This window comes from Microcaecilia unicolor, chromosome 11, assembly GCF_901765095.1.
Source record: "Microcaecilia unicolor chromosome 11, aMicUni1.1, whole genome shotgun sequence".
Classification (NCBI taxonomy): Eukaryota; Metazoa; Chordata; class Amphibia; order Gymnophiona; family Siphonopidae; genus Microcaecilia; species Microcaecilia unicolor.
The window spans coordinates 111,221,274-111,292,932 of record NC_044041.1 but is presented as its reverse complement, the minus strand read 5'-3'; the positions used below and the strand labels follow the sequence as shown (position 1 = coordinate 111,292,932).

At 47.0% G+C, this 71,659-nt stretch overlaps 1 protein-coding gene across 1 annotated transcript; it reads left to right on the top strand.

Annotated features, from left to right (window-relative positions):
- The first annotated feature begins 22,559 nt into the window (after window positions 1-22,559).
- HNRNPUL2 (heterogeneous nuclear ribonucleoprotein U like 2) lies at window positions 22,560-33,608 on the top strand. The gene is made up of 14 exons (XM_030220193.1): window positions 22,560-23,296; window positions 23,728-23,857; window positions 24,175-24,245; window positions 24,683-24,822; window positions 25,210-25,300; window positions 25,380-25,492; window positions 25,605-25,868; window positions 26,031-26,153; window positions 26,343-26,471; window positions 26,582-26,750; window positions 31,280-31,495; window positions 31,868-31,953; window positions 32,056-32,160; window positions 32,406-33,608. The coding sequence occupies exons 1-14, from the start codon at window positions 22,741-22,743 to the stop codon at window positions 32,472-32,474; spliced, it is 2,262 nt and encodes a 753-aa protein (XP_030076053.1). The 5' UTR covers window positions 22,560-22,740; the 3' UTR covers window positions 32,475-33,608.
- Window positions 33,609-71,659: the final 38,051 nt, after the last annotated feature.

Sequence of the window (71,659 nt, the reverse complement as noted above, 5' to 3'; positions counted from 1 at the left end):
AATCCGAGGGAACGGTACAGTATAGGGGGTGAAGTGCTTCAGTGTGCGAAGGAAGAATGGGACTTGGGGGTGATTGTGTCTGATGAACTTAAAGCTTTCAAACAGGTAGAAAAAATGACGGCCAAAGCCAGAAGGATGCTTGGGTGCATAAAGAGAGGCATGACCAGCAGGAAAAAGGAGGTGCTAGCGCCATTGTATAAGTCTATGGTGAGGCCCCGTTTGGAGTACTGTGTGCAGTTCTGGAGACCACACCTACGGAAACATATAAACAGGATGGAGTCGGTCCATAGGTCGGCTATGAAATTAGTAAGCGGTCTTGAATGCAAAAATTATAGGGACAGGCTTATGAACCTCAACATGTATATGCTGGAAGAGAGGAGACATGATAGAAATGTTTAAATATCTCAAGGGCATTTATGTACAGGAAGAGAACCTTTTTCAAATGAAGGAGAGCTCTGGAATGAGGGGGCATATGACAAAGTTAAGAGAGAATAGGCTTAGGAGTAACCTAAGGAAGTATTATTTCACAGAAAGGGTGGTGGAGGCGTGGAATGGCCTCCCAGTGGTGGTGGTAGAGTCGAGGACTGTTCCAGAATTTAAAAAGGCATGGGATAAGCATGTGGGATCGCTTAGGAAGAGGTAGAATTGGGGGTTACAGAGGATGGGCAGACTGGATGGGTCATATGACCTTTATCTGCTGTCATGTTTCTATGTTACTGCAGATGTGTCACCTAGTGTAGGTGTGGTTCCAATTTCTTCAGATAATCTGAATATTTCAGAATTTTTGGAAACATCTCAGGATTTGATGGATACTCATGCTACACTCCTGGTTTTGTGTTTGAGACTGACAAAAATCTAGCTCTTAAGCTATTTTTTCGTCAATATTTAAGGCAGTTCATGGGTCAAAAAATTGGGGACCATGCTGTAGACATATTAGCATTTTTAGCGCATGCTAAAAATTTGCACGCACTAACGCTAGAGACACTCATATATTCCTATGGGTGTCTCTAGCGTTAGCATGCACTAAAAACACTAGCACACCTTAGTAAACAGGGTCCTTGTTTTCCTGACGTGGATCGGGAGACTCAGGAGCGACGCAAGTCATTCTTGGCTCTCTGCCCGCAGGTATTACACAATAATGGTGATCATTTTTCTTTATTTTCCTTCTAAGTGTTTGCTTAAAATTCAGAATGTGAGATATATATATATATATATACATATATATATATATTTTTTTTTTTTATGACCTTGTACAGTTAAGCGTTTTCTGGATAATTATGTTTCCAATTCAGTTGGTTGGTAATCCTCCAGTATAGAAAAGGATATTCATGCGTTATGATAATGCTTGTACTAAAGGCTTTTTTTTCCTATGTGGATTTTTCTAAATTTTTCTCTCTGTGTGTTATCTGACTGCTCTGCCTCTTTGACTTGAGAGCTAAGATTGGATAATTTTCCTAAGTTAATGTTTCCCCCTTTTTAGGTTTATTATATTTGATATATATAATTCTCGTGAATGTTGTCCATAATTTCTGTTACAAGTGAAGAATCGCTTGTATATTTGTTGAAACCTTAATTAAAAAAAAAAAAAGAAACATAAATATTTTCTCTGCTTGGTTTTAAATTTACTACTTAGTGCAAGTTGAGTGAAGAAATATTTTCTCCAGTTTGTTTTAAATGTACTTACTAGCTTCACTGCGTGCTCCGTAGTCCTAGTATTTTTGGAAAGAGGAAACAAGTGATTCATGTCTACCTGTTCCTCCATTCAGTATTTTATAGACTTTAATACCTCCCCTCAGCCATTTCTTCCTCAAGCTCGAGCCCTAGCTGCTTTAGTCTTTCCTCACAGGGAACTCGTTCCAGCTCCTTTATCATTTTTGTTGCCCTTCTCTGTACCCTTTCTAATTCTGCTATATCTTTTTTGAGATGTAGTGACCAGAATTGCACACCGTATTCAAGTTGCGGTCGCACCATGGAGCGATACAAAGGCTTTATAACATACTCATTTTTGTTTTCCATTCCTTTCCTAATAATTTCTGACACTCTATTTGCTTTCTTAGCTGCTCCTGCACACCGAGCTATGGGTTTCAACATATTAACAATGACGCCTAGATCCTTTTCTTGGGTTGTGACTTCTAATGTGGAACCTTGCATTACATAGCTATAATTTGGGTTCCTCTTTCCCACATGCATCACTTGCACTTGCTCACATTAAACGTCATCTTCCATTGGGATGCACAGTCTCCTAGTCTTGTAAAGTACTCTTGCAAATTTTCACAATCATGTTGCAGTTTAACAACTTTGAATAACTTTGTGTTATCAGCAAATGTAATTACCTCACTAGTTATTCCCATCTCTAGATCATTTATAAATAAGTTAAAAAGCAGCGGCCCCAGCACACCCCTAGGGAATCCCACTGTCTACCCTTCTGCATTGAGAACATGCTTCAACTCTCTACCTGGTCCCTTTTTCCAGAATCTTTTCTTCTCTCCAAGGGGATGGTAACTTTTTAGGATTGCCTCCTCAAACTCAGATCTTGAGGTTAGTAAACATAAGAAGGTTTACTTTCCCTTTCCCTCCCTCCCCCCACCGCAGCTCAATCCCAATCCCAGCCAGTAGCCCCCAAAGAATTCCTAATCCTCACTTCTGCTCTGGCAGAAGTTCACAACAGTGTCAGGCAGCACCCAGCCTCTTGCTTCTCATTCTTAGGCTCTTCAGGTTCAGCCAGTGCCAGCCTCCTCCTGGTGGTGTGTGTCGCTGGGGGGAGAGGGAGCAGGGGGAACCAATGTGTGGCAGTGAGCGCCAGACAAATCAGACCCAGCATGTTATGACCTGGTAGTAGTAAGCCCCTGTGCCCCGACTGAGCACGGCTGAGATGGAGTGATGCCGCACTCGGTCAGGCAGCCAGACAACCCCTAGCTTCACCTGGGAAGCGACCACCGTTCACCGGGAGTTGAGCTCCCAGCTGCAGGTGGCCACCAGGACTTCTGGAACTGGCGGGGTTGCACAGCCGCTGACCAGGATGGCAGAGAACAGACACAGTCCAGTACTCCGATAGGCAAGAATAGTCAAAATCAGTCCAGGGTCAAGGCAGGCAGCAAACAAGCGAAATCCAAGAAAACTAGCCAAGGTCCGGTACACAGGAACAGAAGCTAGTCGGCAAACAGTACTCAACAGCAACTCCTCAGAACAATTGAGGCCGAAGCAATGAAGGACTGAAGGCAGGGCTTTAAATAGTGTTGGAATCAATCTCAAACATGTGCAGCTGATTCAAGATGGCTGCCCCCATCAGCAGAGATGCCTACGTCCAAATATGGGCTTCCTTCCTGAAGCTAATCAACACCAAGATGGCTTCCTAGGATAAGATCAATCCAAGATGGCTGACGAGCTATCCAAGATGGCTGCGGACATTGATCCAACCAAGATGACGGCTGCCAGAAATAGGAAACAGAAACAGACCCATCCTGGAGAAAACACATCCAAAATAGCTGGCTATCTCTGCCGGGCCGTGCAGGCCTGGAACCAGGTGAGGAACGTAACACAGCAACAGAATAGTGCTGGTGGCCATTTGGAGTGTGCACAGCCACGGAGCAGGTTGTGAGTGATGTGAGACAAGTCCAACGAGTCAAGAGAGATGGCTCCTCCTGACCCCAGCCAGTAACCTGGGTCCTTGACTGTGGATGCGCTGCTGGTTGCCATCAGGCAACAGCTGGGGACAGTGAAGCAGTGCCCCACACTTGACCAGGTCTGGTTTGTGGGTCCGGGAACCTGGGAGCTAGCCATTAGGCTTTATCAAGCTGTGCAGCACCCACCTGCACTGCTGGGAGTTAATGCAAACAAACAGGCCAGGGACCAGGAGCATCAGCCTGAACCATGTACTGGAGGTAGAGAAATAATGGAGTTTTCTACTGAGTACCAGCAGGTAGATCGGTGATGTCACTGGGAAGGTTAAACATCTCTATCTCCATCTGCTGACAGGAAGGGATAACACTCACCTGTTAACAATGGTACAGCCCAAACACTAAAGAATACCAGTTGCACATACTGCATGGCACACTTAGGCATGCAGAAACAAAAAAGCAACACTTAGGCATGCAAACATACACCAGCTCTTGACCTGTTGTAAGTGGGTACACCTACATTTTGGTGCACCAACACGGCTTTGTGATAGTATTCTATAACAGCTACGTGTGCCCCACTGTGGAACCCACATCTTAGCACCAAGTTATAGAATTGCCCCCTTAGTATTGAGAAAGTGTTAAGGTCCTAACATTTTTCCTCCACCCTAAATCTGCTCTTTTTGCCACCCACTTTTTATACTTTTAAATTTTTAGTATACATGTAGGCACTGAGCCCTAGTAAAATTTTAAAGAGGCCAATTTAGGAGCATAACTTTCAAATTAGGAGCATAAATCCTCTCAATATTGGACTCAAAGATTTCTGAGTGGCTTATGATTTTATTGTGACAGAAACAAATTGAAATTCTTTAGGAGCTATAAAAGATATTTATTGAAAAATTCTTTCTGATCTTCTTGTTCCGTTGTCCTTTCAGCCCCACTGGGTTCCAGTCAAAGGGCAAATAGTGGGACTGGATCCTGCTAGGGTCAGTGATCAGCTGAAAAGTTTTAGAAAAAAGGGATAATTTTTGAACATCATATTATTTAACCATTTCTTATTTAGACAAGTTCAAGTTTCAAGTTTATTAAAATTTCCTATCCCACACATAGGAATTCCATCTAGGCGATGTACATTCTAAAATGAAAAGGGATAAACGGTTTCCAAACAAAAATCTATTAAACACATTGGGAAAGGAGGGAGAAAGTGAATGATACATACCTGTAGCAGGTGTTCTCCGAGGACAGCAGGCTGATTGTTCTCACGACTGGGGTGACGTCCGCGGCAGCCCCCACCAACCGGAAAAAAGCTTCGCGGGACGGTCGGCACGCAGGGCACGCCCACCGCGCATGCGCGGCCGTCCTCCAGCCCGTGCGCGACCGCTCCCGCCAGTTGAATGACTAGCAAAAGATGAAACACACAACTCCAAAGGGGAGGAGGGAGGGTAGGTGAGAACAATCAGCCTGCTGTCCTCGGAGAACACCTGCTACAGGTATGTATCATTCACTTTCTCCGAGGACAAGCAGGCTGCTTGTTCTCACGACTGGGGTATCCCTAGCTCTCAGGCTCACTCAAAACAAGAACCCAGGTCAATTGAACCTCGCAACGGCGAGGGTACAACAGGAATTGACCTACGAAGAACAACTAACTGAGAGTGCAGCCTGACCAGAATAAATTCGGGTCCTGGAGGGTGGAGTTGGATTTACACCCCAAACAGATTCTGCAGCACCGACTGCCCGAACCGACTGTCGCGTCGGGTATCCTGCTGGAGGCAGTAATGTGATGTGAATGTGTGGACAGATGACCACGTCGCAGCCTTGCAAATCTCTTCAATAGTGGCTGACTTCAAGTGGGCCACTGACGCTGCCATGGCTCTAACACTATGAGCCGTGACATGACCCTCAAGAGTCAGCCCAGCCTGGGCATAAGTGAAGGAAATGCAATCTGCTAGCCAATTGGAGATGGTGCGTTTCCCGACAGCGACCCCTAGCCTGTTAGGGTCGAAAGAAACAAACAATTGGGCGGACTGTCTGTGGGGCTGTGTCCGCTCCAAGTAGAAGGCCAATGCTCTCTTGCAGTCCAATGTGTGCAACTGACGTTCAGCAGGGCGGGTATGCGGCCTGGGGAAGAATGTTGGCAAGACAATTGACTGGTTAAGATGGAACTCCGACACCACCTTCGGCAGGAACTTTGGGTGGGTGCGGAGCACTACTCTGTTGTGATGAAATTTGGTATACGGAGCATGAGCTACCAGGGCTTGAAGCTCACTGACCCTACGAGCAGAAGTAACTGCCACCAAGAAAATGACCTTCCAGGTCAAGTACTTCAGATGGCAGGAATTCAGTGGCTCAAAAGGAGGTTTCATCAGCTGGGTGAGGACGACGTTGAGATCCCATGACACTGTAGGAGGCTTGATAGGGGGCTTTGACAAAAGCAAGCCTCGCATGAATCGAACGACTAAAGGCTCTCCAGAGATGGCTTTACCTTCCACACGATAATGGTAAGCACTAATCGCACTAAGGTGATTCCTTACTGAGTTGGTCTTGAGGCCAGACTCTGATAAGTGCAGAAGGTATTCAAGCAGGTTCTGTGCAGGGCAAGAACGAGGTTCTAGGGCCTTGCTCTCACACCAAACGACAAACCTCCTCCACTTGAAAAAGTAACTCTTTTTAGTGGAATCCTTCCTAGAGGCAAGCAAGACCCGGGAGACACCCTCAGACAGACCCAACGCAGCGAAGTCTACGCCCTCAACATCCAGGCCGTGAGAGCCAGGGATTGAAGGTTGGGGTGCAGCAACGCTCCGTCGTTCTGCGAAATGAGAGTCGGAAAACACTCCAATCTCCACGGTTCTTCTGAGGACAACTCCAGAAGAAGAGGGAACCAGATCTGACGGGGCCAAAAGGGCGCTATCAGAATCATGGTGCCGCGGTCTTGCTTGAGCTTCAGTAAGGTCTTCCCCACCAAAGGTATGGGAGGATAAGCATACAGGAGGCCGGTCCCCCAATGAAGGAGAAAGGCGTCCGACGCTAGCCTGCCGTGTGCCTGAAGTCTGGAACAGAACAGAGGCAGCTTGTGGTTGGTCTGAGAGGCGAAAAGGTCCACCGAGGGGGTGCCCCACGCTCGGAAGATCTTGCGTACCACTCTGGCATGGAGAGACCACTCGTGCGGTTGCATGACTCTGCTCAGTCTGTCGGCCAGACTGTTGTTTACACCTGCCAGGTATGTGGCTTGGAGGAGCATGCCGAACTGGCAAGCCCAACGCCACATCCCGACGGCTTCCTGACACAAGGGGCGAGATCCGGTGCCCCCCTGCTTGTTGGTGTAATACATTGCAACCTGATTGTCTGTCCAAATTTGGATAATTTGGTAGGACAGCCGATCTCTGAAAGCCTTCAGTGCGTTCCAGATCGCTCGGAGCTCCAGGAGGTTGATCTGTAGATCCTTTTCCTGGAGGGACCACAGACCCTGGGTGTGAAGCCCATCGACATGAGCTCCCCACCCCAGGCGAGATGCATCCGTCGTCAGCACTTTCGTGGGCTGCGGAATTTGGAATGGACGTCCCAGGGTCAAATTGGTCCAGATGGTCCACCAGAGCAGTGAAGTGCGGCAACTGGTGGAGAGGCGGATGACATCTTCTAGATTCCCGGTGGCTTGAAACCACTGGGAAGCTAGGGTCCATTGAGCAAATCTCATGTGAAGACGAGCCATGGGAGTCACATGAACTGTGGAGGCCATATGACCCAGAAGTCTCAACATCTGCCGAGCTGTGATCTGCTGAGACGCTCTGGTCTGCGAAGCCAGGGCCAAGAGATTGGTAGCCCTCGCTTCGGGAAGGTAGGCCTGAGCCGTCTGGGTATTCAGCAGCGCTCCTATGAATTCCAGAGACTGAGTAGGCTGGAGATGGGACTTTGGGTAATTTATCACAAACCCCAGCAGCTCCAGAAGTTGAATAGTGCACTGCATGGACCGGAGGGCTCCTGCCTCCGAGGTGCTCTTGACCAGCCAATCGTCGAGATATGGGAACACGTGCACTCCCAGCTTGCGTAGATACGCCGCCACCACCACGAGGCACTTTGTAAACACTCGTGGGGCAGAGGCGAGCCCAAAGGGCAGCACACAATACTGAAAGTGCCGTGCGCCCAGGCGGAATCTGAGATACTGTCTGTGAGCTGGCAGTATCGGGATGTGAGTGTATGCGTCCTTTAAATCCAGGGAACATAGCCAATCGTTTTTCTGAATCATTGGCAGAAGGGTGCCCAAGGAAAGCATCCTGAACTTTTCTTTGACCAGGAATTTGTTCAGGCCTCTCAGGTCTAGGATGGGACGCATCCCCCCTGTTTTCTTTTCCACAAGGAAGTACCTGGAATAGAATCCCTGCCCTTCCTGCCCGGGTGGTACGGGCTCGACCGCATTGGCGCTGAGAAGGGCGGAGAGTTCCTCTGCAAGTACCTGCTTGTGGTGGGAACTGAAAGACTGAGCTCCCGGAGGACAATTTGGAGGCAGGGAGGCCAAATTCAGGGCGTATCCGCACCGTACTATTTGGAGAACCCACTGGTCGGAGGTTATGAGAGGCCACCTTTGGTGAAAACATTTTAACCTCCCTCCGACCGGCAGATCGTCCGGTACGGACACTTGTAGGGCGGCTATGTTCCCGTGGATCCAGTCAAAAGCCCGTCCCCGGCTTTTGCTGTGGAGGCGCAGGGGGCTGCTTAGGCGCACGCTGTTGACGAGAACGAGCGCGCTGGGGCTGTCCCTGTGCCTGACGAGGCCTTCGGGCCGGCTGGTTGTACCTACGCTTCGCAAAAGAATAGGGTGCAGCCTGCCGGGCCCGGGAAAAACGTCCACCTGTGGAGGTGGATGCTGAAGGCGCCCGGTGGGAGAGCTTGTCGAGAGCGGTTTCCCGCTGATGCAGTTGGTCCACCATCTGCTCGACCTTCTCGCCAAAAATGTTATCCCCCCGGCAAGGGACGTCGGCCAGTCTCTGCTGGGTGCGGTTGTCCAGGTCAGAGGCACGCAGCCATGAGAGCCTGCGCATCACTATACCTTGGGCCGCAGCACGAGATGCCACGTCACAGGTGTCATAGATACCCCTGGACAGGAACTTTCTGCACGCCTTCAGCTGCCTGACCACCTCCTGATAAGGCCTGGACTGCTCCGGCGGGAGCTTCTCGACCAGGTCCGCCAGTTGATGCACATAGGTCCGCATGTGGATGCTCATATAGAGCAGGTATGATTGGATGCGGGTCACGAGCATGGAGGATTGGTAGGCCTTCCTCCCAAACGAGTCCAGAGTGCGAGACTCCCGCCCCGGGGGCGCCGAGGCGGTATCCCTCGAACTCCGTGCCCTCTTGAGAGCAGAATCCACGACCGCTGAGTCATGGGGCAATTGTGGCCGCATTAGCTCTGGGTCAGAGTGGATCCTCTACTGGGACTCTGCTTTCTTGGGAATGGTGGGGTTAGTTAATGGTCGCACCCAGTTCCGAAGCAGTGTCTCTTTGAGGACATTGTGCAGCGGCACCGTGGAGGACTCTCTAAGTGGTGATGGATAGTCGAGGACCTCGAGCATCTCGGCCCTCGGCTCTTCCACAGAGACCACGGGGAAGGGAATGCTGATAGACATATCCCGCACAAAGGAGGCAAAGGAGAGACTCTCAGGAGGTGAGAGCTTCCTCTCCGGTGAAGGTGTGGGGTCCGAGGGAAGGCCCGTAGACTCCTCTGAGGAGAAATATCTAGGGTCCTCCTCTTCCCCCCACGAGGCCTCATCCTCGGTATCGGACATAAGCTCATGTAGCTGAGTCCTGAACCGGGCCCGGCTCGACGTCGAGGCACCAAGGCCTCGGTGTCGTCGAGCGGTGGACTCCCGCGCCGGCGGGGACGAAGCTCCCTCCATCGACGTCGACGGGGACTCCACCTGCGTGGCGGTCGAGACCAGCACCGCAAGCGGCAACGGTGTCGACGGCCCCGGCGCCGGGCTAGAGCTCGCCGGCGCCACGGTCATCGGCGCCGAGGGCGCAAGCACCCCCGGCGCCGGCACAGCCTGGCGCATCAGCCCTTCCAGGATCCCCGGAAGGATGGCTCTGAGGCACTCGTCCAGGCCCGCTGCCGAGAAAGGCAGTGGGGCCGGTAGGGGTGTCGGTGCCCGGATCTGGTGGGAGCCAGGAGACTGCACCGAGGTGCCAGGACCCTGTTGCGTCGGCACCTCTATCACCGACGGGGATCTCTCCTCTCGATGGAGACGCTTTGGCGTCGACTCCTCTCCGACGTGCATCGAGGGCGACCGGTGACGGCGCTTCTTATCCTTCTTCCGATGCCCGTCACCGGCGCCGGGAGGCATGGAGGAGGAGGATGACGATCCCCCTCGGTCTCGAGGAACCGGGTCAGACAGGGTTCGGTCCCGTGGGCCACGGGCTGAGGGAGTGACCGGGGCCGACTGCCCACGCGGCCTCTCACCTCTACCCTCACCGGAGGACCGGCGGGCCGACGGGACCTGTTCTCCTGGGGTCGATGCCATCGGTGCCGATGTCTCGGGCATCGATACCGGTACCGAAGGGCCGGGCGTCGATACCGATGCCGTCGAGGTCGACGTCGAGGGGCCGGCGCAAGTTCCAAAAATACGGTCCCGTTGAACTTGCCTCGCAACCTGAGTCCGTTTCCGGAGACCGAGACACAGGGGACACGACTTGAAATTGTGCTCCGGCCCGAGGCACTGGAGGCACCAAGCGTGGGTGTCGGTCTGCGAGATGGGCCGGCCGCACCGACCACACTTTTTAAATCCACTCGGGACCTTCGAGGACATCGACGGAAAAATCGCGTCGGCGAAATTAAAGTCGTCGATGGTGGCGGAAATCACACCTCGAAAATGAAAAACGACCGTGCGGCCACTAGGCCGCAACGCTACGTCCCCGCTGGAAGCGAGGGAAAATGGGAGCGCGTGCTCCTTTTTTTTTTTTTTTTTTTTTAAAGAAAAGAAAAATGGAGCGCGCGGTGATAAATTAATGTAAAAGAAAATAAAAGGTTCGCGTAAACGCGACGGTTTTTCCGGGGACTGAAACAGAGAGAGCGGCACAGGCACGACTCTCTCCAGGCGCGGAAAAAAAGGAACTGGCGGGAGCGGTCGCGCACGGGCGGGAGGACGGCCGCGCATGCGCGGTGGGCGTGCCCTGCGTGCCGACCGTCCCGCGAAGCTTTTTTCCAGTTGGTGGGGGCTGCCGCGGACGTCACCCCAGTCGTGAGAACAAGCAGCCTGCTTGTCCTCGGAGAATGCCATTTTTTCATAGTAAAGTGGGGATGGGTAAAAACAAAAGGTATACAGCACTGTCTTCCAGTTCTGCAGCAATCTAACCAATTTCAGAAATAAAAGTATGTGGGTTATGAATTAAAGGAATAAGCGTCTTGGAAAAGAAATGTTTTAAGGTCAGTTTTAAACATATTGGTTGGCAATGTCTCAGGTGATTTGGCAGAGAATTCCAGAGTTCTGGGGCCTGTACCGAAAAAATGGCATGCCTGACATGTTTATGATGGATCTCTCTGTAAGATGGCATATTGAGTAAATGAAGTTGTGCAGATCTGAGGGCTCTAGGTGGGATATAAGGATTAAATGTCGTGCTAGATATAAGGGTTCATCAGAGGTACACATTTTAAATACTAAAAACAGTAATTTATATAGAGTAGAGAGGTGTGGTAGCCATGTTAGTCCACTTTTAAAGGTAATCAATAGAAATAAAACAAAATAAAACACGGAAAAGAAAATAAGATTATTGGACATAACTTAATACATTTCTTGATTAGTTTTCGAAGGTTGTCCTTCTTTGTCAGATCGGAAATAAGCAAATGTTGATAGATGACAATGAGGCTAATTTTCAAAGCACTTAGACTTACAAAGTTACATAGGAACCTATGGAACTTTGTAAGTCTAAGTGCTTTGAAAATGAGCCCCCATATATATAAGTGAAACATCAAAGCATTTCAGTGACAGTCTAACAGGATGGGAGGGGGGGGGGGGGGTAGGTGACAATTCTTTCAATACATACCATCCTACAATCAGATTCAAAATTGACTACTCCCCAGAAAAAGTCAATTTTTTGGACACCACAGTCTCAATCAGCGATGGCTATATACAAACATCCTGTAATGGAAGTGAATTTTAAAAGATTGCTTTTCAACTCTATCTGCCTTGACAGACCAGTGCACTTGGGGTCTGTATTGTTGATTAGAAGTAATTCTGTTTCATTCATTGTTTAAGTGCTATCTTAAAGGATTGCTTTTCTACCCTGCTTTTTATCCGATAATACCCTCTGAAATCTTGTTTTTCTGACTGAAAGTAACTTTCCTTAAAAATAAGTTCCATATCATCAAGCTGATCAATCCATAGACTGGTGGGTTGTGTCCATCTACCAGCAGGTGGAGATAGAGAGCAAACTTTTGCCTCCCTATATGTGGTCATGTGCTGCCGGAAACTCCTCAGTATGTTCTCTATCTCAGCAGGTGGTGGTCACACACAGCAGCAGCTCTGGCTAGGCCTCCAAGCCTAATCCTTAGGTTTTGTTGAGGCCTGGGGTTGAGGGCTCTTTTGAGCAAGTGCAAACCTGGTGGTGCCAGGTCCCTCCTTTTCTCCCCCCTCCCGCTGGCTCCGTTTAAAAAAAAAAATATATATATATTTTTAAACGTCTTTAAAGGTGTTTAATTCGACGTTTCTTTAAACGTTCATTGCAGCTACTCACTGGGACACCAGTTCGTTACAGCTCGGAGCGGCAAGCAGGTAATTTTACCTTTTTATAGCGGGCAGGGGGTTCCCCGATTCTTCTCCTCGTGGCAATGGCGTCGGAGGGCGAGGGCGCAAAGGGTCGCTCCCCGGATCGCTGGAGCGCTTCTAGAGGGGATGCGGGGGTTTTACAACCTGATTCGCCCTTGATGGGTGATAGTTTAGTGACCGATGAATGTTCCGGTCGTTCCTCCGGCGTGGCGGTTTTTTTCCGCCATAAACGCCCATCCCCCGCTCCTCGCCTCCGCCATCTTGGCCGGCCACGCGGCTCGGACGGCTTCTTCGGGGCCGCCCTTGAGGTTGGAGACATTAATGCCATGAATGCCCTTAATTTGGGCGACGGCACAAAAGCGGCTAAAGTTAAGCGCCGTTCTTCCCGCGCGGCTCCTTCACGGAGTTTCGCGCCGGACGCCATTTTGGATGCGCAGCATGTCTCTCCCCCGCTATTGCGAGCGCCGGTTGAGGGTGCGTCTAGGGCTGTTGCCCAGGCTGCGGAAGTGCACAGTCTGGGGGGTTTCTCCCCCGAGTTTGTTTTGCTGCTGCATCAGGTTTTCCTCATGCAAACGCTGCCCCTGCTCCCTCTTCTGATAAAGAGGTTGAGGTTCCCAGAGGTAAACGCCCTCGGGTTGATTTCCAGGCCTTGGAGGACTTTTGTCTCCTCCGATGTAGATGAGGGCAGCGTGTCTGAGGTCTCCCAACGATCCTTTGCGGATTCCTTGGAGGAGATAGATCCCCGCTCGGATGGAGCGGATGACCCCTCTGCAGCGCGGCTTTTTAGCCCAGAGGATTTGCCCAACCTGTTGTTACAGGCCATGGACACTTTGAAGATTTCCTCTCCGGAGGACGTCTCTCCCTCAGCCCCTGTTGGCTCTGCCATTATGCTGGGGACGAAGCGCCCGCCTAGAACCTTCCACGTGCATGATGCCATGCACACCTTAATTGCGGCTCAATGGGATGTCCCGGAAACGAGCCTTAAAGTGGCTAGGGCTATGTCCCACCTCTATCCTTTGGCTGTGAGTGAACGTGAGGCCTATCTGTGGCCTACCGTGGATTCTTTAATCACTGCGGTGACTAAGAAAACGGCGTTGCCGGTGGAAGGTGGCACGGCCCTAAAGGACGCCCAAGACAGAAGATTGGAGGCGGCCTTAAGGTCGTCCTTGGAGGCAGCTGCTTTAAGTTTGCAGGCCTCAGTTTGCGGCTCCTATGTGGCCAGGGCGTGCCGGACTATGGTGCAGCGGGCTTCCCCCTCGGATCATTCCTTGAGGGCTGATTGGCCGGCCCTGGAATCGGGCTTAGCCTATTTGGCAGACTTGCTGTATGATGTCTGGAGAGCCTCAGCTAAAGGCATGGCTCAGACAGTCTCTGCGCGGCGGTGGCTTTGGCTGAAACATTGGTCCGCTGACCACGCCTCTAAATCCCGCCTGGCTAGATTGCCTTTTAAAGGCAAGCTGCTCTTTGGGGTCGAGCTGGACAAAATCGTGACCGATCTCGGCACGTCTAAGGGCAAGAAATTACCAGAGGTCAGGGCTCGGGTTAGTACTCGTCCCGATACCTCCATACCGCCCGGGCAAGTCGGGTTCCTCTGCCCCCTCTTCCTTCAAGAGGAATTTCTCCCCCAAGCAGCATTCCTTTCGCAGAGACCGCCGTCCCGGAGGTGCTCCCTCCGGTCCTCCCCCAGGGTCTCGTACCCAATGACGGGGCCTTGGTCCACGCCCCAGTGCAGATTGGAGGACGGCTGTCCTCGTTTCTGGGCGAGTGGACCACTATAACTTCAGACGCGTGGGTGCTGGAAGTCATCAGAGACGGCTACAAGCTAGAGTTCTGCCAACCCTTAAGAGACGGGTTTGTACTCTCTCCCTGCAAGTCTCCGGTCAAGCTGTGGTAGTACAGCAGACCTTGGACAACCTGATCCGCCTGGGTGCGGTCGTTCCGGTGCCAAAAAATCAGATTGGCAAGGGACGTTACTCCATTTACTTTGTGGTTCCAAAGAAAGGAGGTTCTGTCCGGCCTATCCTCGACCTCAAAGGGGTCAATCGGGCCTGGAAAGTGAGGCACTTTCGCATGGAGACTCTCCGCTCTGTTATAGCGGCAGTGAAGGCAGGAGAGTTCTTGGCTTCCTTGGACATCAAGGAAGCGTACCTGCATATTCCCATCTGGCCTCCTCTCCAACGCTTTCTGCGTTTTACAGTCCTGAGACGACACTTCCAGTTCAGAGCCCTCCCTTTCGGGTTGGCTACTGCTCCGCGGACCTTTTCCAAAGTAATGGGGGTCATAGCGGCCTTCCTGCTAAAGGAAGGAGTACAAGTCCATCCTTATCTGGACGACTGGTTGATTCGAGCCCCCTCTTATGCAGAGTGCGGCAAAGCTATGGACCGGGTAGTTGCTCTTTTGAGCTCCCTGGGATGGATCATCAACTGGAAGAAGAGCCAGCTGCGCCCGACTCAGTCCCTGGTGTATCTGGGAGTTCGATTCGACACCCAAGTGGGCAGAGTGTTCCTGCCAGACAATCGGATTGTCAAGCTTCAGGCTCAGGTGGACTAGTTCCTAGTAGCCTCTCCTATTCGGGCTTGGGACTACGTGCAGCTGTTGGGCTCTATGACGGCCACGATGGAAGTAGTGCCCTGGGCCAGGGCTCATATGAGACCACTACAGCTGTCTCTGCTGCTGCGCTGGACTCCGATGTCGGAGGATTATGCTGTGCGCCTTCCCGTGGACCCAGCAGTGCGCAAGGCGCTGAGCTGGTGGACGCAGACAGACAAGTTGTCTGCAGGATTGCCTCTGGTGACCCCGGAGTGGATTGTCGTCACGACAGACGCCTCTTTGATGGGCTGGGGAGCCCAATGCTTGGGAAGGACAGCGCAGGGGCTCTAGTCTCCTGCAGAGGCAAGTGGTCTATCAACCTCCTGGAACTCAGAGCCATTCGGTTGGTGTTATTGGAGTTCATCCCGGTACTGGTGTTGAAGCCTGTACGGGTCCTGTCGGACAATGCCACGGCTGTGGCCTATATCAACCGCCAGGGAGGTACCAGAGCGCCCCTCTAGCCAAGGAGGCTATGAGTCTTTGCCAGTGGGCGGAAGCGAACCTGGAGCAGCTTTCAGCGGCCCACATTGTCGGAGTCATGAATGTCAAGGCGGACTTTCTCAGTCGCCATACCTTGGAGCCCGGAGAGTGGCAACTAACTGCTCAGGCGTTCTTGGACATCATGAAGCGCTGGGGCCAGCCGAGCCTAGATCTGATGGCGTCATCGGCCAATGGCCAAGTGCCGCGCTTTTTCAGCAGAGGACGGGACCCTCGATCCCTGGGAGTAGATGCTCTTCTCCAACAGTGGCCGACACAAGAGCTCCTCTATGTGTTCCCGCCCTGGCCCATGTTGGGCAGGGTGCTAGACCGGGTGGCAAAGCATCCCGGCAGGGTAATCCTGGTGGGTCCGGATTGGCCCAGACGTCCCTGGTATGCGGACTTGTTCAGGCTCTCAGTCGACGAGCCTCTGCGGCTGTCAGTGGAGCAGGGCCTGTTACATCAGGGTCCCGTGGTGATGGAGGATCCCTCTCCCTTTGGTCTTACGGCCTGGCTATTGAGCGGCAGCGTCTGAGGAAGAAGGGCTTCTCAGACAAGGTCATCGCCACTATGCTGAGAGCGAGGAAGCGCTCTACTTCTACTGCTTACGCCAGGGTTTGGCGTATCTTTGCAGCATGGTGTGAAGCAGGCTCACTTTCTCCCTTCACTGCTCCAATTTCTTCAGTGTTGGCGTTCCTGCAAGAAGGTCTGGAGAAAGGCCTGTCGCTCAGTTCCCTTAAAGTCCAGGTAGCGGCTCTGGCTTGCTTCAGGGGCCGCCTGAAGGGTGCTTCCCTGGCTTCGCAGCCAGATGTGGTGTGCTTTCTCAAGGGAGTTAATCACCTGCGCCCTCCTCTGCACTCAGTGGTGCCTGCGTGGAATCTCAACCTGGTGCTAAGAGCATTGCAGAAGCCGCCTTTGGAACCCTTGTCGAGGGCATCTCTGAAAGACCTGACATTGAAAGCAGTCTTTTTGGTGGCTATCACTTCAGACAGAAGAGTTTCCGAGCTCCAGGCGCTCTCATGTCGAGAGCCTTTTCTGCAGTTCACTGAGGCAGGAGTGACTATTTGCACAGTGCCTTCCTTCCTGCCCAAGATTGGTTCTCGCTTCCATGTGAATCAGCAGCTCTGTCTCCCTTCCTTTCGTAGGGAGGACTACCCAGAGGAGTACTCCGCTCTTGAATATCTGGATGTGAGACGAGTCATCATCAGATACTTGGAAGTGACCAATGATTTCCGGAAATCGGATCATCTGTTTGTCCTGTTTGCAGGTCCTCGTAAGGGTCTGCAGGCTGCTAAGCCTACAGTGGCAAGATGGGTCCAGGAAGCCATTGCAGCGGCTTATGTGGCCGCGGGGAAGGTGCCGCCTATCCAGCTGAAGGCTCACTCCACGAGAGCTCAGGCGGCCTCGATGGCAGAGGCCGGATCCGTCTCCTTGGAAGAGATATGCAAGGCGGCAACGTGGGCTTCGGCTCATACATTCTCCAAGCATTACCGTTTGACTGTGGCTGCACGGGCGGAGGCCCGGTTTGGAGCTTCAGTGTTGAGGTCAGGGATTTCTATGTCCCGCCCTGGGTGAGTACTGCTTCGGTACATCCCACCAGTCTATGGATTGATCAGCTTGATGATATGGAAGGTAAAATTATGTATAATCATACCTGATAATTTTCTTTCCATTAATCATAGCTGATCAATCCATAGCCCCTCCCAGATATCTGTACTGTTTATATTCTGGTTGAATTTTAGGTTCAAGTTTAGCCTTCAGTTACTTCAGGAGGACTTCGTGTTCAAGTTCTTCGTTCACTTGGATTCTTCAAGAGTTGAGACGACTTTGTGTTACAGTGAGCTGCTGCATTCCTCTCCCCTCCGTTTTACGGGGCTGGATTGAGACATAAATTCTGCCGGCACTCCCTCCCGCTTCGTGCGGCTGTAGGGCAGCTTTGTACCCCTCCTGCTTCGGCGGTGTTAGGGTCAGTCAGCTCCTCCCGCGGTTGCGGTTGCAGGATAAGCCAGATCCCCCCGCATCGGCGGGTGTGGTGTCCCTCCCCCGCTCCGCGGGGATGAGCTGGACGGATTCCCCTCCCCCACTTGTGTGGGGATGAGCTGGGTTAATTCCCCTCCCCCGTTTCGGCGGTGGTGAGCTGGGCAGAGTGTCCCTTCGTGGGTGTAATTCTCTAAGTGCTGAGTCCTGCGGATGGAGCTTTGATATCGACATACTGAGGAGTTTCCGGCAGCACATGACCACATATAGGGAGGCAAAAGTTTGCTCTCTATCTCCACCTGCTGGTAGATGGACACAACCCACCAGTCTATGGATTGATCAGCTATGATTAATGGAAAGAAAATTATCAGGTATGATTATACATAATTTTACCTTGGAATGTGGAAGATAAGGCATGTCTCTAACCAATTCAGTTTGTGCAGGAGGGAAACAGGTTATGCTCAAAGCCCAAAAGAGGAGCCACCTGGCCAGTGGTTTGTTTACTTGGACCAGAAGCATGTGACTGCATCCTCATGTACATTCTGTAATTTTCCCTTGGAGGCATTCCTGTAACTTCCCATAGCTCTGGACTTGGGCTTGGAACCTAATAAAAGGGAGGGCTTGTCACAGCACAGTGGGGTTCATCTGTGAGCAACGTACGGGCTGCGCAGAAATCTGTTGTTCCTGGTCCAAAAAGCTCCTAGCTCTTTCGCTGTGTGTGCCAGGCCCTCCTCAGCGGATGATGACAAGAGCTTGGATGATGGAGATCAGTGATGATTGTATGTATGTAATTATTGTTTCTTTCCTGGTCAAAGGACTCTTTGCATTGCTTGGATGTAGAGGCCAGTGATGTAATAATTGTCTTAATCATTGCATTTGCTTCTTTTCCCTGGTCTGAGAGATGTAGAGATCAGTGATGTAACCATTGTTTTCATATAGCTTGTTCAGGACCATTTATAATTGCTATATTGGCAGGGCACACCTGCCCTTGAAGATGCATTTATTGTGTAAAAGGAGCTGGGGTGGAAGCGTGGGTGGGGGGATTTTTTGCAGCAGCAAGGACAGGGACCTGAACTATAATTTGTTTTGTTTAAATTAAGATCATGTTCACAATTGGTCAGCAACAAAATCAATCCCATTACAACCTTATGTTCACTATCAAATATTTTGCATATTATTGTCTATTCTACATTTACATTGTCAACATGGGACACATTTTGCATTCCTCCTCTCTTTTCCTCCCTCCCACCCTTGAAGTCCATATCGTAACCCATCCCCTTGGTCACCACTGTTGTTCAGTTCGTCTTTCTCCATCCGTTTCATTTCCAAAGCAACCAGTTAGGCCCAGATTTTATTTTGGTACTCTTTCATCTACCCTCCCTGTCCATAAGTCAACTTGTCATATATCTGAAATTCAGCCCTTACCTTTGTCCATTCTACTAAGGTAGGCCCTGCAACTAGCAGAAATGAAGATAATAATTTCATTTTCTTTTTGGATGCACTTACCCTGGATATCATGCCCAACAGGCACAGACCCGTGTTTACTTTCAAGTTTAGGTCCACCCAATGGTTTATTTGATTCCAGACCCAATCCCTGAGTTACCCCACAATCCCACCACACATGTTCAAAATCCCCTTCCACATTTTAAAAAAGTTTTAGTTTTGCTTCTTTGATTTTAATTCCTGTTTTTTTTATTTTTAATAATGAAAATGAAACCAAACATCAAAACAACAAAAAAGGCAAAAAAAAAAATGGCTTTGCACATCCATACAAAGAGCAATGGAATCAATGGAGATCAATCAGAACATATCAGCTTTTATTTCCTGCTCAACCAGAAGCCAACACTACACCTGTCAAACAAACAATTTGCTAGCTGCAGGCATCTGATCCCAGTTGAAGAGTATTATTATCCCCTTGTGCATTCTTTGCTATGTTCTCTTTTCTCGAGTAAGGAGAAGGTGATGAGAACAGGAGAAAAATCCGCAAATGCACACTGTTCCCCTAGATAGCTCAGTAGAAGCTCTAGCTGTTTGTTTCTCCTGGTGGCGGGACCAGAGGTGGAGAGTTTAATTGTGGGCTGCTACTTGTAGCTGTTTGTCATGTTAACACCAAAACCTCCCTGTTCTTTTGTAAAACCCTCAACAGAAGCTACAAACCTCACAGCAGTTTCTGTGGGCTGAGGCACCATCTTCTTTGCCATACCATCTGTTTCCTCACTAGTGGGATGCTGGCAGCTGGGACCTGCTGGAGGCCACAGTGGCTCTACTCATCACCAGGGAAACCCAGATCCTGTCTCCAGGGTGGATGAAAACATCTGAGGAGCCAGCTGTACCCCATGAGCCCTTTTGTTTTCCAGTAGGAAACCGCCCACATTCGCTCATACACACTGGGAATCTGAAGTATCCATACAGCTGGGTGGATTTTCCCTCATTGGGAAAAGAACTCCATACACCGTAGACTGTGCACCTGGCAACTTGTAATATCCACCCTACATCAACTGGCAGATCTGCTTCTTAGTGGCCTCTTTTTTTAAAAACAAAATGAATCCTTTAAACTGCATTCTCTTGAGCTTTTTGGTGTAGACCTTTTGAGAAAAGTGTTGTAGATGACCTCCCAAAGTTAAACTGGTCTCTACTGGCCATGATATAAATTTTCTTGTTGATTTGTCTGACATTGTACGCTTTATTATTATTATAAGTATCCAAAGATGCTGATTGCTTTTTAATTGCATTAGAAAAAGTTTAAAAAATGCAATATAGGACTGTGGGACTCAGTGGATAAACAATGTTGTTGCAAAGAGCTCAGTCTTGAAACTGAAGCCCCCCATAGCTCCATTATTCTTCAATAACACTTTCACAGATAGTCAATAAAGTAGGAAGAACAGCTGAGCGTTTGACACCTTTCTGTGGATGCGCTGGGACAGAGCTTCACATGATATAAGAGAGTTTCTTCCTTATATGGTGTGAAGCACTGCTCAGCACATCCCAGGATGCACTGGGCACGGCGAAGCCATTTTCCAGGCGGCACCAATGGAAGAGGAGGGAAAGTAGAGGGTGGGGAAGAGGGCCACTGAACCACCAGGTCGGGGGGGGGGGGGGGGGGTTGACCAGGGTTCTTGAGGGGATGCTAAGGGGGGTGGAGACCTACCGGATCTCCAGACCCCCCTTAACTTGTGTCAGGGGGGTCGGGGGGACCCCCAGCCCCGTGTCGCTGGAGGGAAGGTCGGGGTTCCTGCGGTGGGGGGGGGGGGGGGCGGCTGCTGCTACATTGGGGAGGAATGGGGGGCCTGCTAGCATGCAAATGCATACTGGACAGGGCTCACCATTCCTCCCCCAATGGTCTGCAAACCCTAACACCAGCTCCGAGTTGGTGTAGGGTTTGCCACGGACAGCGTGCCAATGTTTGGTGCATTGCTCGCTGTTCATTGGGGAGGAATACATATACTTGCGCTAAAAGCCCTGTTTTGCATACATTTGCATGCTAGTTGAGCCCACGAGCGCATTGTTTCACGCTCTTGGGGGCTCTGATCATGGGGCAATAGCAAATGCAGGCACTAGTATGGTGCTAACAGCCTCTAGTGCCTGCATTTGCTTCTCATCTGCCCATAAGTAAATTAGCTACATTCACTCAATAAAGTAAATTTCAGAAAAGAACAGAGAGTTCTTGTGTGTGCTAATCTGCTAAGTTTATATTGCCTTAAAGCACATGTACGCTTTAAGAAGGCCAGGAACAGATGGTAAGTAACCAACATGTGAAAACAATTTTGCAAGGCTTCAATTTAGGCACAGAAAATCAAGTATCAATTGTGCTGTCACTTTCATTTTTGGTTTGGACATTTGCACAACAAGCCGCACTTACTGCAAAGCTTTGTGGGGGGAGTATGCCTGATGCATGTGAACATTTACCACAGGTTTGCTGTGCATAAAATTTGCATACAGTTTGCTTCCCGCATGCTGTGGTATTGCACTCACAGTAGAAGCCACCTGCTCAGACGTCCAGTTCAGGCCTATGACAAGCCTTTCTGCATCTCCCCCAGAGACTTTTAGTTTTTCCTGTAAGTAAAGCAAGATTACAAATCCCTGCATGCACTTTGGTACACCAAGGCTATGCCCTAAGGAGAGAATCTGAACGAGCTGGTTACTAGTCTGGAACAATAGTTCTCAACCCACTCACGTAGCTATACAATGGAGATAAGCTTGCATGCACTACTATCTCATAAGTATGGTGAAAACCTGACCGGCTGGAGGTGTCTCAAGGGCTGGGTTGAAAACCCGTGGTCTGCAGGAAAACACTTCCCAGATTCTCTAGCCTTCGCTACCTTGGCTACTTTAGCATAATTACAGTGGTTCTCAACCCAGTCCTCAAGTACACACATAGCCAGTCAGGTTTTCTGGATACCCACAATGAATATACATGATAGATTTGCATGCAAATTTAGCTTATGTATATTCATTGTGGATTATTATACACCGCCTTGAGTGAATTCCTTCCAAAAGGCGGTAAATAAATCCTAATAAATAAATAAATATCCTTAAAATACCCTGACTGGCTGGGTGTATCCTACTGTCCTGAGGATGGGTCGAGAACTTGCAAAAGTAGCATAACTCTTTGCAGAGCTAACATGACCTTCATCCAGACCAGACGTATTTTTTTTTTAACTTATCTTCCAGCGCATTATGGTTTTTGTAGTTCAACTGTGTATAAAACCAAGGTACAGCTGTGCAGAGGAGGAGGGTCACATTTGGCAGCTCGATTTCACTAGTTAATGCTGCGCTGTGCACAAAATTATCACAAAGATGTAAACATTTACTACCTTTGCTCCCTGGTTTAAGAAGAACAAAACAAAATGGCGATCAGTTAAAAACATACACACATCGCTGTCTCCTAATCAGAGTGTAACTACCACTCCCAGCTACTGCCGAGACTTCCTGAAAATAATCCCCAAACAAATATGTCCCAGAATACGCAGAAGAGGAGGATATGAAGCTGCCATGTAAAACAAACAAGCAACAACAGAAAAAAAAAGGACTAGAACCAATCGGAAAATTGGTTGGGAAGCGGCCCGCCCAGCCAGTACTCAGCCAATGAAAAAAAAAAAACCCGAACCCAGGCACTGGCAAAGCCAATGGCAGGACTGGTTGCTGGGCAGATCGCGTCGGTGGACCGCAAGCAACAGGGCTGCTTACGGAGCTGTAACGGCCATAGTGGGTGGCTTAACGGTAGCGGCACGCGCGTACCTTCCCCGCCCCCACCCTTCCACCTACTGTAAGTTTCGCGCGTGCGCGCGCCCGCACGCGTTGGGAGGGGGGGAGGGGAACCGGCGGTGGTGGCTATGAGCGCGCTGGACGCCAGGAAGCTAAAGGTGGCCGACCTGCGGGCCGAGCTCCAGCGCCGGGGCCTAGACTGCCGCGGGCTGAAGGCCGACTTGACGCAGCGGCTGCAGGAAGCGCTGGATGCTGAGTTGTTAGCTGGTGATTCTGGCGAGGAGGAGGAAGAAGCGACGGGCTTTGTTGGCGACCCGATGGACGACGAGTTGGATGACGAGGATCACAGCACGGCAGAGGAGGAAGACGACGAGGAGCCGGCGCCTCATCTGGATGTAGAAGGCCAGAAGCTGGAACAGACCGCCGAGGGCAGGAAAGCGGAGCTGGCTGCAGGGAAGCCTGAACCAAGCGGGGAGACAGGAGAGGAGAAGCCGAAGGACCGGCCGCAAGCCCCAGCCAAGCACAAGGCTCGCCTGAAGCGGCCTCTGGGGCAACGGGATCCGGGCGTGAACGGTGGGCAAGAAGCAGAGACACGGCCCAGTGAGGATGGGCACAGTGAGGAGGAAGAAGATGCCGAGGAGGCGGCATCCATGGAGGCCGAGGAGCAGAGCACTGGGGAGAAAGGTATGAAGCTGCAGCCCTGCACCAGTACCCTAGTTGTTGCATACCCCACCACCACCACCACCACCAATAGTTTTATTTATTTATTTTATAGTTTGCCAGTTTCCCTAAATTGCCAGAACTACCGTTTTCCCAAATGAAGGTTCTATTTTGTTCGTTTTCTTCTTGTAGGAGGATATAAATCTCATTCCCCAGTGACAACCGCTGTTCCTCATAATAAATAATAATAAAAAAAAACGAAGTAGTTCCGAGAATTTTTCTTAGATTAGGCTCGTGTTGGTTTGTGTAGTTCTATCTAAAACCTCTTGGGGTGTTTTTTCTCTGTTTTGTATTTAATAGTTAATTCCTGGCATGTGTGTACTAGGCTGAGTTTTTTTGATAGTTTAGTGACCTGTGTTCACTTGTTGTGAATACTGTGCTTTATATCACATTAGGAAACAATGACCCAAAAAGTGAAAAATCAGATGCCGTGAGTTCAGATGGACAGCAAAGAGGGGTAAAGAGACCACGTGAAGAGCATGGCCGAACCTATCATGAGTTTAAGGAGGAGGCGTACTATAGTCGGTAAGTGAAACACAACTAGCACACATCGTTGAAGGGCAGGGGGAAAGGTTTGTCAGTGGTCCTAGGTTTTGCAGTATGCCCAGCCTAAGTAGCCTGAACCAGGAATAGAATAGGCTGATTCTTCTATGTATATTTTATTTAATATAAAAATGAAAATGTTTATTAGGTACATATGTTTCAGTTGGCATCTTTTCTGTAAGTCTGTGCTCATATCTGCTCTAGAAATTGAGGATAGCGAGCAGTATTGCCTCACTAACACTTAGTTTGATTTCTGAGTGTACAATAATGCTTGTGCTTAATTTTCTTGTGCTTTTCAGGTCCAAGTCTCCAGTTTTAGTGTATGAGGATGAAGATGAGGTGGATGATTCGCTTGTTGTCCTGGACACATGTGGGTGACACCAGGTTTCATGAATGTCAAAATGTTTTGAGGAAGGGAAAGGGGAGAGAGGAAATTCATGGTGGTGATCAGCCTAGAATTTGTTTTGGGTATGGTTTATGTGACATGGGATCGAGTTTGCATACATTCCTTGCTTTTTTTTGAGATCACTGCTATTATAGGTTGGATTATTTATTCATGATATACCACCATTACCGTATGACAAATAAAAGCAGTTCACAAGTTAAATACAAAAAGAGTAAGAAAAGAACTACAATATTTGGTAGAAAAGATTGCAGCCCTATTAGAAAAGGGGGGGGGGGGGGTATGAGGTACTCATAACCTTGTACTCTTGGGTTTTAAGATAAAAGGTGCACATGGGATTCAAAGCTTGGTCTCGAGCTAATTTTTCTGCATGTGCTCTTACTGTTGTCTGTGTTTGTTTTTAGACACATGTGATCTCCACTTCAGAATATACAAGGATCGATATGGAGGGCAACCTCTCTTTGCTGAAACATTTCCAGCACTCTGGTCTGGGGCACGAAGCACACATGGAGTGACAAAAGGCAGAATCTGCTTTGAGGCCAAGGTGGGCATGTTTGAGCATAAATCTACAACTCTGCAAAGTGATTACTGATAAAATTTGGCTGGTTTCGGTACCTGGGCTATTGGAGCCATCTACCATCTGTTCTATGGAGCAGTTTGTGTGTTCATGCAAGCCAGAAAGCAGTGTCAGCTGGCCAGGAGAGATCCAAGCTTGCTATTATATTGTACTAATTCTTAGCTATCAAGGTGTTCTCTTAGTACTTTCGTGGAAGATAGGACTAGCAATGACAGGGCTGGTAGGTTCAGGTGAGTGATTTTCTGTCCCGGTATGATATGGCATCTTTTATATATGATTTATGCTTTCAAGAACCTATCCTCCGATGCTTCTGCATGTCAACCATTTGTCTTAATTTCTCATTTTTATACGTAGGTGACTAAAAATCTCTCAGTGGAGGAAGGCAGTGGTGAAGTCCCGCTCTTTCGTGTTGGATGGTCTGTCGATCTCTCTTCTACACAGCTAGGTAAAACATTTTAAGTCACGTGGCAAGGATGGGAAAGTTGTAGGACGTTACGTATGGTAATTGTTTTGCTGTGTTGCAGGGGAAGATAAATTCTCTTATGGTTTTGATGGACGAGGGTTGAAGATGACAGACAGCCATTTTGAGGAATATGGCCAGGCGTTTGGCCTTAACGATGTTATTGGATGCTTTGCTGTAAGTGGTGCAGAAGAAATATTATTGGGTGGGGAGAATTTTGTGTGCACGCCCCAACTTGGAAGGTATCCTGGCATTATGCTTTTCTCACACACTGCACTCTTTCTCACAGAATTTGGAAAGCGAAGAGGTGATACTCTCCTTCTCCAAGAACGGGGAGGACCTGGGCGTGGCTTTCCAGGTCAGTAAGGCTGCTCTTGCTGACAGGGCACTGCTGCCCCATGTGTTGTGCAAGAACTGTGTTGTTGAGTTAAACTTTGGCCAGAAGGAAGCACCCTTCTTCCCATCTCCTGAGGATTTCACCTTCATCCACAGTGTCCCATCGGAGGATCTAGTGAGGCCCTCACTTCCACCCAAGACTGCAGAAGAATGTGAGGTATGAGGGGAAGTTTTGATGTGTCCTGCTATCTCTGAGACAGGAACTGGAAGGTGGCCAGCAATATTGCATAGTCCATCATTGCTCCATGAGTGCCTTTCTGGGTTCCTTCCATGTGCACTAAGGCTCAGACCATTCTTTGTTCCTCTTTCTTTCATTCAGGTGTTATTAATGGTTGGACTTCCAGGTACTGGAAAGACTCATTGGGCCCAGAAGCACAACCTGGAGAATCCAGAGAAACGTTATAATGTTCTGGGGATCAATGCTATAATGGAAAAAATGCAGGTAAATGTCACTTGTTTTCCTGTCATCTGGAGGGAAGTAGATGGTATCAGTTGTGAGATACAGGGACTTTACCAGTTTGGATGTTTGAGCTCAGTAAGAATGGCTAAGACCTGTTCTGCGTGGAGTTGGTAGTGATTGATCACTGTTCTTGAGTAAGAAACGATGTTTGCTTTTCTTTCTTGCCACCAGACAAAAGGGCTAGAGACGGAGCAGTTGGAACCTCAGCGTCGTGATGCATTAACACAGGAAGCTACACGTTGCCTTATTAGGCTTGTTCCTGTTGCTTCAAAGACAAAGAGGAACTTCATTCTAGATCAGGTATTCTATTACTGCTGCTTGTAAACGATTCATATAATACTCAGCAGAGAGGACCTGGATCACAGATCAGTGCCTGTATATATCATACCCCAGACTCTGTTTCCTCACAGTGCACCGTCTATAATTCTGCCCAACGCCGGAAGCTGCATCCTTTTAAGGGATACTCTCGCAAGGCTGTTGTGTTGGTCCCCAATGAGGAAGAATGGAAAAGAAGGCTGCAACTGAGGAAGGAAGCTGAGGGAGATGATGTGCCAGAGTCAGTTGTGCTAGAAATGAAAGGTATGTGGACAGACCTTCACTGACCCCACTACTGGGGGTCACTTAAATTATTTTCTTAAGTCTGAATGGTAATAACATTTTTTCCTATAGGACTGAGATCAACTTAAATCCCATCTCTTCAAACATTTTTTGGCTTGCAGTTTGCAAGTAAATATTTTCTGTTTTTTGTTTGACCTAGACTTCAGGTGTGATTGTATTGGCAATAGGGGTGGGAGAGTGCACCTGCTAATACCATGGGAGCCCAAAGAATAGCATCATCCAGTTCCAGGGCCATCTCTGCAACAAACTGTGCCTCTGAATGCACAGAAGCTACTTGAATGGCCTGCAAATTATTGAGGGATGTATTGCAGCATCTCGTCTAATTTCTCAGATGTGCTGTGGGTTTGGCATACTTTGTGAAGAAATGCCATCTTCACCATCTGCTGGACTTACCAATGAGGGGGCAGAGTTATCATATGAACAACAAGAGAAGAGTCTTTAACAAAGGTGTCTGAATTGCCACCTTTCACGGTCAAAGGGCTGCAGTGTTCTCAGCAAGTACCTAGAGATTTGAAAGAATTAGATTTGATTAGTAAGATTGTAGAGGAGCCTTTAATGAATTGGCTTACTTTGTCTTTACAATATTTTTTTCTAAGGCTGTATCCCAGGTCACCCTCTATTGCAGGCACTTGCTGACTGCCCATGGCAGCTAAGGAGTATAGTTGCCTTGGCAAGAAGATGAATATCCATAAGGCAGCATGCAGAGTTATGAAATGTTGAAGGTAAGAAGGGCCGCTCTCTTCCCCCAGGGATGCACTCTTGTTACTGGGGTTTCAAAGCACTATGATTCTAGTTGAAGGCTCTTTATTTTTATTTTTTTAAAGGACTTGTGAACTAGTTCATGGATACTGTCCTTGAAATAATTCAAGATACTGGGCATACAGCTACAGATATTATTTTCCTTCTGCATACTTGAGTTAATGATTAAATGACTGTGTCAGCTCAAGGAAAGACGAAAGACGGGGAGTGCCACATGGGAAAAGAATCCCTCTGTGAACTGATTGCTGCTTCTGAACATGACCGATTTCAGCAGATTCTACATCATGATTTTAAATATGTCTCTGTGGGTGGTTGAGATGGGGCATTTGGGTTTTAAGCGGTGGTCAGAGTCATAATGTCGGTACTGATTTGGAAAAATAATACAAGGGATTTATTTTGAAAAAAAAAAAGGATTTATTTGAACTGTTATGATATTTGGAGAGGTTGGGATGATTGCAACCAGTACTTGACCTCAAAAATCTGAATGTGGTTATGTCAGGACAAAGCAGTTAAAGATGGAGGGTCATATTGCTGTCCTGTGAGGGGTCCGGGCACGAGGTTATCTTTGCTGCTGGAACCTTCTAGATGCAAATCATATTGTCATTAAGGATAATTGAACAGAGCTTTTTTTTTCTTTTTTGTTACAGTTTTAAAGATTTTTATAGAATTATTTATTTCATTGTGCAGTGTATTTTGGAATCCACATAACACTTTTTATTGATCAGAGAATCCGTGCAGGCAGGACAGTCCCAAAACAAGACTTCTGCTAGACCAGTCATGGGAGTTTATGCCACTCTGCCAGCAGTTGGAGATACTTTTGGTGACATCACTGTACTAAAGTAGTCATTCATATGAGTTCGTGCTTCTAGCTAGCAGAGATAGCATAATGTAAGAAATTGGAAATTGATGGAGGCCAGCTTCTTAAGGCAGGCAGAGATCATGACTGAATAATGTCTATGCAGTGTTGGTTTGATGGCAGTGTCAAGAAATGCTTACAAATTTTTGACTTGGTTGCAGATTCACAGGTGCCATCTGTACAAGAATTGTTAAACAAAATTGTCTGGACTGATGCAGTGCAAGGAAGATCATCGTGGATGCTAGGAGATACACTTTGAGTTTTTTGGGGGAGGACAGGGTACTACCCTAAGTCATTGGATGGAGGAGAGGAAACAACATCTGCCATGCATATCTTGGAGATGTGGCTGATTTTCAGTACCCTATTTTTTTTCTTTTATATTGGTGAACGAGGACATGCTCAGAGTACGCAAGTTTGTGCCTGCACTTTATATCAGCAAGCAGGGAAGCAAAGTCCACAGGGCTAATTATACTGAGCAAAAACAATTAGTGTATTGATACTGCATATTCAAGCAGGCGGGCTCAGTGGGATCTGTCTGCACTCCAGAGGGGGTGGATCAACCAGCTTTTCTTTGGAATCTGCTCTGTTGCATTCTCAAAATACTTCATAGTGGCCTGAAATCAGATGGCGCATTTAGTTCTTTTAGTATTAAAATGCTTAAGGCCTTGTTTACTAAGCCATGCTGTAGGTACGCTAGCGTTCTTTTGTTGTTGGGGTTTTTTTTTAGCGTGTGCTAACGCTAGAGACACCCATATATTCCTATGGGTGTGTCTAGCATTAGCACGAGCTTATTTTTAGTGCACGCTAAAAATGCTAGTTCACCTTAGTAAACAGGGCCCTTAGATACAAATCAAAGGTAGTAATTAGCATTGGTGCTTTTCAAGATTTTTGTAGTTGTGACCCTATGATTGCAGCCAAATAAAATTGTGTAGCTCGCCAGAGGTGCAGAATAATGATGCACCTGTGGAAAGCCCACCTAGATGTGAGTTTTGTGACCCCTTTTGCGGTCCTGACCCATATTTTGAGATCCTCTGCTGAAAATGCTCATAAAGTGGATGTGATTAGGATCACCCCCTTTAGTCCTATCCTATATTTCATAGTTCTTGCCTGTAATGGAAGCATTTTTATGTTAAATGGTATCAACAGTTATACTGGGTCGGACCAAAGGTCCATCAAACGCTGTATCTTGTTTTCTAACAGTAGCCAGTTCAGGTCACAAGTACCTTCTAGGATCCTTGGGGCTTAAGCCCAGGGATTTAAGTTTGCCTGATGCAGGTTGCTTAAAACTGATAATGTGGAGGTTCAGCTGGTGGATATTTTTTTAGGTCTAGGAAGGACTCCACTAGTTCGGTGTACTATTTGGTGTGGAACATGTGGAGATTGTAAGATATGATACATATAAAATGATGATCTTAATATGTTGAAAAAGGGCAGCTGGATGTTAAAGGTGCCAATTGTAGCAGCTTTTGACCATAAGAAAACCTTTACGATATAGTTGTGGGGTGGGGGGGAGCTGAAACTTTCCTACTGATTCATTCCCCCCCCCCCCCCCACCGAGCTGTAAGGTTTTGTGTGTTGTTTTTTTCCTATTTGTATGTGTTTAAATCAGACTGCTTGCTGCATGGCGTTTAAATTTGATCTTAGTGCCATTAATTTCAACTAAGAATTCTTGACAGCAGCTTCTTGAGAAAATTGAAGCCAAGAGGCTAAAACAGATAATGCCTTTAGCTTGGTCATTCTCACAGAGCAAATGGTAACAAAAGAAACATTAACTCTTTCTTTCCCCTAAGAGAGTATTAATGTATATTTTATTCCTAAAATTTTTAACAAGTGCATTTATTTATTTTACGAGCTCTTAAGCACACCTGCAGCTCAATGTTGCATTTACTCTGTGGTTGATTTCCACCCCCCCAACACCCTAGTGCAGAACCTCTAACCACCTTTCCCACATATTCATCCCCCTCCTAGACCTGTTCCTTCTTCTCACCTTTAATTCCCTAATTTCCAGACTCCTGCTGATTTCTCCGTCCTTTCCCCTCTTAAAAGTGGATTTCATCGCTTTATAAGGAAGGGATTTTTTTTTCTCCAAAGAGTGGAACGATTAGGTGATGTGGAAGTGGTGATTATGGCTGCCATACTGAGCAAGGTTTTAGAGGACAATATTGATGGATGTTAGGTCTTTGCTAGTGAGATGCATTGTTGCCAGATTTTGGATTGGGAAGAGATTTCTTTACTGCCAGTTTTAGCTGCAAAAGTGCAGGTTATTTTTGTATTCACTTGGATTGCCAGGAAGAGAGCTGTTGGGCTGAACCAGTGGAGCTCGGGTCTTCCAACCTGTGCTCGCTCTCTAGCTGTTATCTGCAGAGAAGATCTGAAAGATATGGGTAGCTTGAAGTCTGGTGCGTTTGTTCAGACTTCTAGTGTAGTAAAGCAGATACATATAAATGCAAGCCACACTTCCTGTGTTTTTAGATATAGCCGTTGTCTCACTCATCATCCGGACACAATAACCAATTTAATGGTAATTTTTCATTCTGTCAAATCTAATAGATCCGCCCTGAATGACGGAGGGACCTTTTCCAGCATTTTCAGGATTCTTAACTGCATTATGTTTAATATCTCAGTATTGTAAAGTTCTCACCATGAAGTAGGGCAAAGGACATTTGATAGTCCTAAGGCAGCAAAGACAGTTAACAATGGGTCTCATGAGATGACATTCAGCTTGATCTCAGCCCTAGAAGAGAATACGTTACCCCATGACTCAGTGATGGCGAGAACTAAGCCAGTATCTGCATGAATAGAGTTAGTTTTTCATCTGTCATTTTCCCCCCTTTTTCTGTACTATTTATTCTTTTCCTTCTTTTGTGGCTGTCAGTGAACTTCAGCCTGCCTCAGAAGTGTGAATACGTAGATGAGGTTCTGTATCCAGAGCTAAGCAAAGAAGATGCTGAAAAGCTGGTAGCGGCTTCTAAAGAGGAGGCGCGCAGACTGCGTGCTAACCCAGAAAAACGGGTGAATCGGCGCAACAATCGTAACAAACGCAACCGGCAGGTCCTGGGCCTGGGCCGAGGCCGTGGTCATGGATACAGTGGTAAGATTTGATACAGCAGGTGCAAGAGTGGCTCTTCAGTCTCGGGATGGATCTTAATGTGAAGGTACTTTATTGCATAGTCTCCAACTCCCACTTATGGGCACCGGAGGCCAAGGTTAAAGGGGTACATGCAGTGGATTCTGGGGAGATCCGTAGCTTTAGATAAGAATTCTGTCTACATTAACTGGATTAGGTGGGTAGAGGGTTAATAGGGTAAATACCCTGGATATTTGAAAATAAAGGCACTGTAGCCACAGTAGAGGATGGTTCCATAGACCAAACAAGGAAAAACTATTGGGCCAGTAAAATGTGTGTGTAAGATAAGGTGTTTGTGAAGCAGCATCTTGTGTTTCAGGTATTTGTTATCCACAGGTCCTGTGCAGCGCTGGGGTTACGATAATCGGTCTTTTGGTCATCCATCACAGCAGCAGTACTGGTCACAATCTGGAAATCGAGGGGTGAGTGTGCTTACAGGTGGTGATGCTCCTTTGTCTATTGATAGATTCAGTGGGTGTGGGAAACGATGTTTCTCTTACAGTGCATCTTTTTTTTTTTTTCAGGGTTACCGTAACTACAATGAGAGATACAGAGATGATTATGATCAGTACTATGGAAGAAACTATGACTATAACAGTTACATGGATTACTATAGGCAGTATGAAGAGGTGTGTGTACATTCTAACACCTGTCTTTCATCCTTTTGACTTTTTATTTTTCACTGCTATTCTCTCTGCTATCCAGCTGTCCTTTGTTTCTTGTGTGGTTGGTTGTGTGCTAACAATCCTCTCTGTGTACCCTGACTGTTTAATCTCCAGTTCTTCTCCTTTCCTTGTGGTAATGGTGTGTTTTGTGTTAACCCTTTCCCTTACATGGGATGTGCATTTTTAACTTTTGACTTTTTTCTTTTCAGTGGCAGAACTACTACCCAGAAGGAGATCCATATTATGACAACTACTATGGCTACCAGGGCTACCAATGAAGTGAGCACAGCGCAGACCTCAGCCAGTCAATGAGTGTGGGAGGTGCTGCTCATTTCGTTAGATGCAAACAACTGGGGAGGGGGGAGGGAAGGGTTTAAAAACTGAAATTGTACCTTTCTTTTTTTAAAGTTTGTTGAAAAGTGTCTTCTATAACCATTTCTCAGATAGCTAGGTGTAACGGGAATGTTAGTGCCCTGGGCTATGGCTGCAAGCCAGAAAGGGGAGTATAGGGTGGTGCCATCAGCTCAGCCATGTCTGCCTAGTACAAGTAAAATTCCCAACTTCTTTTAGTTGAAATATCTTTTATCGAGGCATCACTTATAAAAATAACTTCTAAATGAAAATCTCACAGAAACCTCCTACAAAAGGACGTAAAAGTAGCATAATAAACAACAATGCGATCATTTTATATATAAACACCCACCCCAACTCCTTTTAAAGTGAGCTGTTTTGTTTATAGAGTACCCTAGAGGTTGCAGAATATTCACTGGTTTCCTCAACCAGCTCATGGTCTGAGGATGGATTTGAGGACCGAGTTCTTGTCAACTTTAAGGAATGAGTTGGGGTTTTTATGTTTTGTCAGGCTTGTGGGCCCCAAGATGTTTCCACAAAGCAAGTTGTGTTGTTCTCTGGTGACCAAGGCATTGACAGTTCTCAGGGCATCTTGATTATATGTTGTAAATAGATCTCTTCTCCCCACCACCACACACTTTTTGTTTCTACTCATGCTTGAGTAGTCATGACAGTAAGTGTGAAAATTTGTCCTGTGCTTTGGAATGTGACTTAAAATTGTATATAGAAAATTATGACAAAGTTAAGGAAATGGCAGTGAACTGGAACTGGTGTAGGACAAGAGTAAACCTAATAGTGCTGAAAACGTTTGAAATGCGCCAGTAGACTGGGAGCATAGTGAAGAGGTGGGAAGGCCCTAAATCAGCAATACTATAGGAATGGGACAGACTAGGACCACTTTAACTGCAGGAACTGAGGAAACTGTGACTAGCAATTGGTTTTGGCCTTTATATACTAGTCCATTGTTTCCCAGGTCCGTTCCTTGAGTACCCCTTGCCAGTCACGTTTTCAGGATGTCCACAATGAATTTGCATGAAAGAGATTTGCATATAATAGATGCAGTGTATACAAATCAAGTTCATGCATATTCATTGTAGATATCTTGAAAACCTGACTGACAAGGGGTACTCCAGGACTGGACTTAAACATTGTACTAGTCCATTGACTTCAGAACTTTTTTTTCTCCGAGGACAAGCAGGCTGGACATCATCATGCATGGGTCGTTGTCTGCGACGTCCCAGGAGCTTCGGACTTAAAAGAAAAACTTTTAAAAGCTTCTGGAAGCGACGAGACGGGCGTGTGAACAACGCACTGTGCATGCACGAGTGACTTCCCGCCCGCGTGCTTCCTTCAGTTCTTTCTTTTCGAGGACTCCCAGTGGCTTCAAGCGCTGTTCCCGCTGCAACCGGACCATCTCGTCGACCGACCCTCATGCTTGGTGTCTCCAGTGCCTCGGGCCTGACCATTTACCAGCTTCCTGTAAGCTCTGTAAATTAATGAAAAAGGACCCAGGTGGCTCGAGAGGCTCAGCGCAAGAAGCTTTTTTCAGATCGGTCCGGTCCTTTGACATCGGAACCGAGGTCGGCGGCATCAACGTCGAGGGAAGGGGCATCGAGAGGTCAGGTAATGGCTGCCGAGAGACCAATTCGAGCTGGGAGCAGCGAGGCATCGAGTGGGTCTCCACCCATCTCGAGGCCTACTGCTATGCAGGCCCCCCGGGACCGTCCTGAGTCGGACCCGGCCCCCTAGGAGGCGTGAGGATTCCATGTCCTCCTCGTTGGTACCGAGGAGTGTCGATGACGGGTGTCGGGCGAAGGCTAAGAAGCATCACCATCGATCTCCTTCCCGTCACGGTACCGAGAGCTCCGGGGAGCCGAGGGATACGACACCCGAGAAGTGTTAGCGCCGGGAGGACCGCTCACCCTCCAGGAAGTGCCGATGCGTCGGTCGTCTGGCAGCCAGGTACCGGCTCTGGAACCTCTTCAGATTTTGGCACCGACTCCTGCACCGGCCCCACAGCTTGTTCCGATGGCAGCCCTCAGTGAGTGTCTCCGGGCCATGCTTCCAGGCCTTCTGGAAGGGATGATGTGTCTGTCTCGGTACCGGAGATGCTTGCGCCTCGGGTATCCATTGCTGAGACGGCGTCTGGCCCATTTCCTGTGAGGAAGTCTCTGCCCTCGGTACCGCTTGCAGTGCCTGAGCCGCTTGCCACCCGGGTTGACTCTCCCTCGACGTCGGTGGAGGAAGCTTTGCCGGAGTCCAGGCAAGGGTCCACTTCTCGACGCCCTTCACGAGGACATCGATCCTCGCGGTCGAGGCAGGCTCGGGTTCGGGCTGCTCTTCATGAGCTATTGTCCGATACCGAAGAGGAGCACTCATGGGGAGAGGAGGAAGACCCCGGATATTTTTCGGAGGAAGATTCTTAGAGGCTTCCATCTGATCCCACTCCACCTACTGAGGTTAGACAATCTCCACCTGAGTGTCTCTCCTTTTCATCTTTTGTGCGGGAAATGTCTAGGGACATTCCATTTCCCATGGAGGCTGTGAATGAGCCCAGGGCCGAGATGTTCAGGGTTCTGGATTATCCTTTTCCGCCAAAAGAGGTTGCAGCGGCCCCTTTGCACAATACACTCCGGGAAGTGATGTTGTGAAATTGGTCTTGCCCTCTATCTAATTCAGTTGTCAACAAGAAGTCCGAGTCCCAGTACAGAGTTCATGGTGAGCCTGTGATGGTGAAGGCCCAACTTCCTCACGATTCCATGGTGGTGGACTCTGCTCTCAGAACATCCAAGAGTACTAGGGACTATGCCTCAGCGCCCCCGGGCAGATAGTCTAGAACCTTGGATTCTTTTGGAAGGCGTACGTATCAGGCTGGAATGCTTGCGGCAAAGATTCAAACATACCAGGTATACACCAGCATTCACTTACGGAACTCAATAAAGCAACTGTCCAGTTTGGTTGAAGCTCTTCCCCCTGAGCTTGCTGAACCTTTTCACCAGATAGTCTAGAACCTTGGATTCTTTTGGGAGGCGTACGTATCAGGCTGGAATGCTTGCGGCAAAGATTCAAACATACCAGGTATACACCAGCATTCACTTACGGAACTCAATAAAGCAACTGTCCAGTTTGGTTGAAGCTCTTCCCCCTGAGCTTGCTGAACCTTTTCACCAGGTGGTCAGGCAGCAGAAGGCGTGTCGCAAATTCCTGGCCAGGGGAGCTTTTGATACTTTTGATGCCGCATTCCGGGTGGCTGCTCAAGATATCATGATGCGCAGACTCGCATGGCTGCGTGTCTCGAACCTGGATCAGAAGACCCAGCACCAAATGGCGGATGTTCCTTGCCGGGGGGACAATCTTTTTGGAGAGAAGGTTGAGGATATGGTTGATTCCCTCAAGAAGCACCATGATGCTATGGATTCTCTCGCCCGCCGGACGCCTTCTGCCACTACCTCCTCTTCTAGGAGGTTTTTTGGAGGGAGGAGGAGTGCTCCCTATTCCTCTAGTAGGCGTAGGTACACTCCTGCTTCCCGACAGCCTGTTCAGGCTCGCCCTCAGCAACCTCGCTCTCGTCAACAGCGTGCACCACAGGCCCCTTCGGCTCCCCAGCAAAAGCAGGGGACGGGTTTTTGACTGGCTCCAGAGCAGCATACCCGACATCAAAGTGTCCGTACCGGACAATCTACCTGTTGGAGGGAGGCTGATATTTTTTCAGCAAAGGTGGCCTCTTATAACCTCCGACAGGTGGGTTCTTCAAATGGTCCGGATACACTCTCTGTCTGGAATCGAAACCTCCAAATTGCCCACCGGGAGCTCAATCCTTCAGTTCCCACCACAAGCAGGTACTTGCAGAGGAACTCTCCGCCCTTCTCAGTGCCAATGCGGTCGAGCCCGTTTCACCAGGGCAAGAAGGGCTGGGATTCTATTCCAGGTACTTTCTTGTACAGAAAAAGATAGGGGGGATGCGTCCCATCCTAGACCTAAGGGCCCTGAACAAATATCTGGTCCGAGAAAAGTTCAGGATGCTTTCCCTGGGCACCCTTCTTCCCATGATTCAGGAAAACGATTGGCTATGCTCTCTGGACTTAAAGGATGCCTATACTCTCATCTCGGTGCTTCCAGATCACAGGCAGTACCTCTGATTTTGCCTGAGAACTCAGCATTTTCAGTACTTTGTACTGCCTTTTGGTCTCGCTTCTGCGCCCAGAGTGTTCACAAAGTGCTTGGCAGTTGTCGCAGCATCGCTAAGCAGACTGGGTGTGCATGTGTTCCCTTATCTCGACGATTGGCTGGTGAAGAACACCTCGGAGGCAGGGGCTCTACAATCCATGCAGATTACTATTCAACTGCTCGAACTACTGGGGTTTGTCATCAACTATTCCAAGTCCCGTCTGATTCCTGTGCAGAAATTGGAATTCATAGGAGCTCTGTTGAACACACAGACGTCTCGAGCTTATCTTCCCCAGGCACGGGCGGACAACCTTCTGGCCCTCGTGTCCTCAGCTCGAGCATCCCAACAGATCACAGCTCGGCAGATGTTGAGACTTCTGGGCCACATGGCCTCCACAGTTCATGTGACCCCCATGGCACGTCTACGCATGAGATCAGCTCAGTGGACTCTAACTTCCCAGTGGTGTCATGCTACAGGGGATCTAGAGGATGTCATCCATCTTTCCACCGAATTTTGCAATTCTCTTCACTGGTGGACCATTCGCTCCAATCTGACCTTGGGACGCCAATTCCAAACTCCTCAGCTGCAAAATGTGCTGATGGATGCATCCCTTCTGGGGTGTGGAGTTCATGTGGATGGGCTCCACACTCAAGGAGTTTGGTCCTTCCAGGAATCGCATCTTCAGATCAACCTCTTGGAATTGCGAGCGATCTGGAATGCCCTAAAGACTTTGAGATCGGCTGTCCAACCAAATTATCCTAATTTAGACAGACAATCAGGTTGCTATGTATTACACAAACAAGCAGGGGGGCACCGGATCTCGCCCTCTGTGTCAGGAAGCCGTCAGAATGTGGCTTTGGGCGAGTCAGCACTGCATGTTTCTCCAGGCCACATATCTGGCGGGCGTAAACAACGGCCTGGCCGACAGGTTGAGCAGGATCATGCAACCTCACGAGTGGTCTCTGAACATGGACGTTGTCTGCAAGATCTTTCGAGTGTGGGGCACCTCCTCAGTGGATCTTTTTGCCACTCAGTACAATCACAAAGTTCCTCAATTCTGTTCCAGGCTTCAGGCCCACGACGGGCTAGCGTCAGATGCCTTTCTCCTTCATTGGGGGACGGGTCTCCTGTATGCGTATCCTCTCATTCCTTTAGTGGGGAAGACTCTGCTGAAACTCAGGCAAGACCGCGGAACCATGATTCTGATAGCACCTTTCTGGCCTTGTCAGATTTGGCTCCCTCTTCTTCTGGACTTGTCCTCCGAAGAACCGTGGAGATTGGACTGTTTTCGGACACTCAGAACGAGGGGTCGCTTCTACATCTCAACCTCCAGTGTCTGGCTCTCACGGCCTGGATGTTGAGAGCTTAGAAGTTGCCTCTTTAGGCCTCTCAGAGGGTGTCTCCCGAGTCTTGCTTGCTTCCAGGAAAGATTCCACGAAAAGGAGTTATGGTTTTAAATGGAGGAGGTTTGCCATCTGGTGTGACAGCAAGGCCCTAGACCCTTTCTCTTGTCCTACACGGACCCTGCTTGAGTACCTTCTACACTTATCGGAGTCTGGTCTTAAGACTAACTCAGTGAGGGTTCACCTTAGTGCAATCAGTGCTTATCACCACCATGTAGAAGGTCAGCCTATCTCTGGACAGCCTTTAGTTGTTCGTTTTATGAGAGGTTTGCTTTTGTCAAAGCCCCCTGTCAAACCTCCACCAGTGTCATGGGATCTCAATGTCGTTCTCACCCAGCTGATGAAACCTCCTTTTGAGCCACTGAATTCCTGCCATCTGAAGTACTTGACCTGGAAGGTCATTTTCTTGGTGGCTGTTACTTCAGCTCGTAGAGTCAGTGAGCTCCAAGCCCTGGTAGTTCATGCTCGCTACATTAAATTTCATCATAACAGGGTAGTCCTCCGCACTCATCCTAAGTTCCTGCCGAAGGTGGTGTCGGAGTTCCATCTGAACCAGTCAGTTGTCTTGCCAACATTCTTTCCCCGTCTGCATACCCGCCCTGGTGAGCACAAGTTGCATACCTTGGACTGTAAGAGAGCATTGGTCTTTTACATGGAGCGGATGAAGCCCTATAGACAAGTCTGCCCAAATGTTTGTTTCTTCTGATCCCAACAGGAAGGGGGTTGCCATCGGAAAACGCACAGTTTCCAATTGGCTAGCAGATTGCATTTCCTTCACTTACGCCCAAGATTTGCAAGGCTGCAACATTGTCATCAGTCCACACATTCACATCTCACTACTGCCTACAGCAGGATACCTGATGCGACAGTCGGTTTTGGCAGTTGGTATTACAGAATCTGTTTGGGGTTTAGAATCTAACTCCACCCTCCTAGGCCCATTTCTGTTCTGTTCCAGGCTGCACTCTCATTTAGTTGTGTTTGTTTTTAGGTCAATCTCAGTTATGTCCTCGCCGTTGCAAGGCCCAATTGCCCATTGTTCATTGTTTTGAGTGAGCCTGGGTGCTAGGGATACCCCAGTAGTGAGTACAAGCAGCCTGCTTGTCCTCGGAGAAAATGAAGATACTTACCTGTAGCAGGTGTTCTCCGAGGACAGCAGGCTGGACATCATTACAACCCACCCTCCTCCCCTTTGGAGTTGTTCTTTTCTAGTTTGCTTATTATATAACTGAAGGAAGTGTGTGGGTGTCGCGGGCGGGAAGTCACTCGCGCATGCGCGGTGCGTTGTCCCCGCGCCCGTCTCGTTGCTTCCAGAAGCTTTTAAAAGTTTTTCTTTTAAGTCCGGAGCTACTGAGCCGTCGCAGACGACGACCCATGTGTGATGATGTCCAGCCTGCTGTCCTCTGAGAATACCTGCTACAGGTATCTTCATTTTTTTGTCTTAAAGACACTGAGGATAAAAATAGCTTCCTACATTTGATTTCACTCTTTGAAGTCTGGTATGTCAGTTTTTCTTGTAGATTTTGTGCACCAGGAGCTGGATCAGTTCTTGCAAATAGTAATGTGGGTTAAGTTCTCCACATAGTGGGGAAGTGAAAAGGGAATTGTTTCTGCAACACCAACTAGTGAAAAGGGCTACATTTGGGTGTTCTGATCCCCCCCCCCCCCCATTCTGTATGTTATGCATTTTAAGTGTCCCTAGGGTGGGGAGGGGGATTCTTATGTTCAACCAAGTCCAGCAGAGAGGTACCCCCCCTTCCCAATGTAATTCCATATCTGCAGGAGAAGTGTTCGACAGAAGAGCAAGGACAGCAAAAAGCACTCACTCTGAGCAGAAGAATATGGGGGCTTCTTGTGCTGAGAGCAGTTTTCATTTCAAAGCTTGAAGCATTTCTAAAAGAATTGGTTCCTGGGATTGGAAGACTGAAAACTGCCACATCCTTGTCAGTCAGACTGAGGTCTTATCAATTAAGTATATGTCTTTTTTGGCACATATTTTTTGTTAAAAAAATATGGTAAACAAGGAATAGTGTGTGGTAGATTTGTTTGTAATTCCATGTTGGATGTTTAACTGGTATGTGATGAACATCTTGAGAAAATGAAGGTTGTAAATGTTTTTACCATTTTGTAAAACATTTTGGAATGGCCAGTAAAAAGGTTTACCATAAAGTGTGTCTCTGTGTCCCTTCAGTTTTTAGGGGATGGTACTTACTACCCTGAGGAGCTGCTCTCATAATTATGCATAAACGTACGTGAAAGTGAACTTGCCTTAGGTGCTCCTGACTGTTACTTCTCAGCAAAAGAATCTATACTTAGGGTAAAAAAAAAAAAAAAAAATCATCTTTTCTCATTCTACTTGCCTTTTGTTTGAGAAATTAGGGATTTAGTCTCTGGAGGCTGCTGAGCGAGTCCCAGTATGGGCTGCCTCTCTGGTGGTCTTGCTCATTTCAATGAGACTCCATGCAGCTGTCACTCTGATAGAAGTAAATCACCAGGCCTAGTGGTTTTCTATAATGCTACACTACTATCTGCAAAATTTGGACCTACCCATGGTAGAGGAGTGTGGTAGCCGTGTTTTTCCACTCTTAAGGTTATCAATAGAAATCAAACAAAATAAAACATGGAAAAGACTGTCATAGTAATGCTTGAATGTTTTCACTTGTATACACTGTCAGCACATTTGCTTATTTCCGATCTGACAAAGAAGGGCAACCTTCGAACGCTAATCAAGAAATGTATTAAGTTATGTCCAATGAAAAAGGTATCATCTTATTTTCTTTTCCATGTTTTATTTTGTTTGATTTCTATTGATGACCTACCCATGGGAAATGGGCCTACTGCCATCACTTAACTGCTGCTACATCCAAGGCTGTCAATTAGTCTGATAACTTCACGAGAATACTGTTCCTCAGCAACCCTCCAGACCGATCAAGATGCTTGGCTTATGCACATCTACCAGCAGAGAACACCTGACTTTGAACACTGTATATCTATCCTGTGCAGAACCCCAAGCAGCCAATATTTCTCAGTCTCCAGCAGAGGGTAGATGTGCAGTCTGACTGGTCTGGTAGGCCCTTGGAGGTACTTTGATGCTCTGTGTTTAGTTTTGGGTCTTTCCTTTTTCTATTCTTGTGAGTTTAAAAAAAAAATGAGCCCTGTTCCTGGAACCTATTAGTGCTTCTGGTGTGTTGGTCCGGTGGGGCCCCATTTTTCCCCTTGGGGTGTTAAATCCGAGTGGCCGGGTCCCTCTCCCTTCTCTGGAGTTGACAGCTGTGTAGCTCCAGTATTAAAAATTCTGTAGGTTTTGCCATTTATGTCTGCTACTACTATTGGTTCATCAGGCCCTCTCTGCACTTTCAGCAGCATCTGGTCTAGTCATTGTGTATGATTCAGTCCAAATCTAGATTGGGCATCCCTCTGCTGCCACTGTTGTCCTGCTCGCTGAGGGGAATCCACTGAACTCCCATACATTCTCATCAGCACTGCTGCACAGTTCACACTCTCTTGTCCAAGATTCTTGTCCTGAATCATGTCTTTAATGTTTAAACTGTGTGACAGGCCTGCACAGTCCTTCTGTTTGTTTCTTAGTTGTCTGTCCAGGCCATTGGCCTGCTCTGGCCTACCTTTCTGACAGTAACACTATGCACGCCTCCCTGTCTTAGTTGTTCCCAAATAAGCATCTACGTTCCTTGAGAAAAGGGTTCAAAATCTGTCAATTGGGCCACAAGGAACAAAAACCCTCTGCTTCTGCCTTGTAGAAGAGCATCTTTCCATCCCTTCATCAGAGGGTTTAAGAAAGATTGTCTTCCAATCTTACCTCCCATGTTACCTCCCCACAGAGTGCACTGCCTTCTCAAACAGTGAAAGAGAAGCCATAGTAGCCATTTTGATGGGGACCCAACTCTTCATTTATAATTGACTAGCCATTAAGCCCATTAAAACGGGCGAGATTTCCAGCTACCCAACTCGCTGCCGCTCCCTCCCCCTTCCGTGCCGGGCCCCTTGCACTGACCTGACAGCGCCTCTCACCTCCGTTTGAAAGCGTTGCAGGCAGCAGCAGATCGCTCTGCTGCTGCCTGCAGCGCTTCCACACGGAGGTGAGAGGCGCTGTCAGGTCAGTGCTGGGGGCCCGATATGGAGGGGATGGAGGTTGGTGCGCGCGATATTTGTTTCCAGCGGCAGCGTCCGACAGTCCAACTCCGTTTCCCTCTCTGTTCCGCCTTCTGACGTCATCACGTCTTGACACAAGGGCGGGACAGAGAGGGAAGTCTCTACTGCGCATTTGTAGGTGAGTCGGTCACTTGCCATTTATATGTTTGATTATTCTAATTAGGACGAGGACAGTTTTCATTAGTTTTAATTATATTTAATTAGTTTCTGAGAAGCAAACACTAAATAAATTACACATTATGCCATATAATCTTAAGGCTGTTTATATTCATCTGATATCTCTAGTACCTTAAGAAGTTTTAATTAAACAACTCTATAATTCTAAGATGCAGACAGCAAGAGGTGTGATATCCAGTCTTGCATTGAGTGTCACATGTATGATTATCTCCAAGTTGGAGAGAGGTTATATATTTGTGCTCATTGCAAGGAGCTTCCAGCTCTCAGAGAACGTCCGTTCTCTTGAGGCTAGAGTAGGCAGAGAGGTATGTAGAGAAGTCCCTCCTCCAGTCTGGCAGCCCCTGTGCTGCCTTGGAGGAGGGGATGTCTTCTAAAAGGAGAGCATCACCCTGGTGAAGCTGGAAGTAATCCTGTAGCCAGGACCAGCCCACAAGGAGATGCAATATGTACTTATGTAAATCATCTGCTGCCATTAAACTGGAATATGTGTGACAATTGGGTGAACATAAATGTAAATCTAGGGAGTATCACCATCTTATGTCACCAATCTACCCCACCAGCTTAGCAAAAGTAGGTCCCATCCTAAAGAACTTTCTCCACCAATGGAAGATATTTTAAAGCATATACTTTAGAGAGGTCTGATAAGATCATGACCCCACACCAAATATTTCAGTCCCTCCTCAACCCACTTGAAAAGGAACTCCCCCCACCTAATCAACTTTCCCTGTCTTCTAACGCTTTCATCTTGCCTGTGCTTAACTCGTACTCTGAGAGTACGCCATGAGGATCTCTAGCAGGTGATGCAGTGAGTGTGTTGGGTCTTTCATGATAACTAGTGTATCATCTGCATATAGAATAATTGTATGGGGTTCTGCTATAATCCCAGGATGAATTTGCTCATTCTCCCTAACACAGGTCACAAAGGGCTTTATGGACAAAACTAATAGCATTGGCAACAGTGGACATCCCTGATTCATGTTCCTATATAAAGCAAATTCCTCTGAATTTATCCCATTTACAACTATCCCAGATCTAGGGTTCCCCCTCCCAATCCCACTTGCTCCATAACCTAATATAAAAACTTCCATTTCGCTCTATCAAAAGCCTTTTTGGCATCCAGTGCCACACATAGCGTGGGAGCTGTTTCCTATGGAACCCAGTGTATATTGACCATCTGATGTTGTCCAATACTAGTTGCTCCTTGACAAATCCACTCTGATCTGGAAGAATTATCTTGGGAAGAACCCATTCCAATCTCCCCACTATTAGCAATAATTTTCATATCACAGTTCAGGACGGTGATTGGCCTGCAACTGCTACAAAATTCATGGGGGACGTGTGTTCCCATCATTATGGCCAGATACATAGACTCTGGAAGCTGTTCCCCTGTGATGGCCATATTCAAGATTTTCTATAGTAAGCCAGTGACACTCTCCTCTATAACATAATATTCCACTGGGGAACTATCCTCCCCAGTGGCTTTCTGTTTAGCCAATTTCTTGATTGCTGCCTCTACCTTCTATGGAAGGACAGGGCTACATAATCCCTCCTGATCCTTAGAGCTAAGACCTAGAAGATGAACTAAGTAATTCTGTACTGTACTTGCTTCTCCAATACCCTTGCCCTGTAAAAATTCCATGTAGAACTTCTTAAATTCCTCTGCTATCTCCCTACTTCTCACAGACTTTCATCATTTTTGATCTTATGCACCAATTTGACCCTCCTCTGCTGTCTCAATTACCATACTAATAACCACTTGGCCTTGGGATCTATGTTCAAAAATATTGTGCTTTGTTAATGTCAACAAAAAACCCAATCCTCTCCACTTCCAGTAGCTCTATGCTAAATATCAGATTGTTGCACTTTCTGGAGGGTATTTTTCCCCTTTCTCAAAGTATGTTCTTATTGATAAACCTTGAGCTCAGCATACTGCTACTTCTTCTCTGCTTCTAGTTGAATGAGAACTCCTCTTACATACACTTTACCATTTCACTGAGTGTACTGAAGTATTTCCCAAATCATTGACCCCCAGGTAGTCATCCTAGGACTTCCAAATATTCTCCAACACCCCCTTCTGCTGTAATAAGGTAATATTAAGCCTCCATTAGACCATTCTTCAAGCTTCGCCAGATCCTTCCTCATGCCATCCAAACCCTCTGGGGTGTCTACTATATTACAGAGTTTGGTATCATTTGCAAAGAGACAAACCTTACAAGACAACCATTCTGCAATATCGCCCACAAAGATGTTAAAGAGAGCTGGCCCAAAGACCAATCCCTACAGCACACCATTGATAACATCCCTTTCCTCAGAGCAAGCTCCATTTACCACTACCCTCTGTCTCCACCCACTTAACCAGTTTTTGACTCACTCAGTCACTTTAGGTCTCATAACGAGGGCACTCAATTTATTTATCAGTTAACTGTGTGGAACCGTGTCAAAGGCTTTGCTAAAATCCAAGTCCACCACATCTAGCGCCTCTCCCACGTTCAACTGTTTGGTCACCCAGTCAAAGAAATCAATCAGATTTGTCTGACACAACCTGCCTTTAGTGAAGCCATGCTGCCTCAGGTTCTGCAGTCCATTCAATTTGAGAAACCTCACAATCCTCCAATTTAGAAGTGTTTCCATTAGTTTATTTACGAACAAGGTCAGACTGACAGGTCTGTAATTTCCAACCTCCTCCTCCTGTTCTTGTGCAGAAACTGTGTGTTTTAAGCCTGTAAAATGTATTGGATATGTTCCTGTCTTAAATATGTCTGAAGTGTATTTCTCATGTTTAGCCAGCAAATGGTGCATGTTTATGCTTAAAACTGTTAACAGAGGATTTACTTCTCTTTCTTTTGTTTGGCACAGAGATAATAGGAAGTGCCTGTAGTGAAGTAACCAGTTTTTATTTGAAACTTGACTGTTCTGGGCTCTGATTGGCCTGGAGTTTTTAAACTTACCCAGCAGTGGCTGGCTGCTGCTTCAGTCTTAGCCTGGAAAAAGAGGAATACAGATCTCTGTGAACAATTATATGTCCTGATCTTCTCAGGTACTGTCTACACAGTATATAGATGTGTAGTTAGTTTTCTAATTGATCCATTTTTCAATTACTTGTTACTGTTTGCTATTTGCACATTTTTGTCTACCATTCAATATTTTTATGAGAATAAACACAATTGTTTGTTCGCCCTGTTTGTCTGGACCGATATAGAATCCTGGTGGTTTGTTGGGTCTGTGAGTGCTTTCTGGGAACTGTGGGGCTACTGGGAGTGTGACTCCAGTAACCTACAAATCAATGGGGATAATTGGAGAGCGGTAGACTCGCCAGAGGTGGTTGTGACCCATTTGGAGGAGGGTGCTAGTATAGAGCACAAGTGGTAGGTGCAGGCGGACCTGAGCTGTGCTGAGGATAGACCCTCTAAGTGGCCAAGTGTTAACCCCAGGCAGGTGGCTAGGCGTTTTGTGTCAGACCTTTGTCCTTTTTTGGTGGCAGCATGATGGGATTGTCAGGCTCAGTTTGTGGCATGAGGGTCACCATCCACTGAGTGGTTCAGAGTCTTTTTATGTGTAACCTCCAGACACAGAGCACATTGAACAAGTGCAGCAGTAACAGGGTCCCTTCCTGTTCAGAGGTTTGGGGGCTTTTTGGTAGTGTTAGGAGATTAGCAATGTGCTGATGGCAACTGGCAGCGGTCAGCAGGCACTGGAGATGCCTGACCTAACCCAAGAGCAATTGGATGGCCTCAGCGAGGAGGAGATGCAGGACCGGCCTGCGCAAATTTCTCCTGAGGGGAGACCAGACTGTGGACAACGTCTCGTGCGTTGACAGGACTGGATGCCATACCAGCTAAGATCCAGCAGATCTATATGATAAAGCAACAGCAGCTAGATTAACTGCAGCGTGAGGAACGTGAAAGCGACAGCAGCAAGAGGAGCGTGAATTCCAGCTGGAGATGGAAATGGCTCATATCCAAAGCTCCAACCCAACCACTGCACTGAAGCCTGAGGCAGAATCCACAGCCCAGATCGAGCCCAACTTGTTTTCGCAGTTTGAAAAAGTTTGTCGCCTCAATGAGGTTCCTCAGAAAGACTGGGTGTGCTATCTGGGAGGAAAGCTCACTGGAAGAGCAATTGAGGCATTCCAAGAACTGTCCGTGGAGATGTGCTCCCAGTTCAAGGAGGTGCGCAAAGCTTTGTTGAACCATTACCCCCGAGACCTACAGACTAAAATTCTGGACTTTGCAAAAGGGGGCAGATGATACGAGTTTGTGATTCATCTAAGATACCAGCATTAGTGGTGGCAGCCAGAGCCCTAAGCCAAATATCCCTGCAACCTCAGAGACTGTCAGCAAACCCTCCAGTGTTCCCCAAGAACCTATAGACTTTAGGCATGAACATCTTTGTTACCAGTGTGGGCGCGCAGGACATTTCAAAACGGATTGCCCAGATAATCCCAAGCCTGCACTAAAGAGCATTCCAGTTCCTGCACCAAGGGTGGCAGCTTTCATGGGTGGCTCCAGTATCACGAAGCAGACCCACACAGTTGCCGCAGCACAAAACGTTACTGGCCATTTATCAAGCAAAGAAGCAGATGGGTTTCCACAACACCACAGCACTCCAGTAACTGTGAACCAGACCCAGGTGGCTGGGGTTGTGGACACTGGCTCTAGCTTGTTACAACCAGAGCTACTGCCAGAAGATGCTGTTTTACCAGGGTAGTGCTAGCCAATGGATCCAGAGAGACTGTACCCATTGCTCGAGTATTCCTGGTTTGGGGTACAAGCCTGGATAAGGAGAAATAGGCATAATGAAAAGCACGCCGGTACCAATACTGTGTAGGACTGACACGGGTCCAGTGAACATTACCTTTGATAGCGGCGTCAGTATTTCCGCTATGGTGACCCGTAGTCAGGCCCAGGTGGCCCACCATGCAGAAGAAACAGATATCACCTCTCCAGTTCCAGATCCTGAGCCATTCCAGGTGGGACCAGCTGACCAAGCGACAGGAGGAGGCACTTTTGTGCTTCCAGCAGCTCCAGTTCCAGAGATGACTGGGGCCGTGAGCATGCAACAGCACGACTTTACTGACACACCTCTTGATCAGACTGATGACCCTGACATGTTAGAGTCACCAGCAGAGAGACCCTTCCAGATCTGACACTGAAGAGAGACCATCTAAATGTACAGACTGTAAAAAGACTTTCAGTCAAAAGGGGGAACTAGAACGACAAGAAACAAGTATATATTTTTATGCTAAATGTGAAGACATATTCTAAAAAATATGTAATTCATCTAGTAGATAATTGCAGAAAACAGCCAGTTGCTCCATTCAGCCCAGGTATTTTTGTGCACACTAGAATTTAAACTGAAATCATTCCTTCCTCTTATGTTTTCTATCCTCTTGGAAGATGAGCATACTTAACCAACATCTGTTTCTTTCTCATCATCAAGGTTGCAAGATGTTCCTGAAGCCTTGATTCATGGGCCTTGGCTGTATCATTAGAAGTGTTTGGAAGTTAAAATTTAATATGAAGAAGTGCAGAGTGATGTACTTAAGAAGCAGAAATCCAAAGGAGTTATAGGTGTTAGGGGTTGAGCATTTGGTGGTGAACTAGTATGACAAGGCTGTGGCCACAGCCAGAAGGATGCTAGGCTGCATAAAGAGAGGCATAAATGGCAGAAGAAAGGAAGTGCTGATGTCCCTGTAAAAGTTGTTGGTGAGGCCCCACTTGAAGTATTGTGTTCAGTTTTGGAGGTCATATCTCACTAAGGGCATAAAAAGGCATGAAGTGGTTCAGAAAAAGGCAATAAAATAGTACATGGCAGGGCAACAGAAGAACATAAACTCCTTGTAGTTGCACAGACGAAACAGTCACAACAAGGGTGACAAAAGAGAGGTCAACAGACAATGTTCAAACTAACACCTTTATTAAACACCCAGGACTTGACACGAGTTGTGTTTCAGCCCGCAAGGGTCATAAGACGTCTGAGAAGAGACTAGAAGACCTGAATATGTATACCATAGAGGAAAGGAGGGATAGGGGAGGTATGATGCAGATGTTTTATTTTTATTTTATTTGTTACGTTTGTATTCTACATTTTCCCACCTATTTGTAGGCTCAATGTGGCTTACATAGTACCGGAGAGGCCTCTGCAGGCTCCGGTGAGAACAAATACAGGGTGATGTGGTAAGATCAAGTTCATGTGGCACAGCCACATTAGGGAATCAGAGAACGGAAGAGTTGTGTTATGTCCATTACGTGCTTTAAATACTTGGAAGGTATTAATATACAAATAAATCTTTTCCATAAACGGAAAAGTGGTAGAACTAGAGGACAGGTTGGTAGAATTAGGAATAATATCAGGAAATGTTTTTTCACAGACAGGATGGTGGATACCTGGAATAGCCTCCCGGTGGAGATAGTAGAGACAAAAACAGTGACAGCATTCAAAAATGTATAGGATAAACACAGAGGATTCCTGTATGGAAAGAAGATGAAATTAAAAAAAAAAAAACTTAGATGACCTCATGGCTGATGTTATGTGTAGACAGCTACTCTAAAACTTAGAAAGTAAGACTAGGGTAGCTTCTATGATTTCTATCCCAAAAATGGCCAAGACAGGTCAGGATAAGCTGGAATGGGCTTTGACGGTAACGCCAGTAGTTGAGAAGTAAGGCCTGTGCTGGGCAGACTTCTACTATGACCTGAAAACGGCAAGACAGATCAGGATGGTCTTGAATGGGCTTTGACAGCAACTCCAGTAGTTCCAAAAATGGCAAAGATGGGTCAGAATCAAGTATGCATATTTTATATCACTTATCATATGCTGTGAGTGTGGGTATTATACATTTCTATGGGGGAAGGGATGGCATCTTGAGGTTGAAATTAGAGTAAAATGATAATTATCAATATTGTTGGTTTATTGCTTTGTTATCATAATGAATATGACTGTGCTAAGGCCATAATAATAAAACTTCACTTCAAACTTAGCATGGTGGTGTGATATTGCAGCATCATATAGAACTGCCTATATGTGATAGGCATGGTAACAAATTGCCAACTGCCCCGGTTGACCATGTGAAGGAGTGTCACTTGCACAGATTGGCATATATGGCTCTGGCCATCTTATTGGGCAGATTGGATGGACCATCATTTACTGTGGCTACTAAACAGTGTGATAAAAGCTGTGTTTGATAAAGGTTTGGACAAGTTCCTGGATGAGAGGTCCATAAAATTATTAGGATAAACCTGGAAGTAAGCAGCATACATTCTGAGTACTTTTTGGGATCCTGCTGGGATCTTGTGACCTGGTTACCACTGGAAACAGGATAGCAGACTCGATGGACCTTGGTCTGATCCAGTATAAAAATTCATATGCTCTTAGAACAGGGGTTCTCAACCTAGTACTGTGGACACACCCAGCTAGTTGGGTTTTCAGGATATCAATGATGAATATGCATGAGTTAAATTTGCATGTACTACCTTCATTGTATGCAGATGTAACTCATGTATATTCCTTGTGGCTATCCTGAAAACCCGACTGGCTAGGTGTGGCCCCAGGAGTGGGTTAAGAACCCCTATTTTAGAATGAGAGGAATCTTTGTAGGCTAATTTGTGTAAACGGCAGAAATTACTGCATATTATTCCTCTTACTGCAGTAGGGGTTTGTGGCATTCCACCAGGAGTGAAGTTGGGCAGTCTCGATTATTATTATTATTTATTTATTATTTTATTGCTTTTGTATCCCACATTTTCCCACCTATTTGCGGGCTCAGTGTGGCTTACAATACATTGTAACGATGGAAGTACAATGAGTTATTACATGATTATGTGGCTTACAATACATTGTAATGATGGAAGTACAATAAGTTATTACTTGATTATGGTTACATTATGAGGAGTTGAGTTGAAACATAATGGACATAATGGTACTTATCCACTATCATGGTCTATAGTAGTAGTAAAACTACTAATCCAACACCTCAATAAAGAGAGTCCAAAATACTAAATCCAAATCAACTCTCAAAGCAACCAACACCCATCTTAAAATTATATTATTGTCTGTTTATATTTTTGTATACTATAAAATTTCTATATCGCTCTCTCCATAATATAAAGTATAAATTCCTAAAGAAAGATGGATCTCAGAGTCACCAATAGACAATACTGATGCTTTTTGTCATACAGCTTACAGCATCCCATAAGCTTAGCCAACATTGATCCATCTTAGTGCAAATAGTGCTGACAAAGAACACAGTGTCCAAAATAATTATTCAACTCAATATGGCTATTACTGTGTGGAATTCTTTATAGTGTCTAGTTCGCTTAGAATTGGACTATGGGCAGTTACTTAAAACACAGTCCTATCTTTATTTGGTTCTAAATATTGCATTTAACTGGATAAGTGTTATCTGGCTATTTATAACCAGATTTTCAATGCTAGTGTCTGGACATTGCCTGGCATTGAATATCTGGGGATACAGCCAAAAAAATTCTGAGCGCCACCGGCTGAATATTGACCCCTTTATTTTTATAAGTTACAAAACAATATTCAAGCAACAACTTGAACAGACCACTAGGATATTATAGAAGGGGAAGAAAAAAAGGAAAACAAATCATAATAGAATCAAAAGGATAATAGAATCTGAAAAAATTGTAATCCGGACATCTTTTAAATCCCAACAATAAACAGGGACCAAGGGACTGAAGTCGACTATCCGCTTTGGTGATAGAAAGTAACTAATGCTATTCTAAAGAGGGTGCAGTGGCAGGAACTGTGGCACATGCTCAGAAGCATTTTCCAGAAGTTTCTGAGCTCTGGGACAAGGGACCACTGGGCTTCATCAGGTGGTGATGTGGCTGTTGTGATCCTGAAGCACAAATCTCCAGAGTTATGGCTATAAGGGGAAGAAAAGTTTCCTGAAGCAGGGCCCTGAATGTACACATCAGAGGGAAGCAATGCTCCCAGAGACTGAAGTCATAGAGGTCTCTGCTGCTGCCCCTATCTGCTGCTCTCTTGAGGATGTGGGGTTCTACCACCATCTTGCAGAATATGGGAGAAGTGAAAGCAGCAGGCACACGCACACAGGATGTGGCCAGGATGCACCCAGCTGTTGCTATGAGAGACTAGAGTTAAGGCCCACAGCACACCACTGTGTATGTGAGTCGGCTATGGCCCCTGTGCGCCTGTTAACACTTTTGAAGGTGCAGAATAAAAGTACACATTAACTTGATTGTTATTTAGGCGTCCTTTTACTAAGCTGTGATAAAAAGTGACCTTAGAACACAATTTACACAGGTTTTTCCCATATGTTAAGGGCATTTTTACTGCAGCTGTAAAAATGGCCTTGTATTAATGCCATTAGTGTGTGGCCATTAAAAAAAATTAGCACGTGTGCATATTCTACCACCTATTTTGTAGGGGGTAAGGGCTCACCCTTGTGGTTAGTGCAGCAGACTTTGATCCTGGGGAACTGGGTTCGATTCCCACTGCAGCTCCTTGTGACTGTGGGCAACTCACTTAACCCTCCATTGCCCCAGGTACAAAATAAGTACCTGTATATGTAAACAAGTCCCATTTCCCCCTCATGCACTATTCCTGCAATAATCAGCTTGTGGCAGGGGCGTCGCTGCTATGGGGCCACAGGGGCCAGGGCCCCTATAGATTTGGCCTGGACCCCCTACCATTGACCCCCGCCCGCTTGCCGTCGCCTACTTGGGCCGGCGGGGACCCCATCCCCCGGCAGCCGAAGTCTTCTTCCTTCCTTTCAGGTTTCTGAGTCTGTGCAGGATGTCAGACTCAGTAACCTGAAAGGAAGGAAGAAGACTTCGGCTGGAAGGGGATGGGGTCCCCGCCAGCCCAGGTAGGCGACGGTGGTCGAGAGGGTCGGCGGGGGGGGGGGGGGGTGTCAGTGATGATGATGGCGGCAATGATGGTGGCGGCGGGGGGGTGGCAGCAGCGGCGCCGGGGGGGGGGGGGCTAAAATGTGCCCCCTCACATCGGCTCTGGCCCCCCTACCGCTGAAGGTCAGAAACGCCCCTGCGGTAATGTGGAGGAGTGGCCTAGTGGTTAGGGTGGTGGACTTTGGTCCTGGGGAACTGAGTTCAATTCCCACTTCAGGCACAGGCAGCTCCTTGTGACTCTGGGCAAGTCACAACCCTCCATTGCCCCATGTAAGCCGCATTGAGCCTGCCATGAGTGGGAAAGCGCGGGGTACAAATGTAACAAAAAAAAAATAAAAAATACCTGCGCTAACTGAACTCTCACTCTCTGCTCCCAGACATATCACCTAAAAAATTTGTAGTGTGTGGTTAGCATCTGCACATTTGCCACTTACTGCAGAGCGCCATGCCATGGTACGCCATTTTAAGCTGCGACGTGACAGGTTGTCAGATGGCGTAAAATTTTCCAGCCCAACTAATGCCAAAAAGTAGCCCAAAAATAGCAACACAATGTGAGGTGAGGTGAGAAGCTGCTCCAAGGAGGTTAGATTGAGAACAGGAGATGGGGTGAAGCCAGTAGGTGGAGCTTTCTGGCAGTAGTCAGATACATAAAATACTCCTTACACAGTCAATATTTTCAACTCATTTATTGATCATATATGCCTATGTCATACAGCAATCCTAGGCACTCACAGTCACTCGCCGCTTCCACTCAAACAGTAGTCAGAGCTTGCCACCATTTTCGCTCACCTAAAACAATAGCACATTAAGCTAGACAGTGCCTTTAAAGGTAGAGGACAAAAGATTTCTTTTTTTTTGTTACTTTTTGACAGCTTTTTAATTTATTTGAAAGCTTCCCATAGGTAGATATAAATATCATGAAATAAAAATTGAATATTACTACTGCTTAAAAAATGATGGTAGCTGGTAGAAACAGCAGTTATGAAAGGTTATTTTGAGTTTGTCTTCTCTGAACCCAAACTTGCTTTCTTTGTGACATCACCATGGATAGGCAGTGTCTTAAAAGGTGGAGGAAAAGCAAATTCTGGTTCAGTCGTTCATTGCAAAAGTAAACAACAACATAAAGTTTTGGATGTACTCTATAGAAGTTGTTGTTGTTTGGTTGGTATGAACTCAGCGGCTAATAAAGTGCTGAACTGGACAATGTTGGCAATGGCGCATATAGACTAACTTGACAGAACTTGGAGCCCTTCCCTCATTTTTCAATACCTTTCTGTGAAATAGTAGTAATAAAAAGGCAAGTGCATTTTTATAATCCACAAAAGGAGCAAGTTCCCACATGCTATCTTTTCTTTTGATGTACGCACAGGAAAAAAAAATGTCAAATGCTCCCATGTTTCAATCTAATTTTTTTTAATTGTACTTATAAACAGTAAGTCTGATTGTTAAGCACCAGATTCTCATAACATGATGTCGGTTTTGGTGGCCCTTTACTAGGTGAAAACATTTGTGCACGAATACAGGGAGTCCCTATCACCAGCCCTTCCAAATGACACAATGATTTAAAATTTAAAACTAATTAGTACTCTAACCGATGAAACCAATACTTCCTGTGCACATCCGTATGCTGCCGGCATGTTTAAAAATACAAGTTTGAGATCAAAGAACAATGCTACCAAGTACCAAAAACAAAGAACGACAACGTGGATAGAGCAGCTCATGGTCGTGGATTTGCTTGCTTTGTTTTGGGATGACAGCTGCGCGGAGGAGAGGGAAAGGGACACACACCTAACTGGCTTCAGCTTTTTGACGTCATATCTAACCTCGCTTGATTAATTGTTATGTAAGCTAACCTCTTTGCTGAGAACAAACTTTAAAAACCAACCAGCCTAATTGGGCGGGAAACCAGCTGACCTGACAAGCTTTCTCCTCCCTCCGGCTTTAAATTTCCCGCAACTCTCGGAAAGATGTAGCCCGATTGGACGAGACCCGCGGAAATGATTTCCCGCACTAACTGCCAGCCAGTGAGGGCGTGCGCGGTGACAAAGCTATATAATAAAACTCTGCTCGGTGGGTTGGTGAAGATGGCGACTGAGGTACCGGTAGTACACGATGCAGTTTCTCGAAAGCAGAGCTCCGGGCTGCTGCTGGAGGCGCCCTCAGGGCGGTCACAGGCCCAGGTTCTATGCGAGGCTCTGAAGCGGTTGAGTACCGTCACCAGGTCCATAGCAGGGAATGTGCGGCTCATCAACAGCAGCCTGGAGCGGTAAGGGCGGGCAAGAAGGCCGGCACGTAGGCTTCGTATCAGGTGTACTCTGCTTGGGTGGTGGTGCGTAGTCAAACTCCACTATCTGCAACTTCTTTGGGGGACAGTGGACGTGCATCGCCTCGTTGGGGGAGGGGGATGTGTAGGTCAACACCAGTATCTGCAACTTCTTTGGGGGACAATGGATGTGCATAGCCGGGGTGGGGGGATGCGTAGGTCAACACCAGTATCTGCAACTTCTTTGGGGAATAGTGGACACATCACCTTGTTGGCGGTGGGGGGATGCGTAGTTCAACACCACCATCTGCAACTTCTTTGGGGGACAGTGAACGTCCATCACCTCGGGGGTGGAGGGATGCGTAGGTCAACACCACCATCTGCAACTTCCTTGGGGGACAGTGAATGTCCATCACCTCGGGGGTGGAGGGATGCGTAGGTCAACACCACCATCTGCAACTTCCTTGGGGGACAGTGAACGTCCATCACCTCGGGGGTGGAGGGATGCGTAGGTCAACACCACCATCTGCAACTTCCTTGGGGGACAGTGAATGTCCATCACCTCGGGGGTGGAGGGATGCGTAGGTCAACACCACCATCTGCAACTTCCTTGGGGGACAGTGAACGTCCATCACCTCGGGGGTGGAGGGATGCGTAGGTCAACACCACCATCTGCAACTTCTTTGGGGTTCAGTGGACGTTCATTGCCTCGTTGGGGGTGGGGGGATGTGTAGGTCAACACCAGTATCTGCAACTTCTTTGGGGTTCAGTGGACGTTCATTGCCTCGTTGGGGGTGGGGGGATGTGTAGGTCAACACCAGTATCTGCAACTTCTTTGGGGGACAGTGAACGTGCATTGCCTTGTTGGAGGTGGGGGGGATGAGTAGGTCAACACTATCTGCAACTTCTTTGGGGGACAGTTGGCATGCATCACCTTGTTGGAGGTGGGGGGAATGCATAGCTCAGCACCACTATCTGCAACTTCTTTGGGGAACAGTGGACATGCATCACCTCATTGGGGGGATGTGTAGGTCAACACCAGTATCTGCAACTTTTTTGGGGGACAGTGGACATGCATCACCTCATTGGGGGGTGTGTAGGTCAACACCACTATCTGCAACTTCTTTGGGGGACAATGGGCTTGCATCACCTCGTTGGGGGAGGGGGATGTGTAGGTCAACACTAGTATCTGTAACTTCCTTGGGGGACAGTGGACGTGCATCACCTCGTGTTGTTGCCACTCCAATCCATGCTTAGACTTGGTATAACTTTCTTGCACTGCTCTTCTGCTAAGGGTAGTGGGGTATTATTATCCAGTGGTTAGTCTAATAGACCAACAACCAGGGAGGTGTGGGTTCAAATTCTGCCACTGGCTGTACCTGATTGTGGGCAAATCACTTAATCCTCAAGTGATTCAGTTACAAAATTAGTTTGTGAACCCTCTGGGGACAGAGAAATACTAAGTGTACCTGAGTGTAACTCAAACACTGCTGAAAAAAGCAGTTCCCCCTTGGAGGTATTAAGGGCATATATCATCTGCTAGCTATAGAGTGCCAACTATTAGTGGGTAGTGTCATGTTTAAGTGCACCCAAAAGTACATACTTTTCTATGCAGAGAGGGGTACAAGTTCAAAGCCACCTATGAATAACCTGTTGAGTGTTATATATCATTTTTGTTTTCGTTTAAATTATGCTGTGGTGGTACTAGACACTTTCAAAATATATTATCTCCAAGGGTGACTGATGGCTACAGAGTGTAGTGCTCATTGAGCTGCTCTAAATTTACTGCATTTGGAACCATTCCTAAGTTTGTGTTGGGGAGAGAGTGGTTTTGGTGTTCTAGAATTCTATTTGTTTATTAGGCTTTATTGCTTGCCGTTTTGAAGGAATATACTCAAGGTAGTGTACAGCAAGAAAAAGTAAAACATATAAATTTATTTTTGTTGGGCAGACTGGGTGGATTGTACAGGTCTTTATCTGCCATCTACTGTGTATAAGTAATAAACAAGTACAGCAGTAAAAATATTCAAATAAAATACAAAGTATGCTACAGTACATAATAAAAATGCTTTAATAGACAGCATAGAGAGTATGCAAAGATGGAACATATAGGTAACACAGAGTAATGGGAGTTAGAAAATCAGGGGACTAATTAATGAAAGTTGCACATGAGGTTAGACAGGTGCTTGAATATTATCATAGCTAGGATAGTAGTGGATAAACATGTCCTGCTATGGCGTTTATTTTATTTATCTGGTAGGATTTATTTACTGCTTTTTTGAAGGAATTCACTCAAGGCAGTGTACAGCAAGAATAAGTCAAACATAAGCAATAAGCAATTACAGCAGTAACACTATTCAAACAAAGTATGGCATAGTATGCTGCATTACAAATAACAACACAATACAACATTTTAATAGCATAGGGTATGTGCAGCTGGTGTCACTCCTTGTGTGTGTGACTAGCAAGTTAGTTACTACTTCCATTAAAGGCTTGGATGAAGAGCCAAGCTTTCACCTGCTTCCTGAAGTAGTTAGTTTTGTATTAAGTGAAGCCTTTCAGGGAGTGCATTCCAGGGTTTGGGGGCTGCTCTGGAGAAGGCTTGCTGGTGGGTGTAGCATCATGTGATGCCCTTTGGAGAAGATGTAGTTAGAGAGACGCCTTGGGAGGAACTGTAGTGATGTTGAAGAACATGATCTCCCTCTACACACCTCCCAAGTTCTGTGGGCCATTTCCTTTAAGGGCCTTGAAGATCAGATATAGTTTTAAATTTAGCCCTGTATTGTTCTGGTGGTAGCCAGTGAAGTTTTGCAAAAATGATGTGATGTGATCGAATCACTTACATCCTTTTATTAGTCTTGCTGTAGACCCTTTGTAGTCAGACCAATGTAGAGTGCATTACAGTAATCTAGTCCTGATGTTATCATGGCATGCACAATTGAGACAATGCTTGCCTTCTCAATGTAAGGAGAGAGGCAGTATAGTTGTGTCAAATGATAGCAGCTCGTGAAGGTTGCTTGGATTTGTGGATTATATATTATTCTGGAAACACAATAGTGTGATTAGTTGTTTTGATTGTGTTTAGTATGTCTGTTCTGTATTTCCTTTCCTAACTTCGTATAGCCTAGTGATTCCCAAACTTGGTCCTGGAGGCAGCGGCATACATAGGTTATATGGCATCCGGGGTGGAGCACACAACCCCCTCCAAGCAAGGGGGTTTGCCGATCCCCTGTCCCCTCTGACATCAATTTCCTGTTCAGGGCAGGGGACCGGCAGAGCTGACAGCCATGCACCTGCTCCGCGAACCCTTCTGCTGCTGGCACCTGTGGCAGACCCATCCCACCCTAGGTACACCAGAACCTGGAGGCACCCCAGCCAGTCAGGTTTTCAGGATATCCAAAATGAATATTAATAAGAGATTTGCATGCACTGCCCCCACTGCATGGAAATCTCTCATGAGTATTCATTGTAGATATTTTGAAAACTTGACTGGCTGGGTCTCCAGGACCAGATTTGGGAACCACTGCTGTAGCCTGTTTCAATTAGATCAGGGGTTCTCAACCCAGTACTTGGGACACACCTAGCCAGTCAGGCTTTCAGGATATCCACAACGAATATGCATGAGACAAATTTTGCTTTAAAGAGATTGGCAAGGAGATGGCAAAGGTCCAAGGAGAATGAAGATAAGATAGTGTTAGAGAGGTTGCAGTGTTGTTATACTGTCCAGCTAAAGGCTGCTAAAATTCACTATGTCAACTCCTTGGCTGAGCATGCGCCTAATAGAGGGGAAAAATTTTCAGATGTGGAGGGATATTCAGACAAGCTGGAGATAGGAGCCAATCAGTCTAAACAAGAGGTGGAGCTTTTGGCAGTTTTGTTTTTCAGCAGAAACTAAACCTTTTGTGGGATGGTTTAAAGGGTGAGAAGTTGGTGGTGGGGTAATAGGAGTGCAGAATGGGGTTGGAAGGGTGGGAGTGGTGGAGGAGTGGAAAGAGTTCCAGAGCCCTACTTGGGGGTGGTTTGTGAAAGGCATGAAAGGACTTAGAGGAATTGTTGATCTGGACTTTGTTCCAATTTCCTGAGTTAGAAATAATCATCATGACTTGATGTATGGTGTGTAGGAGTATAGAGGAGGCTGTCAATCAGTGCCCTCTTCCATTCTGCTGGTACCACAAGTGCTAAAGGATATACAGAAAGATAGTAGGATGGTTGATAACTATAGGCCCATTTCTTTTTTTTAAATCTGTTTATTTGTAATTTTATTGAAATATAATACAGCTGAATAGTACAACAACTGAACCAACCACAAATTAGGTTCACACAAATACGCACAAAAAAAAATACAAACAGATAACTGACATTCCTTTTATTGCAACAGACCCACCCCCCCCCTCAATCTACACCTATGATTTTTGCGGAGCAGGTTCGGGTCGGGATGACAATAAAACATACGGGTCCCAGATGCGGTGATAGGCTAGTATACTAACCGTACGTAATGCTGTAAGTTTAGGCATCAAATGGTTGTAATACAGCTTACGTAATATCACAGAAATGTCAGGTAAAGACCGTTGTTTCCATGCTGCCGCCAATACTAGTTTACTGGCCACAAATACCTGTGTAACCAACCGATGTGTGTTCAAGTTCATACCCTGTGGTTTAACATGCAAGAGACAGTGTTCCATTTTCTTGGGATAACTTATCTTGGTCAAACTAAACACAAATTTCAAAGCTTTAGTCCAAAATTCTTGTGCAGAAGGGCAAGACCACCAAATATGATAACATATCTCCCTCCCCACACTGGCGCCAACATAAGGCTGATCCCACCTTGAACATTCTAACCAATCTTTTGGGAATATAATACCAGCAGTAAAGTATCTTGTATCCATTCTGTACAAGGGAACTTGACACCAACACTTTAAGCAAGGATTTGAATACCCTTTCTCACTCTGTATTTGTAAGAGACCCCTAATGCCTTTTCCCATTTCTGTAAATAGTAAGTAACAGGTTTAGTCTGCTGAAGTAATGCCTTATAAATTCTTGATATCACCACTCTTCCCCCCCCCCCCAGGCCATCGCCTGCTCTAATTGTGTTTCCGTTAGACTAAACTCCCCCTTTGCTCGCATAAGGATAAAATCCTGCAACTGGTGATATTGAAATTCATTGGGGGAGGGTATCCCGTATTCTTCTTGTACTGCCGTAAACGTTAAGAGTTCCCCATCCTCCCACACTTGCCCAAGCTCACATAGACATAGTAACATAGTAGATGACGGCAGAAAAAGACCTGCACGGTCCATCTAGTCTGCCCACGATAAACTCATATGTGTATACCTTACCTTGATTTGTACCTGTCTTTTTTCATGGCACAGACCGTATAAGTCTGTGCAGCAGTATTTCCCGCCTCCCATCACCGGCTCCGGCACAGACCCCGTATAAGTCTGCCCTCCCCCATCCTAGCCTCTCAACCACCAACCCCTCTTCCCCCCGCCACCCAATTTCAGCTAAGCTTCTGTGGATCCTTCCCAGCTACCATAACAGGGATCGGAAACCCCAGGGAAAAATCCCAGTGCGAATCGTATAGGCGTGTGCAGAAAGTGTATGCACCCTGGAAAGAAGCGCCCTCTAATCGCACCCCAGGTCTTAAGAGGCCACTGAAGGAGTGGCGGGGCTGTTTTAACCACCTCTCAACAATCTTTCGGGTAACTAGGGGTTTGCTGTCAATGACTATCGGTCAAACCAAGTTGCTCCAGCGCTGTCCAGATCTTTCTCTCCCCCTGAAGCCAATCAGCCAAAATTCTAAGGTGAGCTGCCTGATAGTAGAAAGAGAAATTGGCCTGTAGGAGCTACATAATTGCGGGTCCTTACCCGGTTTAGGTACAACTGAAATAAGGGCCAAATTCCAAGTCTCTGGGAGTGTTTGTGCCTTCTGTAACAAATTAAACACCCTCAAAAGAAGAGGGGCCAAAGGCTTACCAAAAATCTTATAAAACTTATTTGTGAAGCCATCCGGCCCCGGAGACTTGGTGGGAGTCAAGGCCTGAATTGCTTGCAGAACCTCATCTATTTCAGTAGGTCTAGATAGCCTATGCTGGGCCCCTTCCACCAACCTCGGTAAGCAGACCTGGTCCAGAAAAGCAGCTATATTATCGTCCGAGGGATCAATATCGGAGGTGTAAAGTCTCGCATAAAACTGTTGAAACATTAGCTGTAGCTCCACTTGATCCGAGGTCAACACTCCATTATCATCCCTCAATTGTAAAATATGGGCTCACCTGCTTTTTTAATTTATGGGCCAAAAGCCTATTTGCCTTATTCCCAAATTCAAAATGTGTCTGTCGGACCCTTTGCAGCTTCTCCGAGATATCGGCTAGCTGCAACTCGTGTATCTCCTGATGAAGTTCATGTGCTTGGCCTAATAAAGGTTGAGGGGGAGAGTGAGAGTAAGAGTGTTGCGCAATTATGAGCTTTTCCACCCCGGCCAAACGTTTCCGCAAAGAATCTTCCGCCTGATGATGCTCTTTTCGCACATGAGCCTTTAAGGCAATAAGGTGCCCTCGCATGATTGCTTTAAACCCCTCCCATAACACCACAGATGAGACCTCCCCGTTACCATTTAATTGAATATATTCTTTAATCAAATGCTCAAGTTGGAGAACATTAGTCACATCAGAGAGCAAGGCATCATCTAAGCGCCAGTGTGGGGTAGCTTTCGGCGGGGCCCGAGAACGAAAACATAGGACAACCGGACTATGATCCGACCATGTACGAGACACTATCCGGTGATCCTGAGTACATGGAAGAATCGAAGCATCGCGTAACCAAAAATCAATACGAGAATAGGATCGATGAACGGAGGAGAAATGTGTATTCTCTCTCTACAGGATTGGTATGCTGCCAAAGATCTATCAGTTGCCACCTAGCTAGAAATGCATGAAGCAATGAGCGGCTCTGCTACGCGTATTGTATTGTTAGAGTCGAGTTATCTAGCCGGGGGTTGAAGGTGAGGTTAAAGACCCCAAAACTAACACTGACCCCTCCCCATGTGTCAGTAATAACTGATCCAATTGATGGAAAAATTCCTTGTGGTCCGCATTAGGCCCATATACATTGACTGTAGTGTATTTCTGAGTCCCCACTGAAAAAACTAATAATAGAAAGCGGCCCCTCTTATCTCAAATGGTTTTTTTTCAATCTGCCAAGGGTGGGAATCGTTAAATGCTACCAGAACCCCCTTTGTCTTGGCCCCCTCACGGTTAGATGCAAAATACAGAAGTGGGTAGTTACGATGTCTACACAAATGTTCATGTTGTGGCTTTAGATGAGTCTCCTGAATCAGGGCAATGTCCACCTTCAAATGAACCAGCTCCCAAAATAGAAGTTGATGCTTCATAGGCACATTCAAACCCCTGACATTCAGAAGCATTAATTTTATATCTGATATCCAAACAATTTCATACCCCCACTCCGGCCATCAACAACTCCCTCATTCACGCCCCTCCACTCCCCAACCATCATTCAACCTCCAAACCAGTCCCCCCCCCCCCCCCACGCCCAATCAGATACCCTCCCCCCATCCTCATACCATTCTAAGATCCTCCCGCCCCCTCTAATATACATCCCCACCATTACATACAAAACATAGCCTCCAATGTTCCCCAGCACTCAAACAAGCTGACTGTTAACACTTAAACACAACTTTTTTTTTTCGTTGCTAATCCGAACTGTGTCCTTGTGTCTCATCGCCAATATCAACTCTACAGTTCAAGTCCTGTCCTAGTGTATACATCTATGCAGTTACCCCGGTCATGGGAGTCATCCCGCCGATCGTTGGCGTTGCAAGCGCTTATGCCCCTTCGCCACCCGTTGCCACTTAGGATGCGCATCTGATGAAGCAGGTGCTTTCGCTTTTCCAGGTGTCTCCAATGCCGCCAGCTGGCCCTCTGCCGGAAGGACCTCCCTGGCCTCTGCCAGTGATCTAACTTGGTGCCTGCGGCCATTTTTGTAAAACACCAGTGCAAAAGGATGTGCCCATCGATATCGCAGTCCCAACTCGCGGAGCCTTGCTGTAACCGGTTTGAATTCCACCCGCCACTTTAGGGTTGCCGCTGCCAAGTCTTGATAAATCTCTATATGGTATGAATCCTATTAGTTGTTGAGCTGCCGGGCTACATGCAACACTCGCTCCTTAAGTTTGAAATCTTGGAAGCAGGCAATAATGTCTTTAGACAAGTTATTCCGGGTGGGGCCCAAAGCCCAGTGGGGACCGCTCAATCAAGATCTCATTAGTATCCAAGGAGTCACCAGTTTTACCACTGTTTCGCAGTCAATATACGCAGGGATTCTGGAAGCCCCCTAAATCTTAGATTGTGTCTGCGGCTCCTATTCTTCAGATCTTCGACTTTATCAGCTAATTGCTGGTAGCCCAGGTGCACATCCGACACCCTGCGGTCTAAGGATCTCATCTCCTCCATCTGCTCCTCTTGGCTTTCCACTTCCTCCAACCTATTACCCAGTCTCGAATCTCACCTCTTAAGTCTGCCCCCAGCGAGGCCAGCTCAGATCGAACAGCTTTCAGATCAGAGTGAATCTCCTGCAGCCATTCCTTTAGATCAATCGAGGGAGCCATCCCCGCTAAGTCATGGCCTTCCCCAGAGGCCGATAGATCTCAGGGCGACAAACTCTCTGGGTGCTGTGAGGTGGGCGGCGGTTCCAAGTCCGCCTTGCGGTTTGCCGTCACGCCGCCTGTATACGCGAACTGTGACAAGTTATCCTGCAAACTCATCGCCGCTAGCAGCCTGGACTCTTCTCCATGCCGCTCTGGTCGTAATCAGCTGATAAAAGCTTTGATGCTGGGGAAACATGTCGAAAAACAGCGTGGGAGAGCAGGAGCAATCCCTTCAGACCGCCATACTGTTTGGTGACATCACTTCCCTTCCAATATAGGCCCCTTTCTAATTTGTGCAGATGTGCTAAGATGGTGGAAATTTTATTTTATTTTTTTGTATTTCAACAATTGACAGCGTTTGGAGAACTGAATGTGTTTATCCTGTGCCAGACAGGTTTTAGGAAAAGATGTGGGACAGAATCTCTCTTGGCTTTGATGCTTTCGGATGTCGGAGCTGCTGTGGATGCGGTCAAGAGGCATTTGTAATCTCGCTGGACCTGACATCACCTTTGGATCTTTTAGATCATCGGTTGCTGTTGAATAGATCGCAGGAGATAGGGCTGAGGGAGCAGATGTTAGGATGGTTTCAGTCATTTTTGGCTGTACATATTTTGTGGAATATCTTGCTAGGCAATTTTCTAGCTACATAGCACAGTGCAGAGTTCTTCAAGGCTCTGTGCTCTCACCAATATTTAATTTGTTCCTGGCCCCTTAATTCAGCAGTGCCCCATAAAGGTATTGTAAGGGCAATGGGCCCCTGCATAAAGCACTATGTGCAGTCCCTGTATAACAAAGTATGTGGATTTATAATACATGGTACTAGTCAGCATTTTCAACCTGATTTTAAATACAGACATTTGCTAGCTTTATTTTTCACTGCTAAGGCCTGTATGTGTGCGTGGTCAGTCATTAAAGATATTACAGACCTCATCAAAAACTGCGGGCCAGCCAAGGACAACTAGAAACTCCCTTGGTGACTGAGCTGATATAATGGCTGGAGACAGAATATCACAACATGCTGTTTCCTGGGACAATGCACTCCACAGTCAGAGTGGCTCTGGTAGTGGTTGGATCTGTAAATCACAATGGTGGAAAGTCCCAGGCCTGTTGTCTCAGGCACAGTTTTATCTACTACTACTATTTAGCATTTCTATAGCGCTACAAAGCGTACGCAGCGCTCCACAAACATAGAAGAAAGACAGTCCCTGCTCAAAGAGCTTACAATCTAGTAGACAAAAAATAAAGCAAACAAATCAATGTGTAGAGGAAAGAGGAGAGGAGGGTAGGTGGAGGCGAGTGGATACAAGTGGTTACGAGTCAAAAGCAATGTTAAAGAGGTGGGCTTTCAATCTAGATTCAAGGATGGGGCAAGACGTAGGGGCTCAGGAAGTCTATTCCAGGCATAGGGCGCAGCAAGACAGAAGGAGCGAAGTCTGGAGTTGGCAGTAGCGGAGAAGGGAACAGATAAGAAGGATTTATCCAGGGAACGGAGTGCACGGGAAGGGGTGTAGGGAAGGACGAGTGTGGAGAGATAATGGGGAGCAGCAGAGTGAGTACATTTATAGGTTAGTAGAAGAAGTTTGAACAGGATGCGAAAACGGATAGGGAGCCAGTGAAGCGACTTGAGGAGAGGGGTAGTATGAGTAAAGCGATCCTGGCGGAAGACGAGACGGGCAGCAGAGTTTTGAACCAACTGGAGAGGGGAGAGGTGACTAAGTGGGAGGCCAGCAAGAAGCAGATTGCAGTAGTCCAAACGAGAGGTGACAAGGGTGTGGATGACGGTTTTGGTAGAGTGCTCAGAAAGAAAGGGGCAGATTTTACGGATGTTGTAAAGAAAGAAACGACAGGTCTTGGCGATCTGCTGGATATGAGCAGAGAAGGAGAGAGAAGAGTCAAAGATAACCCCAAGGTTTCGAGCTGAGGAGACAGGGAGAATGAGAGAGCCATCAACAGAAATAGAAAACGGGGGGAGCGGGGAGGTGGGTTTGGGGGGGGAAATGAGAAGCTCGGTTACTATTGAGGAAACTACACTTCTCCTTTCTTCCTCAAAATGTACCACCTGTTCCTCTGATCCCATTCCCACCCACCTTCTTAATGCCATCTCTCCTGCTCTTATTTCTTTTATCTGTCACATTCTCAAGCTCTCACTTTCCACTGCAACTGTCCCTGCTGCCTTTAAACATGCTGTGGTCACACCTCTCCTTAAGAAGCCTTCACTCGACCCTACTTGTCCCTCTAATTACCGACTCATCTCCCTCCTTCCCTTTCTCTCCAAATTACTTGAGCGTGCTGTTCACCACCGCTGCCTTGATTTTCTCTTCTCACATGCTATTCTTCACCCACTACAATCTGGTTTTCGCCCTCTCCACTCAACCGAAACTGTGCTTACTAAAGTCTCCAATGACCTATTACTGGCTAAATCCAGAGGTCAATATTCCATCCTCATTCTTCTTGATCTTTCCGCTGCTTTTGACACTGTCGATCACAGCGTACTTCTCGATACCCTGTCCTCACTTGGATTCCAGGGCTCTGTCCTTTCCTGGTTCTCTTTCTACCTCTCCCTCTGCACCTTTAGTGTTCACTCTGGTGGATCCTCTTCTACTTCTATCCCTCTGCCTGTCGGCGTACCTCAGGGTTCTGTTCTTGGTCCCCTCCTCTTTTCTATCTACACTTCTTCCCTTGGTTCATTAATCTCATCCCATGGCTTTTCCTACCATCTCTATGCTGATGCTACTACTACTACTTCTTAACATTTCTAGAGCGCTACTAGGGTTTCGCAGTGCTGTACAGTTTAACAACAAAGGACAGTCCCTGCTCAAAAGAGCTTACAATCTAATGGGTGAAGTGTCAAGTGGGGGCAGTCTAGATTTCCTGAATAGAGGTATGGTGGTTAAGTGACGAAGGCGACATTGAAGAGGTGGGCTTTGTGCAAGGCTTTGAAGATGGGCAGGGAGGGGATCTGGCGTATGGGCTCAGGGAGTTTATTCCAGGCATGGGGTGAGGCGAGGCAGAAAGGGCGGAGCTTGGAGTTGGTGGTGGTGGAGAAGGGTACTGAGAGGAGTGATTTGTCTTGAGAGCGGAGGTTACGGGTAGGAACGTGAGGGTAGGGAGGGGCTGCAGATTGAGTGCATTTGTAGGTTAATAGGAGAAGCTTGAACTGTATGCGGTACCTGATCGGAAACCAGTGAAGTGACTTGAGGAGAGGGGTGATATGAGTATATCGGTCCAGGCGGAAGATAAGACGTGCAGCAGAGTTCTGAACGGACTGAAGGGGGGATAGATGGCAAAGTGGGAGGCCAGTGAGGAGTAGGTTGCAGTAGTCAAGGCGAGAGGTGATGAGAGAGTGGATGAGAGTTCGGGTGGTGTGTTCAGAGAGGAAAGGGCTAATTTTGCAAATATTATAGAGGAAGAAGCGACAGGTCTTGGCAATCTGCTTGATATGCGCAGAGAAGGAGAGGGAGGAGTCGAAGATGACTCCGAGGTTGCGGGCAGATGAGACTGGAACGATGAGGGTGTTATTAACTGAGATGGAGAGTGGAGGGAGAGGAGAAGTGGGTTTGGGAGGGAAGACAATAAGCTCAGTCTTGGCCATGTTCAGTTTCAAGTGGCGGTTGGACATCCAGGTAGCAATGTTGGATAAGCAGGCCGATACTTTGGTCTGGGTTTCTGCAGTGAAGTCTGGTGTGGAGAGATAAAGCTGGGTGTCATCAACATAAAGATGATATTGGAAACCATGAGAGGCAATAAGGGAGCCCAGGGAAGAGGTGTAGATTGAAAAAAGAAGGGGTCCAAGGACAGATCCCTGAGGAACTCCAACAGCGAGCAGGATGGGGGTGGAGGAAGAACCATGAGAATGTACTCTGAAGGTACGGTGGGAGAGATAAGAGGAGAACCAGGAGAGGACAGAGCCCTGGAACCCAAATGAGGACAATGTGGCGAGAAGTAAGTTGTGATTGACAGTGTCAAAAGCGGCGGATAGGTCGATGAGGATGGAGTAGTGACCTTTGGATTTGGCAAGGAACAGGTCATTGCAGACTTTAGATAGTGCCGTTTCTGTTGAGTGTAGGGGACGAAAGCCGGATTGAAGCGGATCGAGGATAGCATGAGAGGAGAGAAAAAATCAAGGCAGCGACTGCGCGTTCAAGTATCTTGGAGAGGAAGGGTAGGAGGGAAATGGGGCGGTAGTTGGAGGGACAGGTAGGGTCAAGTGATGGTTTTTTGAGGAGTGGTGTGACAGCATGTTTGAAAGTGTCAGGGACAGTTTCAGTGGAGAGAGAGAGGTTGAGGATATGACAGATGGGGGGGGGGGGTGACTGTAGGAGTGATGGTGTTAAGTTGATGGGGGTCTGAGGAACAGGTGGTGCATTTCGAGGAGGAGAGGAGATGGGCGGTTTCCTCTTCGGTGATATCAGGAAAAGAGGAGAAGGCGGCCTGGGTTGGTTGGTTAAGGGAGTGGGTTATAGGGTGAAGAGGAGGAGATGGTTTGGTGGTGAATTTGAGGTTGATCTTCTGCACCTTGTCGCGGAAGTAGTCAGCCAGTGATTGAGGAGAGAGTGGGGGTGGGGTGGGAGCGGAGGGCACTTGAGGAGGGAGTTACGGGTGGCGAAGAGACGACGAGGTTTAGAGCTGAGAGAATTAGTCAATTGGGTGTAATAGTCCTGTTTAGCGAGGAATAGGGAGGACTGGAAGCAGGATAGCATGAATTTGAAATGAATGAAATCAGTATGGGTGCGAGATTTCCTCCAGAGGCGTTCAGCTGATCGGGCGCAGGAGCGAAGGTATCGGGTGCAAGGGGTCAGCCAGGGCTGGGGATTAGTACGCCTTGTGGGACGGGAGATGAACGGTGCAAGGGCATCCAGAGCAAAGGAGAGAGTGGCATTGTATGTGGAGACAGCCTTGTCTACAGACTCAGAGGACATGATGGAAGGGAGGAGATCAGAGTGAGGAACTGAGAAGCGTATGAGTCGGATGGGTTATCAGTGTGTATGTTAAAGTCACCAAGAATGAGGGATGGGGATGAGGGCTCAAGAAAAACTGAGAGCCAGGCATCGAAGTCAGGAAGGAAGGAAGGGAGGGACTTATCAGGGGGGCGGTAAATGACTGCAACTCTGGCAGCGGGTAGAATAGATGGATGGAGTGGACTTCAAAGGATGAGAAGCAGTGAGACTGCGGTAGGAGAAGAGGTTGAAAACTGCAGGAGGGCGAAAGTAGTAGTCCGACGACGCCACCGCGGCCAATTGGGCGGGGAGAATGGGAGAAAAGAGAACCTCCGTGGCAAAGGGCTGCAACTGAGGCAGAGCCGTCAGGGGTGAGACAGGTTTCAGTTAGGGCGAGCAGTTGAAGAGAATGGGAGGTGAAGGAAAGTTTGTTGCAGACCGAGCGTGCATTCCACAGGGCGCACGAGAAGGGGAGGGGGGAGGAGGGGAATAGAGATGAGATTGGAGATATCGCGGAAACGTTTGCAAGGATGAAACGAGGACAGGTGAGGGGGACCTGGGTTGGGATTGACGTCTCCCGCGGATAGCAGGAGAAGGAGCAAGAGAGTGCAGAGGAGGGTGGGGGAGGTAGGGCGACTCCCAAATCTACCTTTCTACCCCTGATATCTCACCTTGCATCCAAACCAGTTTCAGCGTACTTGTCTGACATTGCTGTCTGGATGTCTCAACGCCACCTGAAATTATCTCTGGAAAAGCACCTTCCTCTGTGAAGCCCTAGCTTTGTGTTTAAAGTGCCACTCATAGTGGTGCAGATGAGGCAGCATTGTGGCCCTTAAGTCAAACAATCTGTAACAAACAAGGTTGTTTCACAGAACACGTGGCCTGGGCCAAGCCAGGAGTGACATTACCACGTCAGATGGAGCTGATTTTTTTTTCTTCTATAAGAAGGGACTGTAAACGAAGACAAAGGGGACATTCTATCTGAGCAGCCCTGTTTTGCGTCTGACTGACCATCTGAGGAACACTTTACTGGACATCTGGACCAGGTTGTATAGTTGCCATGTGTAGTCATTTTATAAGTGATGTGGGTAGAGTAGCTGACTGAATTATAATCCTGTCTGGGGTGATGCGTGTTTACTCTGAGTTGTTTCTATGATAAGAATTTCATTGTCTCTGTGTCTGCAACTTTCATATTGTTTTTGCTGCTGTTGTAAAGAAGCACTTAATTTTTTTTTGTTTTAATACCCTTAGTGTGAAGTTAGTTTTGTTTATTATTTGGGCATTGTGTGCTTGGGTCTGTAGACAAAAAGGGGACACATTGCTTCTGACACTACCTTCACTACCTTGCCTAATGCTAGAACAGAACTGAGTCACCTTCAGTAATCCATACTGAGTGTCATGTCCCCAGTAATATCTCAAAAGGGTGTTATCTGTGTATGCCCCACAGTCTGTCTAAGTGGATAATGTTTTGTTGGGCCCCAGACATAACTGTTCTGCTTTAGGTTCTTTCGAGTATATCTCTGCCGGACATAGAGGCGGTCAAAGGTTATTACATAAACTTTATTCAAGTAAGTAAATCATAAACCATACATTACTGCTTGAGTTGACAACATCTCCGTCAGTGGCTGGGGAGGCTTGGATTGCAGCCAGGCAGAGAGTCTCAGCGGGCACAAAGGGCCTGGGTAACACATCTGCTCCCGTTCTGAAAACCTCCGCCTCTCTGCTCTTAGCTTCCAGCTTTTATACTGACCAATAAACATGATCTCATTCAATTGAATAAGGCTGACGTTCTTAATGCATCCCCAGGAGCTGGCCAGGTTTCCAGATATTCATGTGAAACATCATCCCTAGCCCTAAGCATGTTGTCATTCCATTTAGTACAAATTACTTCATTGTACTTGTATCTCCTCTGATCTGGCTAAAGCCTTTCAGTGCATTTTCCCTTCCCTTCTTCCTCTGATCCTTCTACCCTCTCTACTGTCACTGTAATTGTTTCTTCAGTTCATTGTAAGCTGCTTTGAAGCTGCTTTAAGTGGTATAAAGCGGGGTATAATTGTTCTGAATAAATAAATACATTTAATATGATGCTATCAATTCCTGTCCTGAGAGTGCGTTACTTTTAAGAGAGCATTAACTATGATATCATTACTTCATTATGTACTTTCAAGAAACATTAAATATGATAACACTTAGGCAGAACTCATGTACTTTCAAGGAAACATTAAATATGATATCAATACTTAGGCAGAACTCAATGTCAAGCACAAACTTTTCCATTACAATAACGCCCGTAAGCTGTGGTAAGCACTAACATGTTTACCGAAACTTAAAACGGTGAATTGCAGGGTGCACTCAAGCGTCCCACAGTAATTTTTTCATGTGCGTGTGCTACCCATGCGCTAAAAAAATGTATTTTTTAGCACTGAGGCAGAGAATAGGCATGTACTGCCCTAATCAGCACTGGTCATTGCCACGCACGAACTGATTAGTGCATGGTTAGAGTGTGAGCCCTTACTGGCTACAAAATAGCTGGCGGTAAGGGCACACATGCTTAAAGAGAAAATTAGCACTTGGCCATTAATTGAAAATATAGGAAATTTGGCCATTTTACCCATGTGGAAAATGGCCTTAGTTCGTGAATCACCTGTAGTTTGGTAAAAGGGCCCCTTAATGTGAGAGCACTTAGTGTCTCCTAAATAGGAGATGGTAAGTGCTCCCGCATTAATATTTTTGCAGGTCTTAGACCTTGCAAAAAATTGTAAAACCCTATTTTTGGGCCATGTTAAAAATGGGCTTAGTGCACGAGAAATTCCCATGATAAAATTTGTTAAACCCATTTCTTAACGCATTTTAGTAAAACGTCCCCATAGTGAGGGAGAAAGATATCTCTTTAAGTTGATGCTTTCTTAATATGAAATCAAATTGTTATAAGAAAACACGTGGTTATTCTAGTTTAGGTTTTAGGAGACTCCTTCACTAATACAAAAATTAGTTTACATATGTTCTCAGGGTAACATTTTAGCCTGTCCTCTCAAATTTTCAAGTTCAAATGATAGCTTTATTCCAGATTTCTTGTGTAAAATACCAGCTGTAAAATAAGTAGTATACCAAATATTTATCAATTGCCTTTTTTTTATTACATTATTGCAAGCAGTCAGATTTCATCAGTTGTGCAGTGCTGACATCCAGGAAGCACATGAAACCATTAACTGAACTTCCCCTGCTATTTTATAATTACCCAAGTACTATAGTGTGTGCTTTAGATGCCATGTGATCATTCGTTTTCTGAGGCCCCACTTGGAGTATTGTGTTCAGTTTTGGAGGCCGTATCTTGCTAAAGATGGAAAAGGACTGGAAGCGGTGCAAAGAAAGGCTACGAGAATGGTATGGGATTTGCGTTGCAAACCGTACGAGGAGAGAATTGCTGACCTGAACACGTAT

What these genes read in the sequence shown, in the direction of transcription:
- HNRNPUL2 (XM_030220193.1), top strand. Translation starts at nt 22,741, where the DNA reads ATGAGCGCGCTGGACGCCAGGAAGCTAAAGGTGGCCGACCTGCGGGCC. An exon ending in GCAGAGCACTGGGGAGAAAG is followed by an intron (nt 23,297 to 23,727) that starts GTATGAAGCTGC and finishes ATATCACATTAG; the next exon opens with GAAACAATGACCCAAAAAGT. An exon ending in AGACTGCAGAAGAATGTGAG is followed by an intron (nt 25,869 to 26,030) that starts GTATGAGGGGAA and finishes TCTTTCATTCAG; the next exon opens with GTGTTATTAATGGTTGGACT.